A 62,637-nucleotide genomic window follows, 5' to 3' on the forward strand; every position below is an offset into this window, starting at 1 on the left:
GCGTCCATATTTAAATCCACAGATCTGCCTTTTGCTGATGCAGATTTCAGCGCCCAGAGCTCCCAAGGAAGGGCAGAGGTGGGATATAAAACCAGCTGAAATACCAGGAAGGCAAGAGAGGCAATAGTAAGCAAGAACAGAGGCTCCCACGAAAAAGAAACCTCTAAAGGAATCATTTAAGGACACAGCCACGGATATCTAACGAGGAACTGCCCTGAAATCACACCCGAGGTACTGAAACCATCGATGCTGCGTGCAGCTGAGAGGACATTCAGAGACTGGTGCTGGAGACATTTTTCATTGCTCTGTGTGTGTGCGACGGACGGGGTTGGCCGTATCCAGGGGATGCTCAGCACGGCAGCAGCACGCTTCTGGGATTCAGGGCTGGGAAGCAGATTCTCAGAGTTGCACTCGGTGGTCCGAATATTGTAAAATAATCTCTTTTACGAGTCTGAACTGACTCCAGAGCTAGCTCTGTTTAGTGTTAATCTATTTTATTATTAATAGTTTCCAAGGTTTGTGGCAGCCCTGTGCTATCAGTGCTGGTAGACAATTCTCTTTCCTGCCTTGCAATATTTTCCTTCCAATACAGACACCTCCTTCCTGTGCGTGAGCGAGCCTTTACAGCCGAGACACTGGTGGGCTTTCAAGTCATTGCTTCTCTTAGTAATTAGACATAGTGATTAGCATTTGTCTCACTTCCCACTGTATCCTCTTTTCCATGCCTAACTCAAGGGCTGGCTGGAGATTGAGCAAGCTCTGCTCTGGTGTGGCTGTCGGGATCGGGGCTCGGGAGGGCGATGCGGCCATGTGCTGCCCTGGACTGTGCCACCAGCAGCACGGGGCTGCCGTGCCATGTGCCACTGCCACGCGAGAGGCTCACCGCACGTTGCTGGGGGTCTGTCCCAGAGGCCCCATCTGCCTCATGTTTCCCAGCCTGACTGGACGTGGGACGTCACTGGGATGACTTTCACAGCCGAGCCAACAGCAGGCCATTGTAGGACCTACCGGTTAAATGCCATGTCATGGGGGTGGATGTTCACGAGGTCCCTGCAGACTGGAGCTGAATGCAGCTGATGGAGCCTGGCAATTTGGCCCTTCTTCCTTCAGCTGAGATTAGCACTATCCATCCTCTGCTTGGGTTGGAAGACACAATTTTGTTGGGTCTCTCCTGGGGCAGGTCCAGAGTTCCCAGAGACAGTTTTGTTCTTAGTGGACCACTCAGACAGTCTCATGAAATACCACAAGGCAAACTCAGACGTGATGTGTAAGGACCATCTGTTAGACATCATCATACCAGATATTCTCACTTAGGTTTTTTAAAATGGAGATATATATATACCTGCTGTTCCAACATAACACTGTGAGGCCAGGGAAAAAAACGGTAAGATCATGAGATGTCTTCTACCTAGCACAGGCCATTGGACATCCCTGCAGTAATTCCCATTTGAATTAGAAGTGGTGTTTTTAAGGCGAAAAAAAAATCCTATTTTTGTCTAGATTTGCCACTGGTAGAAAAATGATCACTGCAACCCTTGATGAGCTTAAATATGTAAAGACAGTCTTTGGTGGAGATTCCTGTTGGAGCAGCTTGAGATACTGTCACTCTCTATGGTCTGTTTTTTCCTTCTCAACAGCAGAGCTGGCAGAAGGGAAGATGTGCCCGCATTCCTCGGCACGGCAGACCACCATCTGGTACATTTACCTCCAACTCCTTTTCATCTGGGGTTTACACCAGGAGGGTGAAGAGAGGTGCTGAGCTGTGGGCACACGCTCCCTCCCGCCAGCTTTATGGTAACAGCAACAACTGCAGGCTGCAAGAGCAGCTCCCTTTGCCCTGTTCAGCATGCCAACAGCTTGCAGGTTCTAGTAGCTCCTTCTCTCTTCAAGTCACCCCAACAAACTCTTGCAGAAGTGTGGGAGGGCTTTAGGAGTAGAGCCTCTGCTTCCAGGTGGGATGTCTACTCTAATTCTTTTGGGTGCCCGTGAAAGCATCTGCTTTGGCGGCGGTCACCAACATGGTCAGGAGCATACCCAACTTTGTCATCAGGTTCATCCTGTTGCTGTCACAAGCAGCAGGTTGCCTCATCCCTGCCAAAGCATGCTGCTGCGGCCAGCCACGGAGGTGACGAGGGTCCCTGCTTCAGCCGTGGCACGCTTCCAAGTCATCTGTCCTCCAACGGGTAGCAATCTTTTTCTAATTTTCCCATATTTATTCATGGGCTTCTTCAGTACTTTGATTCTTGCACCAGCATTGTTTTCTGGCTTCCATGTTTCTCCTCCTTCACTGGTGTTTACTACCCTGCTGTATTTATGGAGATCACAACTCCATCATTTTCTGCCTTCATTTTGCTAGACTAAACAACCGTTCCCTGAACATCCCTGGAGTCATTCCCTGTGTTTCTTCAGGCCAAGTGCATTTCTCCTGAACCATTCTCACATAATCCCTGTGTTAACAGTGTTTTTCCGTGTTGTGCCATGGAAAAGCCTCTCCATCCCTCCAGAGGTACAAAGACAACTGTGTCAAATCCTGTATTAAGCCATACTGCTCCCAAATTCTGCATGAGCACTAAAGCTATCCACTTTGGTGGTACAGGGTACTTAGGATGTGCTCTGGGAATTTGAAGTGCCCATAGCGTGATGATGGGCTGCAGAAGGTGGTGTGGGCTGCAGGGAGGCCAACACTCTTCAAGTGAGCTGAGCCCTTGTGACCTCACCCTGCCAGTCCTCGGCCAACTTCCAAGGCAGATGGTATCTTCTTGTCTCTGGAACCTCGAGGAGACAGGTATGTTCTTCAGGAGCTCCGTAACTGCGTTTGGAAGTGCTGGTTTCTGCGTGCACTGCGTCCTCACCAACCTTTAGCGCTGGTTTGCATCAGAAAGCTGACTTCTTCTGACCTCCTCAGTCCTGCAGCACGCAGGCCCTGCCTGCCCCACTCCTGTTTACGTCAGCCGGAGCTGCAAGGTCAGATCCCTGGAGCTGCTCTGGAAATCTACCCCCAGCTGCATTTTCTCTAAAGATGTTAAGATTAATTTTCTCAAGAGAATTCAGGGAAAAGCTTCTGTGGTTTTTTGTGTATCGTTTACTTCTCTGGGACTCGTTGGACATTCTCCAGGGATTCCAGTCCTGCACTTAGGGTAAATATTTATTCCTTGTTATTTGAAGCAAAGGATAAAAGCCCCACCACACTCTCTGCACAGCATCTCCAACTGGTTTGAAGGTGCTGGAGATTTTTAGTGCCATAAATAGATATTAGCCGTGGAAGCTGTGAAAGCCACGTAGTGGCTGCTTGCTGCAAGGGGCTGCTCTTCTGCAGAAATGGATGAGCAGAGTCTGCAGTGGGGAGCAAAATCTGCACGTTAATGTGGGGGGGACATGAGCCCCACAAAGCCCATGAGCAGGGCAGGTGGGGACCATATCCTTATCACAGATTAGTGGTGTTTACAGCTGCTACAGATACCTGCTGGGCTTTGGGACATGTGAGATCCATGTCTCTGGCATCAGGTGACCTGGTACAGGATTTTCTACTGGATGGAAATTCCAAAATACAAACTTTTCAATGGTATGATATTTTTACATCCCTTTCGGGGTTGATAGGTTGCGTTGTACCATCTGTTTCAATGCTGAATTTCCAAAAATTGCACTGCATCAAAACTGAATCACCAGTATTTAAAAACATAACATTAAAATTTTCTGTTTTGAAAAGGTTTAACCAGGGCTGCCGTTTGGGTTTTAGGAAAGACAAAATGTTGAAGCAGACACATTTCTGGTACATGCACAGTATTTGTCAAACCTGTATTTTTCACAGGAAAAAAAACCAAACACACATCACTGGGAAGTTACCTGCTGCCTCCTGGCAGGAAAATATTAACCAGTCTTGATAAGCCATGATGGCTCATTCCTCCAGATGCTTCTCCTTAAGGCTGGTCATATCTCATGTGGGTCCCAGTTACATTAATCATCTTCCTTTTTGCTATGAACTCTGTCCTCCAAGACAGTAGTCACTCAGACTCCCTATAATTTGGATTCTTGGCACAGACTTTGCTCATGTTGTCTACCAGGATCTTCAGGGCATTCCTTGGTATAATGTCCACTGGTTACATGGGCACAGGAAAGGTTTCCAGGTGGCCTGGACTTACCACGACAGAGCTGCTCAGTACCTCCTGGAGGCTTGCATGTCAACCACCCATTTACCTTGTGTCATGAAGTCCTTCATCTACAGAGAACTTGTATTATGATTGTTCTCACACCGCAGAGAGAAAACCAGCCCCTCCTTCCCCTGCTGCAATGGGACAACCTGGTGACTGGGCTGGCCTGACACGCTGCAGTTGGGCACAGGCGTGCAACTGAGCGTGAGCATCAACTGTTCAACACCTTGTGTTGAGGCACTGGCCCACAACTCCCAACTGGATCATGGGTCATTCACTCAGGAGGCACCTCGTCCATAAGGATTATACTGGAGTGGTGAGAGGAAGCGAATCATTAAGGTGCTTAGGGCACCTGAATTCATGGTACTAGGCATGAAAGGAATAAACAAACTTTTAATTTTGCACTCTGACAAGAAAGTGCAGCTCTCTGTTTAATGCTTGATCTTACTGCTCTTTCAGCTTCCTGAAGGATGCTCTTTGCCTGGTTCTTGCCAAGCCTAGCTCTGCCCGATAATGCCGTACTTTTTATCGGCTAGGTTGAAAAAGGCAGACTCATTGGCCTGCTTACACTCCTGAAGGGACTCCAGCTGATGCCGTGATGTTTCCCTCGAGGATGGCCACACCTGTGAAGTCCCTTTGTGGGCCACATGCAGTGGCTTTGCTGCATGCAGGTTTCCCACAGGTTGCATTTTGGCCAATCCTTGCCCTAAAGCAGCATCTGGAGGCAGCTGCAGGCATCAGGCTCCACAAAACCAAAAAAAAAAACCAAATAGGCAAATCCAGCCAAGGGTTCAAACACACCCCAAATGGAGGCAATCCTGGGGGATCTGGTTGCAAAGAACCGCTGTGAAATAATACTTTAGGGAGAATTACATGAAAATAAAGTGGAGCTTTACAGCTTTTTATACATACTGTGGTCTAAACCTAATCTGTCTGTAGAGCATGAGGAAGCAGAAGCCAAGGGAGAAGAGAAGCGACGGTTATTTACGACTGCCATCCATGTCGTTGTGCAGCCTGTCATGTTGACTTGGGAACTTCAAAGCAGCAGCAGGAATAGACACGAGACCTTTTCGCTCCGAACATGCTGACAACTTAACCAGCTTGAGCCAAAGGAGCTTTTGCTTTTTTGGTGGTGGTGGTTGTTGTCGTTGTTGCTGTTTTGTTGCTCCAAGGAGCCCTGCTGTCAAACCACGCAGATGAACTGTTCTAGTTGCGCTGACCAAGTGCTAGAGAAATCCAGGTCTTGTTTTTTTTTTTTTTTTGGCTGTTTTTTGGCTGTCAAGGGATGCTCCTGACAAATTAGACACAGGGAGCAGACAGTTAAAGACAGGTCCTTCTATCTTCCTCTTGGCTCTTCTCACCACTACAAATAACTCGTGGCAGAATTCACTCTGTCTGCAAATGAGCTTGTTTGGGAAAGCCAACCCTGATAGCGGCCTGTCACTGGTGCAAAGGGGGAGGTCAAATTGCTTCGTGGTGACTTCAGCAGATAAGAGGTGACAGTGATGCCCTAGAACGTCATTAAAGACTAACGGCCAAGCAGCACTCATGCACTCATTCCCTAAATGCTCTTGCAGGCAATGGAATGAAAAAAACAAACAGGAGAAACCCATTGCTGAGATGTGGGACACAGAAATTGGTGCACTGGCTCACCCTGGCACCTCCTTGGGTGTTCTGCCAGAGGCTCCAGAGGAAAGGGCAAGAAAGCTTCAGATGAAACAACCACAGACCAGTGTGCTCAGAGAGGAGAAGTCATTGTGTCTTCGCTGTGAATTATTGATTGGCGATTGCTCTAAGGACTGAAAAGAAGGAGAATGCATTCCCTGGATGTAAGATTTGATGTGGCTGGACCTGTCCCTGTGATCCTTACACAGGTCAGCCTTACCACTCTTGGTTAAGGGCTGACTCTCCCCAAGTGACCTGCCCTCCCTGTCCTGCACAGGACACCCCTGAGGTCTGAAGCATCTCCTAAATTACAGGGAATATCACAAAAGGAAAGCATCTTGCTTTAATTCATCTGCTTCAAAAGGTGGTGTCTGATGCTAAGTGCGTAGTTGTAGGCACACCTGGAAATTTATCTCAAACTGTCTGAGAAAGGGGGGAACGTGAGCTCTCCTGGGACATGATCCGGCAAAGGAAAATAAGCATTGCAGGTAGGAAGGAGCTAGATGGGAAGGCAGGCAGGATGAAATGGTAGAGGGTAACTGGGGCACCAGTTAACCCCTCATTTCCTCCCCAGCATCCCTACACCCGGTGTTTCCCAAGAAATAGATATTTCCAGAGAGCAACACCGGTCCCAGGTTCCAGCTGAGCCAAGCAGATCTGCAAGTGCTGAAGCGATAAATTTAGGATAAATTTAATTTCTCCCTCCTCTACTTTTGGGGGGATTTTTGGTAGATCGGAGAGGCATGGCCTGGACAGCAAACTCCCGCTATGTGCCTCCAGGTGTCTCAACATTTTCCTAAATGCTGTCAGAATTAATTTCCCTCACTTGAAGGAATTTCGGTTCAAGCGCAGAACCAGCCCCTGCTGGTTCTTGGTGTTTTGTCTTTTTTACGTAGCTGTAACACTTGCTCTTCCGCATGCCTTTTATAGAGTATTGCATTATAGTGAAAGTCTTTTTGCCAGCAGCTTAACCACTTCATCCCTAAGCTCACTCGTGCCTCTGGGATGAATACTAAGCAATACCCAGTGATGAGATGCTGGGTCAGGGTCTGAGGAAAAGCCTGCTGGAACCAGGGAAGGCACGTGGTGGGGCGATCTGCCTGCCCTGCTTTGAGCAGCTAATGGCATGAAGTGCCTACTTAGCCACATAGCTGCTGTCTTGCTACTTAACCTGGTGGTGGAATCACATCCTGACTCACTGGTCTGATCTAGCACCTGTGGGTACGATATCCTGCCCTGTGTGTGACATTGCCTGGGAAGAACATGTCTTGCAAAGGTAACTGCTAAAAAGCCCCTACACTCTCTCCTTGCCCCTTCCTCCTAATTTCTACCTTACTTCTCTGCCTATCATTTGTTCCTTCTCTTGGCTTTTCTTGTCCTGTATTTACCTTTCTGGAAGAAACTTCTTTGCTTGAGTAAAACCTGGAGCACTGCTATGTAAGCAGATCCATTCTTCCTCCCTTCTGTTTGGTTCACAGGCCTTTCCAACAGGAGCCATCTCACCCTTCGTATTTATACACTGCCTTGCACATTAGAGTTACCACACGTATCATTCAAAGTAGCATTCACAGATCTCATGCTGGGAAGAGAGTCCCACATGCAGTCAACCTTCTTCAAACTACTGTCCATGAGGTGGGCCTCTGTAATTTTGCAGGTGTTTTGGGAAAGGAGCCACACTGACCTCAAGTTATTCTAGCTGTGCTCACCAGAGAGCCAGAAATAAATTCCTCTGCTATCCTTTCTAAGGTTATCCCTTCCCAGCTGCAGTTGCAGTTTGTGCCCTAACCCATGTCACCAACCGGACTCAGCAGTCCAGTTTTCCATTCAAATTTTCCCATCTGACTTTCCATTGTTTCCCCATCCACTCCAGGGCAGGTCTTTGTGATGCACAGATTCAGACTACCTGAGGGAACCATGTCACAATGAACACTTCTGGATAGTTATCTGGCATGATGCCGTTATGGCCACGGACAATGGAGTTGTGGACCCTTTCTGTGGCTGAGAGCATTAACAGGATAACAAACACGCCACGGGGAGCGGGGTCAGGAACTCACCTTCTGTCTCAGGCAAGCCGGTGCAGTCTTCGCTAGTTGAGAGGGTCCCCACTGTCTTTGTAATCCTCAGGCTGGTCCCCTTCCCTGGACTGTGATTTTGCTGTGTCCTGCTCAGTCTCAACAGTCTTGTCAGAGTTGGCTTTCCTTGGGGGCAAAGGCTCTCCCCTGTGTTCAGTGCCTTCAGCAGCTTCACCTCCTTTCAGTGCAAGTGTTTGCCTCTGAAGGGCAGTGTCTTGGGTCACTTCCTCCCCTCTTTGTCTCACCAGCTGTCCTTGACTTGCATCCAGTCTGTCTCCTGCTGCTGTGTCAAGCTTTCCTCCGTGGCCGTTTGCAGAGCCCTCAGTGGGCTCCTGTTCTGAAGCTGTGTTTTTCTCTAAGCCAGCTCCATCTAAATTCGCTTCCATTGGCAATGACGAGGTCTCCTCACTGCCATGCCTGGTGGCTTGCACAGTGCTTGGAAGGCTGCTCTGTGAAGTAGTGCTGTTAGTGCTCTCCTTCTCCTGAGAGATGTCAGCAGTGCCAGGCTTCCCATTGGCATCTTCTCCAACACCTTCCTTACTCGGCTTGGGCCCTGGCTCCGAGTCACCTGTGCTGGTCACAGACACCTCCGTGCTGAAGCCTTTCACTCCTCTCCGCTCCTCCTTCTGGCCATTGTGGACAGACTGGACCTTTCCACTTCGTAGCCTTTGTGATGAGGAGGCCCCATGATCTTGGAGGCTTGGCTGTTTCACCTTCTCCTCCAGCTCAGCTGTGCAATTCTCTTCCACCCCCTCCTCACCTCTGCTCTTCCGCTTGTCCACACCAAGGCTCCTCTGAGAAAAGAGGTAGATACTTAGTTCAGCTTATTAAAATATCAGTATATGGTATTGCTTGTCTATGATGGTTCCCAAAACTTAAGGAAAAATTCGTGGAGGCCATTAAAGGAAGTAAAAGGATGTAGGTGGAGAAGAGAAGTGTTCAGGAACCTGAATAGTGGGGTGGTTGTGCTGACAGAGGGTCGATGCAAGAAGTGAAGTTGCTCTCACATCACACCACCTGGAGAGTGCTAACAGGGGGTACGTTTACCCCACCACGGGGTTCTCCCAGCTCTGCCCTGGCTGGGAGCCTCCAGCTTTCCTGACAGTGCATGTTTTGAGAAAACTGAGCCGCCAGCCTTAACTGATGAACTCACCTGGCCGTCAAGATCATCCTTCAGAAAAGACATGTCCTCGCCTTCTTTTGCATCCCATCTGTCAAGAAAAAAATACCAGAATTTAGGCCTTCAAAGGCACTCTTCCCTGCCTGATGCCTGGGCAGGAATTTCTACCAGGGCCATTCGTTCTTTGTCTGAGCCTCTTGACCAGGCAACAAGAGATAAAGGTGGCAGACATAGCTGGTCCAGTTCCCTTTGGCACCTGCCAAGCACTCAGCCCATCCAGAGGCACTTATCTGAGACCACTAAATCTTAATGACCCGGTTGTTATAATTCTAAATGTAATGAAAACATAAAATCCAATTGCCAGAACAGACGGTTGTCATTAGACTAATAAGATACACGGTTTGCTTACGCTGATGTCTGCCACAGTCTGGTCCTTCTCGCCTGGCAGTGCCCAAGTGTCCCAGATCTCCGCAGCGGCAGACGTACAGGCAGACAGCGAAGGATAAAATTGTTTTGGAGGAGCTTGGGAGATCAGAGACACGGGCAAGCAGACTGCAAAGCTGGCCATAAGGATCCAACTGAAGGTCCCACTAGCCCAGGCTCTCTCCCCCTCTCAGCATCACTAGCAGATGCTTAGGGTAGGGTTTGAAAAGAGGGCAAATGTGTTTAACACCTCGCCAGTACCCAGCCCAGCTTCCAGAAATGTGCAGCTCTAGGATATCCTGAGCCTGAGATGGTATCTCTGCGTTGAGTCATCCTTAGCAGACAATCTCTTCCAAGGATTTGTGCAAGCCCGTTTTGACCCCACAATAAATTTGCAGCAGCTACAACATCCTGTGTCACAGAGGCCACAGCTTAGTTAAAGGCTGCACAACGAACTGCTTTCCTTTGCTTGTTTGAATTTCCTAGGGTGAAAGTACATCTGAAGGTGCCCATGCAGTGCTGCTGGGCAGGGAGGGGTCTCAGTAACCCCCACCTTCTACGTGTGCCTGGTGAGTTATATCACACACAAAAATATGTGTATATACACATACATATCACATACACGTATTGCTCCCTGCCTCGTGCTCCTAAAACACAACATGTGCAAAGGTGTGTGAGATCTAATTCTTCTCTAGACAGACTCTACTGGGCTTACTGGCCTCTTCACTTGGCAAATTTGGGCCAAGATACAAAAAAGCAAAACGCACACCGAGGTGACTGCAGAGTCAGGCATTTCCAGAGGCAAATGTGTTACAGTGACCCCATGTGCCCTTGTGGAAATTGTGTGGGAATTACCATCACAGACTCCACCACACAGTAACATTAAGCTGCTCACGCTGCCTTTTGAGCCAGGAAACCCCTCGGGCAGGAATGAATGGCATTTGCAAGCACCTCAAGGGCTCTCAGAGTGTAGAGATGGCTTCTGGGTCCTTAACAAGCCAGAGGACCAGGCAGTGTGGAGCACACCTATAGAGGCAGATCCAGCACCCAAAACACAGCCAGTGAGGTCTTCTCCTGACCATAAGGTAGGTCCCTGCCACTGGCTGCGCCAGCTCAAACCACACAAGAGCCCCTTTTCTTGGAAGCAGCCCCCACCACTGGGGTTGTATTTTCAGTAGTGCCCTGAAAACGCTCTGGAAGCCAGGCTGTATGGGTAAAGCCCATCGTATACAGTCAATCATGTTAAATTTCAGCACAGGCTGCCCTGGTGATCAATTCCCCTCTGCACTCAGCATTGATGCTGGTGGGATCGATGGCTGCTTTCCCTACACGGGATATCTAAACAGAGGAATGACTTGCCAACTGCAGGTTTCTGCCTCTCCCTGCTCTACCACTGCATGGCTCCTGCAGAGCCAGCCCAGAACAGACCACCCCCACAGGTCTAAAGATAGACAAAACTTACTAGGCAGCAATTTTGACATATTCAGCATCTCTGCCTGACTTGTTCCTCCTCCCCATCGTTACCGCTAACACACCGGAGTGTGTTATTAATCATGAACAGGTGATGGAAATACTCAGTGCATTCCCTAGCACGGCTAGTGCCATCCATGATAGATGCTCATAGGGGAACTTGGCTTCTAATTCTTTATGGGGTAAGGTGCTGCTGGAAGTCACCACCAGATGCTCCAAATGAGTCATACCACTGTCGTTGGGTTGCTTGGACTTAAACAGGAGAGGAGTCTCTAAGTGATAAAGGGCAGATAAAAGCGAAGGTAAGGAATATTCAGCATCCCAAAGGCTCCCTGAGCTGTTTGAACTGAGAGGAAGAGCTTCAGGAATGGCTCTTCCCAAAGAGAAGCAGTGGAGTGAAGGATGCTCTTCCAGCTTCGGAGACAAGATTACATGACCAGAGAGTCACAGGATCCCTTCTAGATCAATAGAGGACACAGACGATGCAATGAAGAGGAGATAAGAAAAACAAAAGTTCATGAGGTGAGATGGACAGGCAGAAGGAGAGCTATTCTAAAGTGATTCTGGCAGGATGGAGTGGTTGGATGGTGCTGAGGGAGGCGTCCATGCTGCAGTAGACAAGCATTTGGCTTCCTCATTTCTCCTGGTTTTCCTGGGTCCACAGGTGAAGGTGAGGACTTCACGGCATGACTCCATGTTGCAGCTACTCACATCAGTAGTGTTTAAGATACTTCTTTGTAGTTTTAAACAAACCATGAGTTTCCATCCTGATATAAGGGAAGCTGATAAATATGAAATACTGAAGAACAGCAAACAAGAATGGAAAAAAAAGTCAAAAAGAAAAATTGAGACACCTTCTAACCCATTTCTAACGGAGGATGTACAGGGAAGAGTATGATGTATTGGTTCACTGTGAGATGAAATGAGAAAAAAGAAAAAGACCAAGAATAAAGAATGTCTCTGTGGAGACAACAGTATTTAAGATTTTACAATTTCATCAGCCAGAGAATTTAGGCATCTGAACAGGATTCCAGCACCAACCATTTTGGGGCCTTAAAGCCTTTAAATGGATATGAATTAGAGCAGGTAGCAGTGCTGACACCCAAGGACTGCCCAACTCAGTCTGACGCTGTCCTGGCCGCTGCCTTCAGTGACCTATCCAAGCTCTGCAGCAGAAGAGGCAGAGACCACTGCAGGAAGAGACTCCCAGGGCCACTAATGAGGGGCAGCTCAGTGAGATGCCGTCAAACAGCGCTCCAAGCTGGTCAGGCAGAGGCTCTGAGACTGTAGAAAACATGAAATCCCAGCCCAACAATATTTCTTGGAATTTCTGCCATAGGACAGCTAGCCAAGGCATTCCTTCTGGGCATGGCTCAGAGCTCAGCACAGAAAGAAAAAGAAATGCCTCAAGACCCTGTTATGATTTCTGGAAACCAGTCAGCATCTGCCTGTCACAAGCACGCTTTGGGGCATAAGCATGCCCTCAGCCTTCGCTGAGGAGGAGAAGAGATGGAGATGGAGGAGTGGGCAGGCTTTCCTCCCTTGCCCTGGGTCTGACCAGGGCAGAGATGGAGCCCGAGGCAGGACCTGAGCACGTTTGACCTGTGGGCTGTGGCGTGAAGGGAGTAGATCAGAGTGTGATCCATCCACCCACGCTGCCTATAAAAGGGAAGCAACAAACTTGTCCTCCATTCCAAAAAGCTGCTCGAAATCAATACTGGTCTTTAGAGTCTACCACCCAGCACACAATTAACCAGTCATATGCCTCTAAATGGCACAGCTAAAATGTCCACAGAGCAGCAAAGAATGACTGCATTCGGATTAATCTTTAAATACTGGAAAGCACGAGGTTTATCATGTCATCAGCCCCCAACATAAGGAGGACATGGACCAGTTGGAGAGGGTCCAGAGGAGGCCACGAAGATGATAAGAGGGCTGGAGCACCTTTCCTATGAGGACAGGCTGAAAGAGTTGGGGCTGTTCAGCCTGGAGAAGAGGAGGCTCCGGGGTGACCTTATAGCGGTCTTCCAGTACCTCAAGGGGGCCTACAGGAAAGATGGGGAGAGGCTGTTCAGGAGGGTCTGTTGTGATAGGACAAGGGGTAATGGTTTTAAAATAGAGGGAGGTAGATTCAGGTTGGATATTAGGAAAAAATTTTTTACTATGAGAGTTGTAGAACACTGGAACAGGTTGCCCAGAGAGGTGGTGGATGCTCCATCCCTGGAGACGTTCAAGGCCAGGTTGGACGAGGCCCTGAGCAACCTGATCTAGTTGGAGATATCCCTGTTTGTTGCAGGGGGGTTGGACTAGATGACCTTTGAAGGTCCCTTCCAGCCCTAACCATTCTATGATTCTATGATCAGGTCCTTCTAACGTCATCATTATCTCCCAAAGTCTTTCCTTATGTTTTACTTTCTGGGAGGAAGGACAGGGGTGGGCCACATCCAGATGAGCTCAGTCGCCGATCCCACACCTGATACACCTGGTCCTCCCCGACGGGCCCCAAGACACATCCCAGCTCTCGTGGTGAGACACAGTGGGCATGGCCAACAGCTGAAGATGTGACCAGAATAAACCTAGACGTACCACCACATGAAGCTCCCAGGGAAACCTCCTCTGCACCTTCCCAGGCCCTGAAACGCAGGGAAAGCAGAGATTCCAGAAGGAAGGAGATAGGACGGAAGAAAATTATCGTTGCAGTGGGTATAACTCATGTTCCCTGGCAGAAGCCGTGCGCTGCTTGTTGTGTGCCATTTCTGCCAGCCCTTGGGAGCACTGAGCATCTCTCCTGCAGTGAGACACAATCTGCTCTGCAGCAGTAAGCTGTCCCATGAACCCTTCTCAAAGCAGAGGGGATGGCACTAGATGTGTAGTTTAAAGGAATGGATGGATCAGGAAAGGTGTCTTGGGAAACAGTGTTCTCTGATTAGCTTGGAGGAGACCTAGACAACCGATAGTAACTGATCCAGGTAACTTCAGAGGGAAATAGGGACAGCAATGCTGCATCAGCCTTCCTCCTGAATCCAGTTTAGCCCAAAACTGGTGTGTGATTTGAGGAAAGCTGTATTCCGTAAGAAGTGCTATCTTTTAGAAAGGATGATGACCTAAAGTCAGGTCATTTGTGGCTGTCAAAAATCTTTTCACCAGCGTGGGAGTAGTAGTGTCTGCCCAACAGCTACCTGTGCTTAACTTCTTACACAGAGGATCAGGTGGATATATTTTTTCCTGTCTCTCCTTCAGTGCAGCTGTTCAAGTAATTCCTATGCATAAATTTCCTTCTCTGTCCACCTCCCTGTCCCCTGTTTTTAGTTCTTCCCTCACTGCCTTGTAACCTGATCCTTTTCAAATCTTATCCTTATCTCTCTCTGTCCAGCTCCCTGCCCCTGGTTTTTAATTCTTCCCTCTCTGCCCTGTGGCCCATCACTTTTAAAACTTTATTTCTCCTCTCTCTCTGGTCAGCTCCCTGTCACAGATAACCAAATTTCAGTGGCAGACCTCAGAAGCAGAACCATGCTTACTCCTGAGGTGGTTACTGAGGTCTGGGAGTTTGGTTTGGGAGACAGGCTGGCATTTTGGAGGGGGGGTGGGTAGCACCATGTGTATTCACCACATCTGCCATAGCTCTGCACAGCAACGTTCACCCTGCAGCCTGAAGCCTTCTAAGGTATTCACAGAAATAACAACATAAAGCAAATCTATGGGCATGCCCATCCTGCACGTCTTCTGGGAACTGCTGTAATTCCCCAGTGCTGTGGTCAGCTGCTGGGGAAGGGCAAGCACAAGCTCAGCTCATCAGCTTTTCTCTCCCAAGTGTGTTTTATTGAGGATGGAGCTGAAGAATGGAATGGGGTGGAAGGTAACTTACAAACAAGGCTAACTCGATTACTTACATGTTGTTGAGCCTATTCTTCATCAATTTATCAGAATCAAATTTAATTTTAAAAAGTGTGATTAACTAACAGGGCTTAGGAAGACAGAAGATAACCCATCTTTACGTTGTAAGTAGATTCCCCGTCCACAGCATAACTAGCTGAGAGTTACGGCTGCCCAGGTGCATCTCCTCAAAGCACAGCCACCGGAAAAAAAAGCAACATTAAAAAAAGTCTTCAGGCTTAATCCAGTGGCAGGGTCTGCATATCAGACACGGCAGAATCCTGCACACACAGACCCTGCCTAACACGCTTATTTCAGCCAAGTTCTAGCAAGCAGCAGCTGATTTTCTGTGATTCTGTGACTTCTGACTAATCGATTCCGTGAGTACCCCTGCGAAGCATGTCTCTGGTCATGCATCTGTTTAACTGCACGGTGATAACTGAGCTGGGTGGATGAAGAACACTAACAGTAAAAGCTACTGGAAGGGGTTTGTGTTCTGGAGAAATGAAGAGGCTGGGGGTATGTAATCAACTCTTCATCCTTCTGTTGCCCGCTAAAGGGCACGGCAGTGCTGTGAAGACGATTACTGTTATTAAACCGTCAGTGTGGCTCCAGGAAACTGGAGACTGCACTGAAATTTAATTATGGAGAGCAGCAGGGGAGGGGGGCCCCCGGGAGGATGTCGGCGAACCTGTAAAATGCACTTAGTTTTGCTGATATTCCAAAATTACTTCTGTGCAAATGACTACGTTGCTGTGTGCTGCCCACAGCTGGCAGGAGCAGGCCACTTCTCTCCTTGCATCTTTAAGAACAGTTGTTTAAGAAAAGACACCTGTACCACAGCATCAATCCTAATTACTTCAGTTCAGTTGGGAACTATCTTTGGAGACTGCTCCTCCATATCAGCAGTGCCTGGAAGTCAGATAAGACCTGTGCAAAAGCTTCCCGGGCATGTGCCACTGCTACCCAAATCTGGTCACAGAGTAACTCTGACCCCCCGTGGCTGCTCTGCAGGGAGCCGATGCAGCGGGTCAGCACAGTGATGATGCACCCCCACAAGTGAAGTCCTGCCAGACACAGTTCCAGTCAACAAGAACTCATCTGAAAAGACGCCGTTGGGGAGCAACATCTCTTTTTGTCTGTCCCTCTTCACAACCAGGCTAGGAATGAGACCTGGACATGCGTATCTCAACCAGCAGTTTGTGGCACTGCTGCCAGGCTCCTTACCTTCTGGCTCTGCCGGTCAGTCTGTCCTTTCCTTTGGCTCGGCTGCTCACAGCAGGCACTGATTTCGAACCAGGATCGCTCACGTTCACTCCGTGCTGTCCTCCACCTAGAAGACAGGTTGGAAACACCATGCAAGAGCAGCCAGAACCAGTTAATGGACCTGAGGGGGCCAACATCCTTGTACCTCTGGAGGGGGAAGCCTCTAAAGCTGTATGCATACTGCATGTGTATTTTTTAAAGCAACAAATACATATCAAGAATTTACAGGTGTTTCCTTCTGCATTTTTTTATTCCAAATTCCAGTTATAACTTTAAACATCACTCCTTGGATATAGTCTGCTCTTGTTCTGCCAGCACAGACCGCACCGTGCAGCTACAAGAGCAGCCCCGTGGCATGTCCCCAAAAGGCACTGCGAACCTGCAGGAATGCCTGGAGAGAACTCTCTCCATGAGGGCATATCAAGGTGCTGACATTTAGTGGGGTGACGTAACGGAGTCGTGTGGCTTACTCACCTCTCCCATCGGGAGGAAAGGACCTGTGCTGGAATTTCCTTGCGTTTCTTCCCCCTGGAAGGACAAAGCAAAGCATGCGCAAAAGTGAGCGAGGTTCTGTAACGGACTCGCAGCAGAAAGCCTGACATTCAAATAGGGTGTCGCAAGGGAAAGCTTTGTTCTGCCAGTCCATCTCCTGAGAAACAGGAGTTATAATGGACTTATGCTAGTAAAGAAGCCAGCATGTGCCACGGGGATCAGAGATGATGTGCTCTGGAATAGGATTGCCTCTCAAACCAGTGTTTGGGAAAGGAGGCAGTGCTGAGCCTCCGTATTGTGTCGTACAAGGTTACAGAAGCCACTGCTCTCCCTGGGAAGGTAAAAAGCACTAGCACCCAGACGCTGAAATCCCATCCCCTGAGCGTTCTGCAAAGCAGAGAGGGCTGAGACCCCGACACTGCGCTCAGAGACGTTTGCCCAGGAAAGCACAGTTTCACAACTGACAGCCACGACAGCTGCTGTGGCACTGGGATGCGCACGATCAGCATTCACTAGCGTCAGGACAGAGTCTAGGTGTCCCTTGCCAACCTTTCTTATTGCTGGGATTATCCAAGGCTGGCTCCCCATCCTTAACAAAGTCCTCTTCAAACCTGCAGGTTAAAAACAGGCATTGTCAGACCTGACCATTCTCCTCCAGCGTTCAAAAGCATGGGCAGGAGACCTCCAGACGACGCAGGCTCCAGCCTTCGGCCCTTCTGCACCTGCCCACTGGCAGATATGTGCAGGTTTATCAGCAGGAGCTGAAACTGCATGCACTAACTAAGAGAAATAAGGCTGTGAGGCAATTCTACCCCAAAGGAGGACCTCTAAAACCTTTGCACCAGTACTCATATGTACATATTTAATTCTGTGAACATCTACAAAGCCTATAGACGCCTGTAGTGTAGCTGTTACTGTGCTCAAATGCAGCTTCCCAAGCTTCTAAACACAATTTGAAGCAGCTTCAGGACTGGTCATCTCAGATCAGACCTGAGGATCAGACTGTTTTGGTTGGTTTCTAATCCTGCTTGTTTTGTACTATGGCTTTTCTGTTAAAAACAGGAGATACACGGGAGAACAGTAGGGCTCAGAGCTGTCTTGGCAACACACAGCACCCACTTAAGTCAATTCACCTCTAACTATCAGGGTGCCAGTGACTGAAAATCTATGTATTTGGTCCCATTCCTCAGTGAAAAGGTTGTCCCATCCATCTGCCCTGTCCAAACTCTTTTATCAGCAAGTCTGTGTAATATCCTGTAACTCCACACCCCATCAAAACCTTACACTGCAGCAGGTCAATCTCCAAAGCTTTCTAGCTGGTGTGACCCAGCTGAACAAGCACAGTTAGAGGGACATTGTCTAAAGCAGGGAAGTATCAGACCCCGTTAAGAGCTCTCCCACCTTTCTGTCCCCAGCATTTCCCCCAGATCATACAGGAGGCCCTTTGAAGTGATCCCCTCACACTGCGGTGCCTGCATGGGCTCAGTTTATGAGGTGAGGAGGATTTAGGCATGTTGGCCTGGGCTGTGAGAAAACCTGTGGACTAGCAATGTGAGTTTGTCCATCCCTGTTTCCAGAAGAGCACCTGCACCCTCCTGCCATTGGATTTGTCCACGTGGAGATGGAGAGGACCCTCTAGGAGTAGACTGAGCAGTGATTCACGCTCCTCTCCCTCCCACAGTCCAAGTCCTGGTGAGACCAAAGGCAGACAATGTTTGTCAGCACACGGTATCTCCTATCAGGGTAGGAGACCTCACATTAGAAAGAGAATACGAGAATCATTCTGGTATCTGGTCTCACTGATAGACATGGTCAGGAGGAGAAAGAGACAGCAGTATGGATTTGGTTAGGGAGAGGCACATGACAGCATGGGATTTGACCAGCAAGAAATATCTGCACAAGATTTCATGACTGGCTTTAGATGGCCTGCTGCAGACAAACCAGCCTAGGGCTGTGGAGGACCTACATGTGCTCTGACTTCTCCACATCCCAAGCCCGTCGCCACTCGCCCTTCGCATTCTTGTGACGTGCCAGTCGTTCCAGGTCGATCTGATCACGCTCCCTCTTCCAGCGTATATATTCCGAGCGTTCCCGTCCAGTCATGGGGAAACTCAGGTCTCCAGGGCTCTTCTGCAGTGACTTCCCACCATCCTAGTGAAGGCAAAAGAGCTTCTTGTTAATAAAAACGTCTGAAACGGCTGCATTGAGTGCACTTTGTACCGTCACCCCCAGAAACGCTCGGTAACATCTGAAAACAACTTAGAGCAAGGTCAGCTTCTCTCTCTAAAGTGATGTACACACAGAAGGGCTCTGCTTTTCCCATAGCCTAAATATACTCATTGACTTTATAGAAAGGGAAACTGAGGCAGGAAGAAGTTACATGGCTTACTTGGAGCCACACTGTAAATCCATAGGCACGACAGAACAAGCAACCATTCCCTTCCAGGGATATTCCACAATGATAACGATAATTTATGGCAACATATTTCTGAAAAGTTTTTCCACTCCATCCAGAGTACATGAACAGTATCACATTTCAAAGGATTAAAACTACTTCCACCTAAACCCCTGGATTTTGCCATCTACATACATTCCTCTTGCCTTAACGAGATGGGGCTTCACTGCTGTTTCCCTAACCTGAGCTGCAACGTTTCTTCAGATCCTGCAGCAACATCTAACCTCCTGATGTGAGAAGCAGCCGTAAGATGTAGTTTTTCATTCCAGGTATTCAGTACCTGATTACAAACTTTCAAAGCACATCCCTGTAATTCCGGGTGCAAACAGCCACATTTGTGCAAATTCACCCCATTTGTGCTTGCAGTCACTTTAACTGCAGGCACAAATTAGGCAGTGGCTTTCACCTGCTGTATTCCTGCTCACCTGAAGGTTTTAAACCCAAATGTTCTCTATTTTTCCTGGAAAACGCTTAGCTAAGGTTTACTTATGGCATAGTTAGTTCCCGGAGTGCTTGCAACATCTCCCAGTAGGGTTTGAAAGGTTGAGCTCTCATAGAAGGCGCACCAGGCTAAGCCCCATCTGAAAACTTTGGGACACTTAAATCCAAGTTATGGCTACGAAATCCTTCACACTGGCAGGGCTGAGAAGGCAGACAGCCCCCTGCGACCACCAGGCACCCAGAGGAGCTCACATCACAGGGCTGTGCTTAGGGCACACGGTACTGCAAGTGCCAAGAGCAGCATCCTTGGAGCGAAGGGGCTCTCCTCTTCCATCCCTTCAGCCTCTTGCCTCATCACTGCTCCTGGTGATAGACCAGTTAAAGGCTGCCACTGCTGGAAAATCTAGAGCTTCATGAAAATACAGTTCAGAGCTGATGGAGCACATGAAGAGGGAGAGGTGGGTAACGCAGCTGTCAGGTTATGGGACTTGGTGCAACCAGGAGCCAGCTGGCCACAGTGTGTTGTCAAGCAACACTGCACAGGGAAGAGCTTAGTGCAGAGCTGAGTCCTGTGGTGCTAATTACCAGCAGATAACACATCCCTCCATACACGTGCCCTTCCACACCAGCCACCACCACCCCTTCCACAAATGGGAAATAACTGCTGTTAAAAGCAGAGCAGCAGGGAAGGAGTGACTGAAAGCCCTGTTACCAAGGAGACCCACCTGCGTGGGCTGGGGATGGGGTGGCAGGAATTGCTTCTCTGTTTGCTGGCTGGCAGGACCTGAGACTGCACCCCCAAGAAGGAAGAGATGAGGCCAGCAGCAAGGCAAGGCACACTAGGGCAAAGCAAGGGCAAGCACTGGTCCCTGGGTTGGGGCACAGGCCTGGAGATGCTCCCCACAGCAGTTCCATGGAAGGCACAGCAGGTCCTGCCACGATGGCTCCTGATGCAGCCATAGAGGAGAAGCATGCAAGAGCTGAGCAGCACCCAGCTAGTGAGATCAGGGTCCCACCTCCAGAGATGAAGGATAAGGGAAGCATCCTGTGCTGTTACCTTGACCCTTAGCAAAGGGGAAGCCAAAAGCAGAGGAAAGACTGAAGCTTGTGCCCATGCCCTCTCCTGGGTAGATGCAGAGGTGGCTGCGGGACCTGCAGAGCAAGAGGAGGGGATACCTGACCAGAGCCTCACCTTAGCTGCAGCATAGCTGTGGTTAGCTGGACCACAAGGCTCTCGTGCTGCCCTTTTCTGCTCTGGGGGGTGCTCAGCTGGAATTAACGTTGAAGAGCCCATCTGTGTCCTTCTAATGAATCACACTGAGGTGGGGCTATTCAATTTGTACTCCATTAATTAAGAGCATCTGCAGGCTCGGGGGAGCCAGCATGTCCTCCAGAGTTTGCATTAAGCAGTCAGTGGGAAGGCCTGTGCTTTAATTTACCTCCATCCTACTCAGCTTCTGCTGAAGTGAGGAGCTGTAACTAATATGGCCTGAGCCTTTCAATCCACAAGCAAATGTTTTTGGGAGAGGAACCAGCTAGGGCTGTGCTGCCACATGGGTGAGCACGTTACCCTGCGTAACATCCCTGCTGCCGTGGCAGGGACTTAAGCAGTGACAACAAGGTGTGAAGGGCAGGTCCCCTGTCACCTCTTCCCAGTGCTGCTTTGCTTGAGGTGTGGTAGCTGCTGAGCAAAGCTTTGGATGACGAGAAGGACGAACAGCAGGGACCACACCAGAGCACATTGCTGCTTCCTTTAGGACTGAGGCAGCTCTGACAGGGAGGGACACCCTACTGGTTTCCTCTTCCAAGGCAAGGGTCCCCCCAAAGGGACATGGAGCCCTACTCACCTTCCGGCTGTGCTCGCTTTCTGGGCCTCTGTCACTGTCTGATCTCCTCTTCTCTGCTGTTCTCCTCTCCTCTCCCTGCAAGGGCACAGACACAGGAATTATTTCAAGGATTAAGCAAGGACTTCTGGCAGTGGAGTCAGTGCCTGACCCTGTGCCCACTGGGACATGTAAGAACTGCCCAGAAAAGGTCAGCAAAAGAGGAGAGATTGATTTCTGGGGCTTTGAATCAAACCGATGTGGAAAACTAGAAGTCAGAAAGCAAGAGATGTATGAGAAAAGCAAGAAAAAGGGATGTACTTCCACAGTCCCTCCTCCTTCCAAGCTAGAGGCAGAGAGATGTCCTGTTTGGTCCCGTTTTTTTCCAAAGCAGACCGAGTTTCAGGAACCTTTTCAGATTTGGGCCAAAGACCCAGCTTACAATTCAGCTGTACGAGAGCTGAGAGCTCAGCTAAGATCCAGGGAAAAGCCAACATCGTAAGGTTGGGAGTGATTTTTGTCCCTGTCAAACACGGGGCCTTTCTACTGGGGTCCATCCCTGCTTCCACCGGGTTTAACTATGCTGCCACCAGACTGGCAAGCGCTGCTCTAGTGTTGATACCCTCCTGCCTGGCAGGGAGTGAAAATTAGCCCCTTTGTCTTAATGAGCTACAGCCACTAGACACGAGGCACGGCACAATTCTCTGCCTGGGGCCAATAATACAGACACAGCCATGTCAGAGGCCAGGGTGGGATCACAGTGGGTCCCAGCAAAACAGTCTGCAGAGCATAAACGTGTTGTAAGAAAGGCTTTCTGCCCTCATTCGATAGTATTGCCAGGGTGCTGCCGGGAGGGCATGTGTCGGGCAGCTGAGGGTAGAGTACCAGCCTGCCCCCACGCTGCTGAGCCCCTTGGGGCAGTGGGTCGGTGTTGCCCGGGGCTCTGCCCTGGGGTGGCCGCACGCCTCCGCAAGCGGCTCCCACTTCCACTCGGACGCTGTGGCAGCACGTGACTGGCAGCATGGAGGCTGCCAAGTGGCACAGCATTTATCACGTCTGCCTCCCCCCGTTTTGATACCGTACATGGCAGCCCAGGGCTGCCACGAGCGAGCGGAGAGGCCCCGGCGTGCTGCAGCCCGGCGGCCCCCCTTGTGCCCAGAGGAGCAGAGGCATCCCCAAATTCCTCTCCCTGCTGGATTGTTGCAGGGCCGGGGAGTGCGTGGGGCCGAGATTATCCTGCTGCCATTTTGCATTGCCAAGCACAACTGAAACACAAAGAGGAAAGTCACAGTACAAACTGCCAGGTCAGCCGTTCGAGAAAGCGTCCAGCCCAGGCTGGAAACACAACTTTTATTCCAGCCATTTGCCAGCCCCAGGTTTAGCCCAGCATTATGGGGCTGGATGCGGGAAACTCGGGATACCAGTCTCAATACCTGCCAGCTCTGCCCAGCCTCCGAAGGCAACTCATCCCCGCTGCAGCCTGTTCCCGTGTGCTCGGTGGGATTGTGCAGGGAGTGAGCTGCGGGCAGTCTTTTTGGGGATTGTCCACATGTGCTAAATCTGAGGCAGGTGGGAAGTGTGGCCATTTAGCCAGTGCTCATGGACATGGCACTCAGCGCACAACAGCTTCACTGGTCTGACTGGTGTGAAGCAGGTGTAGCTCCAGTATAGATGGAAGCTTGTGTAAACAGATCATTGGAAATAACGAGGAAGATGTTAGTTATCTTGTCCTAGGATTTTTCAGCAAAGATTTGGGAAAAAATGCAGAGATCTGTGCCCAGAAAACCACCCCTCACCATATCCTGGCCTGTTGCAAAACGGGCCAGGATATGGTGAAAGATGATACTACTGGGTATTTATTTCAAAAGGGTGCTGCGAAAACTTACGTAACTAAAAATGGTCCCTTTGGGCTCAAAGTCAACTGCTCGTGCAGCCCCATTTGAAGAACCTCGCAGTGAGGGACCTGATGAGTCTCTGCAGCCCAAACGGAGACCTTGCCTTTACAGAGGGATCAAAACAGCAGAAACCTGGAAACATTCCTTATTTGAGGAGGCTGGCTGGGCAGCAAGGTGGAGACGAATGTTCAGCCTTTACAGCAGCTGTAAAAGAAACTCACCATTTTGGAAAGAGTAGAAAGGAGCCAGCTGCTGCAGGAGAGCTGGAGCCCCTCCATCCCTGGGGGAAACCTTGTGTGGGAGGAGAGACAGGAGAGGAGCACTGATTGCCTCGGAAAAGCCCGTAACTGACGGGGAAACTGAGGCAGGGAGCTGCATGGGTGTGCTGACTGTTTCATCTGAGTCTGCATATTTCTCACGTAAGCTCATGCAAAAAATGATTCCGTTTGGAGCCTTTACAATGCCTGATTGTGTCCCTGAAGACGGGAACCGGAAAGCCAGAGCATCCGCACAGCTGGAGCGCTGAGCCAGGGCTGTGTCAGCTGTGGGGGGAGCAGTGTGCCTCTGCCTGTCTGCAGCCCAGCGCAGCTTGACTTCAGCCCTGCCTCTGCCAAGGGAAGAGCGAGCCTGCGCCCAGGAAACGTGCCGGGCCAGCCTGGCTGAGGGCCTGTGCTGCAGCGCGCCAGACACGGGAGAAGACGCAGCTCCTGCGTGGCTGGGCCAGTGCCACGGACCTGCGTCCCGGGGCTGGCCCGTTCGGGGCACCGGCTCTTGGGTGCACATCACAAATCGCTCCGACCCCGGGACACGGGGCAACTCTCCATCCTTTATACCCCTCACTCAAAGCCAGGCTGCCTTTTTCCTTAGTCTGCTTCTATTTCTGCTTCTCAAAGGGCACTGCGGAAAACAGAGAGGACAAAAAAAAACTGGTTGTCTTCTACCAAGAGAGCAGGTCTGAACTGTGCAGTTAAGAAAACGTGGTCAGCTTTGCTTTTGCACTGGTGCAGGAGCAGATTTTCGCATTTGCTCCGTGCTGCCCCAGAGCTGCTGTTGTTAGCCTGTTATGACACACCCAGGCCATGGGGAAGCAAAACATGTTTTTCTCCTCCTTCCTCCTCTCCGCCCCCAAAATTATGAAATATGACAATGACACTATCGTCTCCTAGTTTAACTGTTCCTGCACAGCAGGGGAAGAGACGTGAGGAGGGAACAAAAACCTGAAGTAGGCAGAGAAGATTGCGTTTGTTTATCCTGAGATTTATGCAAGGATTTCTCTATTTCTCAGCTTAGAATGGTCCGGGGCCGGAGGGGCTGAGCCTGCTCCTCACCAGGACACGGCCCTGGGATCCCAAATGCTTTCTGACTCCAGCTCTGACCTCCCAATGTACATACACCCAGCTAACATCAATGTGCAAGACTGACCATGCTGATGGAACTCTCCAGCCATGGAAGCATTGTTCTGTACTCACAGTTCTCCATACCAGAAGCTTCGACAAGCTTCCATGTCTCTGGGCTACTTCATTGTCTTCTCATTTTAAAAATAAGTGCCAACAGATGTCTTAAATTAACCTTTTGGTACCCACTTCTTGAGGCACGTGTCAGCACCAGAACTGGCGTTTCTTCTGTGGGAGGAGATTTTTGTAAGAGCTTAGAGGTGGTTTTGCAGCGCTCGGATCCCCCACTGGGCAGGATTTTTGAAGCTAGTACATGAGAGGATATTTTTTTTCTACTTCTTTTGAAAGATCTGCCTACTAATTGCGCTGCCTGAAGGGAGCTAAAGACTTTTCAGCCACCCTTTCTGCCTACCTTGCCCTCCCATCTGCAATGCAAAAGCAAGTGTTTCTGCTGCCACACGTTTGGTTCCTCTCCCATGCAAGCAGGGCAGTCAGACTCGTCAGCTTAAGTCCCTGAAAGCAGCTTTTGTGTCTCTTGATTACAAACAGTCATTTCTGATATACCATCCCGGGAAACTCTGTTAATAAAAGGACAATTTAAAAGCCCTGAAGTCCTATCAACTGTCCATTTAAAAGATGATTTGTAACCTGCTAATTAACCATTGTTCTCCACCGGTCCTGAGCTGCCAGCTCGCAGCTCTAATATATTAATGATCCTGAAACACTGCCAGATCATGGAGTGGCTTTTTAGGAAAACTGGTGCGTAGGCCTTGGGAGCAGGGAGAGCCCTGCTGCAGATTTAGGAGCAGCCAGGCAGCAGCACTGGAGGCTGTGAAGCTGCATCAGTGGAGTGATGTGCTCAGGCTAACGCGTTCTGCAAGGAGACAGGATAATTTGTGCCCCTAGCCCTCTGTGCTAACGGAGAGCGAAAGAGTGTTTCCTGGGTAGGGAAAAACACGCTTCAAGATGGCAGGGTAATACGCAGCACTGGGGCTGTTTCAGAAAAGAAAATCATGAGAACAGCTTTTTTTCCCTTGCATTTCCTCTTTGGCAGCCTCTGCCACAGCTGTGAGCTGCGGGCTGGGACTGACAATGTGGTGCTAGCTAGATGCACCAAGGGCAGCAAGAATGGGAGTCTGTTTTCTTCTTTCTTTTTTTTTTTTCTTTTTATTGAATTTTATCATCATTGAGAGTAGAGAAAAATGTGGGATAAGGAGGATGCCCATCAAACGTTTTAATAGGATAAATTTGGCAAATGCAGAGAAGAGGAGGCAAATTTGACGGTGGCCAGGCTATGGGGGAGTGACGGATGCGATCCTCTCTCCAGGCAGGGAGAGGTGGGAGGGAAGACATAAATCACCCAGAATGAGCAGAGAACCAGCTGGGGCATGTGGTGAAAAATCCCAAAGGATGGACCGTCCAAAGGATGGACTGTGCTGGGGTAATAAGGGAGGCTGAAAGCTAGTCTTTGAATTGGGGGTCTCAGCTCAGCTCGTAACACACAGCTATTCTGATGACAACACTGATAGTTCTTCTGGCTCTCCCAGTAGCTGATCAACCTGGGGACGAAAATGAAGTTTCTCTTTTGGATGAACATCTAATTAAAGGATAGAAAACAAAAAGTGGCAAGAAAATGCCAGTTTCCATGGTAGGAGATTAGCAGGGGTGTGCCACTGGAACACGCACTGTTCAACATGCTCATAAATGGTCTGGAAAAGGAGCTGAATAGAGAGATGACAGTTTGCTGATGATACTAAATCATCCAGGGCAAAGAACGTAATTTGCCAGGAAAGAGCTGCAAAAGATCTCTTGACATTGAATGCCTGCATCATCAAATTACAGATGAAATTCAATACCAGTAATGCAAAACAACTTGCATGAAGAAAAATGCCCCTTCTTGTATATACACACAGAGTAATGATGTCTGAACTGTGATTAACACTCAGGAATGAAATCTCGGTGTTATTGTGACGGGTTCTCTGAAAATGTTAGCTCAATTAGGAAAAAAAGCAGAGAAAATGCAAAGTTGTTAGGAGAAGAATAGAGAACAAGCCAGAAACATCATCATGTCACTGAGTACATCCACGAGAGCCCACAGCTTGAATAAAATGTACAGTTCTGGTCCTCTTGTATTAAAAGAATACAGTAAAAATAATAAGGAAAAAAAAAAACACAAAAAAGAGCAATGAGAGTGATCAAAAATATTGAACTACTTCCTCACCAGACGTGTCTAAATAGGGTCAGTCTCTTAAGAGATGGCTGAAGGGAGATGTGAAACGGGGCAATAAAATGGCTTGTGCTGTGGGAAAGTGAACGGGGGCTGATCCATGCGCTGCTTCCCGTGAGGCAGGAACACCAACTGGAGTTAGCTTTGAAGAAAAAGAAGGGATGTGTGTTTCAACACAGCACGTCACTTAACGTGGCAGCTGCTGCCTGGAGATGGTGGGGGGGACAAAGTCTAGATGGACTCAAAAAAAACAAAAAGAAAGGTTAGAATTCGGGCAAGGAAAAGCCTGTCAAGGAGAAAGATGCTGTTCTGGGCAGACAAGGCCTCTAACGTGGGGGCTGGTGAGTACTGGCGGGGTGACTGCAGCCTTCCCTGGTCTCCTGCTCCTTCCCTGCCGCTGTGCTGCTGCTGCTGCTGCTGCCAACAGCGTTAGTGCACACGCTGCTGCGGTAACGCTGTTGGCAGCGCATGGCCCTCACTGGTCCCAGCCCATCTGCGGCACTGGGGTGGCTTTGGGCTGCAGAGCCCCCCAGGGCTGCCTTCCAACAGGAACCAGCTGGTTCCCTGTTTCCCAGCTGGTTCCCTGTTTCCCAGCTCTCCTGAAGCGGTGCAGCGCTGAGCCGCTCAGCGTGGCTCCCGTGCTCGTTGCCACCATGGCGAGGATGGCAGAGGTGCCCTGTCTGCGTGGGGGGAGCTGGAGCCCAGGGCTGTCACCGTTTGTAGGTGCTGTGATCACAACACGGCCTCCGTTTCCAAAATGAATTGCTGTATTCGACATCCCTGTGACACACGCTGAGTTCTGCTGGCTAAAATTATTTCACAGAGGTTTTAAACGTTTTGGTATGACTAATTGGGACCTGCTCTCTGCACCGCAGTCTTCCAGTGCCTCCCGGAGAAACACATGGCACTGAGGCACAGCATGTGAGACGGACTTGCCTGGTTTCAATTTTCCAAGCACTATCACCCCCAGTAGAAAGAAGCACTTGTTTAAAACAGTAACCCTTAACAGAGCTTAGCAACAGCTGAAGCGACCCAACGGGGTGGGCCAGACCAAATCTCCCTTCCCTCAACCAGCCCAAGCTGGCACCATGTGTGAGATGCCAACGTGACCCGTCACTTCAGGCCCCATCTGCTTCTGTCACTGATCCTGGGAAAAGGTTGACCAAGTGCAGATGGAAGAAAGTAGCTTGCAGAGGCGACCGTGAAATCCAACCATTTAACTCTCTTACAGCCACATCCTTTGAGTCGTGTTGTGAGGTGCCTGCGTGCTGGGAGCTGGTTTTTGTCCTGGCTGTTCTAGCTGTTGCCTGAAGTCACACAATAGTAACCTGAAGAGATCTTCATTAACTAGGGATGGAACAGGGCCTGGGCAGCCTAGGGAAACCATCAGGAACAAGGAAATCTCCTGAGCTCAGCTGAAATATATCCAGCCAGTAACAGGGATCAGAAACTAGAGTTTCAAACACATGGTTTTGTATCCTTTTCTAAATGATAAGGGGAATCCAAAGAATGACAACAAATACTCCCAGAAAACCCTGTTTTTAAAATAAGCTCATTAACGTGCGCTGGCGGCCCCTCCATCGCCCTGCCGCGGGAGGTGTGCTCCGTGGCAGCCCCTGTGCTTGCTCCCTGCCTCCTGGCGAGCCACGGTCCCTGAAAGCACTCTGACTTTGAACCATTCTATGATTCTGTGACTTCCAGGGAGCAGTGAGTCCCCGTTCTGCTCTCCGTGAGCTGCCAAGAGCCTGGGAGAGGTGTGCATCAGAGCTCAGTCACAGAAAGCAGGGGAGTTTTTCTGTGCCAGCAAGAAGTGATGCTATCACTAAACAGGGCTTGCCAGCAACGTTAGTCCAAGACTGCCCTTGAGCCAGGCTATCTGTCCAGCCAGAAGACCAGGTGATCAAGTCAAACTGATCTTTCTTTTTGGTCTTAAGCAAGGCTGAGGGCATATACTGCTCCTCAGTAGCAGTGTTTGATAGATGGAGTTATACGAAGCCTCTGTGGCTTTCCTGTGCTCCTGACAGAGATCCTTCTCCTTTCCAGCCAAGGCGTGAAGGCATGGAATGGCTCTGCAGAATCCTTCTCCCTGCAGACGCCAGCACCTAGCAGACCTTCTTCACAGCCTGCTGCTGCTAGAAGGTGCCCGAGCTTCAATCCAACCCTCTGCCAACTGAGCGACTGGATTTGGATTACAGGAAAAAAACAGGGAAGGCTTTAAATGAACTTTGGTATCTGAAGAGGAGCAGCACAGAGCTGTTTGCATTCCTGGGGATTATCAGGATTACCTTCTAGCCCAAGCAGTGTGAAGAAGACCACTGTGGCTACGTACAATTGAGGGAAGGAGGGCTGGCAGAGTTATGTGAGCTCCTGGCACTGCTATACGGAGGTAACTGTGTTCATTGGGAATGAATTTAAACGAGTGAACTTAAATGAATGGCAGCACAGTAGAAGCTGAAAGACCCAAGACACCAACCTCTGCTGAATCACCAGAATCAAATCTGCCAGGCATTAGGGACTCCACACCCTCTTTGCCAGCCTACGATCCAAAGCATCAGATCCTCAGTGGTTCCTGTGAAAAGGTGTAGGCAGATATGGTGTTCAGCTAGCACAGCTGCAGGCCTGCTCTCACACACGCTCTGAATCGAGCTGCTTTGGGGCCAACGTGAGCAAGGCATCGCCAAAACCACATATATGGACCCTCAGCCTCAAATTTCATGATCCATAATAAAAGCATATGAGATATTACCCTTTCCAGGACTGTGCATGCACTTACAGCACAGGATCCAAAGCCAAAATCTAGGCACTCCTCCGGCTGCTGTCTCCTAGCACAGTCCCAGCCTTGGTGACCTCAGAGATAAGTATTTAAACAAGCCCAGCAAGAGCAGAAGCGGAGAGACTTGCCCTGCACATCCCAGAATGACATTTGACAGCCTCAAGGATAGCTACAGCACAGGCATGGTCAGGTCACTCCCATCCTACCATCATGTCTAGGTGTGTTTGTGATGCCAAGACTGAAGCGGGTGACAGCTGCCACAGGAACCTCTGGCGAGGGGATAGCTACTAGTGGCTCAATAATCAGGCAGCCTGTATGAGGTTTATGGCATTCAAAAAACTGCTTAGTAGCCATGGGAAAGGAGCACATGGGCTTCCAGAGCCTGAGGTAAACTCTGGGGAGGAGGAGAAGCTGAAGACTAACGTGGGCAGTTAGCAGATGGATGGCTGCTGGCCCAGAGAGGGTGCTGCACAGGTCTCCCAGCGTTCCGGGGTGTGTTTGGCAGCCACACTACGTGTTGTTTTCCTTCACAGTCTTTGCTGACCCTGTTTGCTGCAGGCATTCTTACTTATCTGTGCGTTCTCTCAAATAGGAAAATATCACATGCCTCCGTGTGTGTGAAGAGGAAGGTATTTGCGAAGAAGTATTTGAAATATGTTTCAAAGATTAACAAAGTTCAGCCAGCCAGGTTATGGCCTGGCATAGCAGGACTTGGGTTAAGAAGCAGGCACTGCCCAGCTCTGTTAACTTTTAAGCTGTGCAGTGAGTCAAGAGGAGAGTGCTCCTGACTCAGTCTGCTGCGTGGCACCGCAAAGAGGTTGGTAAGAGACAGGAGGTGAGATTCATGCCCCATGCCTGGCAGTGCTTTCATTGATCCTCCCAAAACAGCATCTGATATCTCTTACGGACCCAGTATGTTTAAGAGCCTGCTAGCTCTAGCTAGGATGACAGGGAAGGGAAAGGATCATAGCCTTTCCTCTTTCACAGTGACGGAAGCCAGAGATTTTTATGGGGATAGGTTCCACACTATTAATAACATATAGTCTTTCCCAGTGTCCTGTTGCTGGGCCAGCTCCTCGTCTGGCTCCATGGTCCTTCTCATGCCAGTAGAAGAAGTGGACGCCACCGATACATTGCAGAGCAGTCATTTCACGATGCACTTACTTTTTCCTTGTTATCCATGGTGATGGCAATCTGCATCCTCCTGCCCCGGCGGAACGCCACCAAATGGTCTGTCTCTTCTTCACCCAGGTCTGGCACTCTGCCTGGGCCAGGGAAGCACTCGGGGCGTTTCTCACTGACGATCCGCTTGCCCTGGAAAGGATGGGATGAGTTAACAACACCTCCACTAGCCCTGTGCTGTGCCCTTCCTAGGAGAGCGGCCATCCCCAAACTGCAAAGGATTTTGGTCTGGTGGAACAGAAACATGAGCCAGACAGTCAGTTGTCTTAGTTTATAAAGCTGCCACCCTACTTTGAGGGATATGTAGCATTATGTAGACACGTTTTAGCTAAGCACAACTTAGGTAGCACGGGATTTACCCTGTTCAGATGCTCTGCAGCATGAACATTGTTTGATGGTTTTATTTCAGACAGGCGAGCCATCTTGCATTTGTGTCTTTGAAACAAACGTGAAGTTGTCCTCTCACCAAACAACATGGCCCCATAAAATGGGAGGCTACGCTGGAGCAGAAGCCTAGAGGGTGAAAGAGAAACAGTGGTGTTCCGTCCCACCCTGCCCACAAAGCAGTTACTACCCTGAAGTGTATTAACACTTGATAATTCATCACCTTCACAGTCCTCGTGCGTTCATGTTTCTGGAATGATTTATTCAGCAGTGGAATGGTTTAGAAAACTGATACATAAACTCCTCAAACAAGGGCAGTTTACCTCTTTCAGATATTATTTCCAGCTGTCTGTATCAGTTCATGACTTTACTGCATGGATTTACATCTGCTTCTTATTTTGTTAATTATCTTTGTTACTGGCTGAGCTCCTGCCAGCGCCCTCAGCCATCACTTCCACAAAATGAGCACATCTTTTGTACAAAAATGCATACTTCTTCTCATTTAAAAGTATCATCTTTCAGTTCCATCATGTGCCTTTTTATTTTTGCCTTTCAAGGAGACAAGAGACTTAATAAGTCGTCTCCATTTCTATCTCTGATCTTTTTCTTTTCTCTTCACCTGTATGATTCCACTGCTCGACTTTACCAGGGATGAATGAACCTCAGGAGCTTCCCTCTCTAAAGGATGGTATATTTTCCTGTTTTTCTCCTTGAGCTTCCACACATACTGGAGCCTTGATTCCAAAGGAGCTCAAAATCTCCAAGTAAACTTCAGTGAAACTTGGGAGCTCCTTGTTGCTACGAGAGCAAGAGTTTCAAAAACAAACAGCACACACTGACCTCTGATTCGTATGGAAGTCTTGCAAGCACCAGTGAATTTGCCGTGACATATGATAGCAAGATGTCTTGCATTAGCCTCATCTTCACTTGGCTCTGCCAGAAGTGCAGATGTTAGCATGGAGGGAGCCTTGCTGCAGACAGCCTCCGTCAGCAAGACCTTTTTTATTGCTTGTCCAGTCATCGAGCTTCCTAACGCATGATAAATGTTTTAGGAGGTACTGGAGCATTTCTAGCATCAGACCTTCAGTCTCTTGTTTATTCTTCTTTCACATTTGTGTAATTTTGCTGTCTCAGCAGAGACAGTTCTTGAGTTAGCCTGGTGCGTTCGAGAGGAGGAGTGGGTCCCTGCACTGCCACCAGTTCTGTCTGCCAGGGCTGTGTGGACGTGGTAGGAACCTTTTTGTGCATTCCCTTGAGTATGTGCAGCTCTGGGTTTAGCTTTCAGCTGTAGCTCCTAACAAGTTTTGCTGCCCTTAGCAGGGCCCTTGCGATTTCTGCTTTTCTGGAAACAAGTGGAGCCACATGTTGCGTTCAAAGCACGGACCTCTTCAATGCCATTCTAGTACTTTCTCTGTTGTTCTCTATGTTTGTGCCAATGCAGCCTCCTGCTTCGACTGCTGCTGAGGACCAACATCTGTGAGCCAACCCTAGAGATATCAAGATCTTTTTCCTGAGAGAGTAAAATCTGATAGTCAAGAGAATAGGTAATCATTTAAATATGGAGTATAACTGTCTTGGCATCTACCATATCCAGACATTTAGGTGTACGTTTACCGGCAGCCCAGATACATGTCCTGGAAAAGTGCCCATACCCATAAACTCTGTGGGCTGTTTTAAAAGTTTTAGTTTATGTATCTGTCTTGAGAAGAATATGATTCTGTCAGACAGCAGGAAGAGCCGGTAAGTTCAAACTGGAATCTAAACTGCTCTGAAATCCTAGCTTTACTCCCCTTCCACGGATAGGGTGTACTACACTGCCCTGAATTACACGTCCCGTTGCAGTCACGGTGTTACGAGTGATTACGTTACTGCAGTTTAGTGACTGCCTGATTCCTAAAATCAAGTCAGAACTGGTTGAAGATATGAAGGTCAATGGCAGCTTTGGCAGCAGTGACCAGAAGACAGTGGATTTTAGGAGCCTGAGAGCAGTAAGGAAGGCAAGCAGCAGACTAGAGACCATGGGCTTCAGGAAAGCAGATGTTGGATCGTTTCAGGGAACTGGCAGACAGGAGCCTGCAGGAAGCTGTCTTGAAGGAGAAAGGAGCCCAGGAGACCTGGTTGACTTTCATGGACAACGAATGTTCCCCTTCCCTGCGAGATGAGAGAGGTACAGACAAACTGGAAAGAGTCTAGTGGAGGGCCATCAAGATGGTTACAGGGCTGGAGCATGGGATGCACATGGTGAGGCTGCATTTGTTAAGTCTGCAGAGAGAAGAGAAGGCAAAGAGGGAACCTAATTGCAGTATTCCTCTGTCTGAAAAGGTGTTCTGAAAAGAACTGAGCCCGGCTCCTCCTGGAAGCACACAGTGAAAGGGCAAGAGGCAACAGACACAATCTGCCAGAAGGCAAAGTCAACTGGAAGTAAGGGAAAAAAAGTCACAATGGTGGTAGTCAAACACTTGGAAATAGGTGCCCAAAAAGCATCCTATGGTGAAATCCCGTCACCGTAGATTTTCAGAACTTGATCGGACTCAGCCCTGAGCAACCTGCGATAACTTTGAAGATAACTTTTTAGCAGAAGATCAGAGGAGACGACCCACAGAGATCCCATCCCACCTCAGCTATTATATGACTCTATCATTGTGCCCGAGTCTACAGCCTGCTTCAGCTGTGAAGTGAAACTTATTTAGGTTTTACACCTGCGTATGTGTGTATATGGATATGCAGATGTGTGCAAGTAACGAATTTAACGTGCAAGCACGAATTTAGTAGCTTTGCCTGTTTTCTGAAGCTCTGGCTTTTATGCAACTAGAACCAGGTAGCACAGACCAGAATTCAGGATCAGTCAGCCACGCAGCAGACAAGCCCTTCGGTCTGGGCTTTTGAGTGGCACCTGCTTCCGAATGACGGAATCGCACCATGTCCAAAGGTGACATGTTTCCATTGCCAGAACTATTAGCCAACACAAACACAGGATGTTTTAAAACAGAAAGAATATTTCATGTTCTGTTTATGTTCTATGATTGATGTATTTTGCTCCTAAATTTCACTGAAACTGAAACTGGAGACTGGATTAGAACGGTCAGCACAGGATTGCTGCTTGCAGTCGAAGAAACCGATGTGTTTTTTCCTTTATGTCAGTGCAAATCAGTGTTAACGGACGCGGGTGGAAGAAAAATTAACCTTTTGAATAGACTGTCTTGGTCTCGTATTTCAGACCACAGAGCCGAGCTGGATAATTTGAAGCTGCAAATCTTTCCTGCCATCCCCTCTGGGTTCCTGGGCAGCGTCTGTGCCCACAAGAGTAGCCTCTGGTCTCATCCAGATTGGCAGTTACACTGAGATGATCTAGGAGCTCAGAAACACAGTATTAACATGGTCGTTTTAGGAAGTTACTGTGTATCAGCACTAACAGGCCATGTCCCTGCTCTTTCTGTGGGATAAACACAAGAAAATGCAGTTTTATTGAACTCTTCCACTAAAGACTATGTAAATGCACACCTCTTTAGGGCAGCTTGCAAAGTTATGCTAACTGAATCATGTGTCTTCCAGATAAGTGAACAAACACTTCCCGTTGGGATTAAAAGGCAGTGAAAACTGAAACGTTGTCAGCTGCTCTGAGAGCCTGAGCCTTCTTATTTAAACCTTCTCCCACAGCTAGAAAGGATGAAGTGATAAGCATCCTTGTGTGTGCTTCACAGTTCCCCTTTATAAGGAAAACAAAACCTTTTCTTATGCACGGAAGACATGGAAGAAAAGTGCTTAGCAGATTTTTGGGGCCCCCTACACATCATGGGTCTGTGACTCAACCCCAGAAACTTCCGTGGAGTCACAAGAGGGACAAATACAGGCCCCCTGTTTTGGAACTGAGGTATAAGAGGCTGCACCTCTCTTCTTTCTCTCCCCACACCAGTCTCTCCTAAAAACCTGCTCCTCGCTCGCACCGTTGGGGAGGAGGGCTCTGTAAAGCAATCTGGGCAATCGCTCCAAGCAATCTGTAAAGCAATTTTCTACGAAGGAATTTCTTTTCCCTAGCATCTGCCTCCCTGGCAGAGACCCTCCAGCCGAGGAGGCTGCCTGCTGCCACCGAGGAGCTCTGCAGCCCCAGCAAGGCCCTGCTGTTTCCAAAACACGCAGACAGTCCCCACAAAGAACTGTGTTCTCCAAAAAACAAAAAGTGTAAAAGCAAAGCTCTTGGGAGTCACGGGAATGACTCAAGTTGGACCCTCCGGTACAGGGCCCAGTCTGTAATGTGTCTGGGGAAGAGCTGAGATCTGCTGACATCCTCTGAAGGCAGCTGGACACATCTCGCCTTGCAGAGCAGGCTCTTAACTGCTTGCTGTCCCGTCTCCTCGCTCTATTTATAGCACAATTCCGAGGCTGAAAATGCAGTTTGGCTTTGCTTTGGAACCACTGAATCACTCCAGCTTGCTAGATACTTCGGTGCTGAAGCTGCACATCGCTTTATTCTTCAATGGTTATTATTCCCAGGAAATATCTTTGCTCCAGGGATAATCCTGAGTTTCCTGGGACATTGAAGGAACTAAATCTTCCCTCCTTTATGCCCTGAGCAGGCTTGTATGGTAATCCTAGGTGGTACTGCTAGATTAGTTAATTAACTAACTGGAGATTAGTTAATTAACTGGAGAGCTGGGCTTGCTCTGCCCTAAACAGAGCACCGATATTAGGTGTTTAGCATTGTAGTTAATAATTTTTTTTAATTAAGAAAGTAAGCGCAGTGATGGCTTAGCAAGGTAATAGCAAGCTATTCATTCCTAACTTGCACATCAAACATTAATTCTAGCTTAAGTCAACAGCTGTTCCCTCGAGCTCTTCAGTGTTTATGATGTGACAGGCGATGGCCTGTCCTTCAGACAGAGAACACGGGCACAAGTAACTCCTGCCTGGGAGGCCCAGCACTGGGTGGGTATGTTTGGAAGGTGGCTTCATCGCTTGTTATCTGAGGAGGTCCTTCCCGAGGAGGGACACAGGCCCTGAGTGCAAACCACAGCAAAGCTGCCACCTGAAAACCTGAAAACCATTGCAGAGGTTTCCAAAAATGGAAAACCATTGCTCAAACACCATGAGCAGGACGGATGCCTCAAAGCACACAACTGGATTTACCGGGAGGCAGCACCTTCCTTGGGCCATCGGATGTTAAAAGGCACAGCGGGAAGGCTGGCACGCTGGCAAAGCAATTAAAGCCTGCCGTTTACGGAGCAGATGGCAAGGAAGGCTCGGAGGCTGGTACAGGAAATATCTATTTAGCAGAGCTGTGATAGCGAGACACACACAGGCTGGGAAACCACCAGTTTTCCTGTGTAAAATCTCTCTCCCTCCCTCCCTCGCTCCCCATATTGCTTCTGGCTAAGACACGCCGCCCGAGGGCACGTTCTGCTTAATGTGCCCAGTGTGCCTTCTTCCTCTTGTTTATTATCACCTAGATCGCTTGTCTCACATTGGGAAATCCTGGCCCTCGGAGGGCTAGATCCCAAAGCCAGGGATGGCAGAGGAGGAAAGTGCCCATGCAGGGCCAACGGGAACAGAGAGCGGGGCAGAGCCTGGCAGAACCACCTCTGCCCCTCCACAGGCCTGTCCTGGTTCACTCACTGCCTGCAGGAGATCCGAGACTGGCACTAGCTACTTAGCCACAGTCAGACAAACCCACACTGCTTCCCTTTTGCAGCATTTCACTGAGAAACTGTAAATGGAGAAGTGTCCACCCGACGTCTGAGGCATGCCCCAGATTGCAAAGGTAGTGTGAAAAATACCCATCTGAGGAGCGTCGGGAAAAAGAACGTGGGGAACAGATGAAACCCCTGGACTTCTGTCCAGTTTATGCAATTTCCCAGCTGCTTTTCCTTTGGGGCTTCTCCCTTTGCAGTGATTTGTGATATTTAGGTTTAGATGTAAATGGTTTTCTGCACAGCCCAGCCACTCTGTTGCTTGAACCTTGCAACGGTCTTAGGAAGGATGGTGATGGCCCATTTAGTCATCCCGGTATCCCTGAGCAAGTCTCTCCAGGGACACCTGGTGAAGCCTTGCTCACCGGGGAGCCGAAGCAAATCCTCTACCCTCTCTTTTAAGCTGCCCAGAGGATGCCTTAACAGGGCAGTAGCAACAAATAAGCTTGTACTTCATATGATATCAAATACAATTTTGTCCAAAATCCTACTAATTTTTCCCTTTCACCCATTATGGTCTAATGCTCTTCCTACTCATCCGTTTTGAGAACTGTATTTAGCTAAAGGAAGGTTCTGGATTGATTCCACTGGAACATTCACCGATAAATCAGTTTTCCTCTGTCATCAAGTCAGGCTGCTGGGTCGTGCTTTACACCAACACTCAGGAGGCTTTTGGGGGCTTCTAAGGCCGGTGAAAGGTGCTTCATGGAAGCAAATTCCTACACACTACACAGCAGGGAACTTACGGGGAGTTTCCACAGAGGTCTGCGTTTCCAACAGAAAAATCTCAGAGGTCTATTAACTGGCCATGCTGAAAAACCCTGGCATGGAATTTAAGGCAGCAATGTGATTTAGCTGCCAGCGCTTTGTGCTAATACAAATCCCCATCTAGGACTTGAATCCTGAGCTGCATATTATGGGAAGGGCTCCGGGGGACATGGCCTGCCTGCGAGAGCTGCTCGCTCTGCGAAGGTAATTGCTTCCAATATAAGCTCCCCGTGCAGAGCTACACAGCCATGAGAAACCTTGGAGAAGACTCTCAAGTATCTCACTGGTAAAGTTTAGCCAGTAATGAGAATGGTTAGACTCCTGTGTACCCTCTGTTTTTTTCCAAAAACCAGAAATTTCCCCCGTCCATCAGGACGTGGTTCAGTTGTGCTGGAATGAGATTTCATTTCGAGGGGATGTTCGCGCTACCAGAAATCTATCTGGAACAAAGGAAATGAGATGCCTCTGTCCCTTTCTCCTGAAAAATCATTCTGAAAGGTGCATTATTTCCTAAATGATTCAGTTCCTTCAAGGTAACATACAAAGACTTTCTAATGGCACAGTCGTTGTGACCTATTTCTTCATGGAAAGAAAGGGCAACCGGGTCACGGAGAAACAGAAATGAAACGGCATTTGAGGTACAAAATCACAAAAATATTTCCAAGCTGCCTCAGAGGGAGAAATGGCTCTCTGCCTTTTGTTTACAGCCAAGGTTTTCAGCACTCCTACCCCGAAGCACCAGGGTAGCAGGAAGGGTGGGGATTCGCTTCACTACCCTGGGAAATGTCTTTGGCTCAGACCTCGGTTCAAAAAAAGCCCACTCTCATTTTGTGGGCCAAGCATGTCGCTGTGCCCAAAAGAGGGCCCACGGGAGCACCAGCTGCAGCCACCGTTTCCTTTTCACAGCGCTGCCGTGCCGGAGACGGGCGCTGGCCTCGTCCGCCCCGACGTCTCAGCGAGGCACGGCGCCGGCCGAGGTTTGTCTTCTCCTTCGTGTTGGGACGCTCAGCACAAAGGGGCTGTGCTCACCTGGGCGTTGTGCCTCCAGTTTCTCACTGGTGTCTTCTTAATCTTCATCAACAAATAGGTAAGAATGCCTCTTTGCTATTTTGGAAAATATTAAAAGGCAAGAAATATCACCTGCAGCAATAATCTCCCTCCAGGGACCCAGTGACGGGAGAGTTTCCCCGAGTTCCCGTACAGGTGCATCTGTGTACGCAGATATTCCATTTTTCCAAAGAAAGTAGCACTTCTGATCCTCGTTCCTGATTATCTTGTGGTCAAACCCACTAACTCCAGTGAGAACAAGATCAGCCCTCTCAGATATACTCCAAGTGAAGCAAACAGGAGCGTGAAGCTCATACAGGCACGTACTTCCTCGGACGTGCTGCCAATACCAACTGCCAAAGTTTTATCAAACCCTTCCTGGCAAATAACTCCCGACACGCCGCAGCTGCCCTTAGGATCCTTTGATCATTATATCCAGATGCACAGACTCCGTGAGGGACAGGGTAGTGCCCAGGAGGGGATGCTTTGGGATTTAAAAAATGAAGTAGCGTTCCCAATTACTTTTGCTGTTTCGCACCATTTTTAATTAAATCTGCAAATACTGTGTCACATTTTCTGCACATCACATTGGCAACTGCGACAGATATCCACGTCACTCCGGCTTTTATTCTGTGTTTAGGATTTTCTAGAATACGGCAGCAGGGAGAAACGATGCTGGTTTTACCACCAAACATCACTGCCTTCCTGGGAATAGCTGGGGAGCAACACAGCTCAATCTGCCCAAGCTCCCATCTATTTCCATCCCCTTTCCAGGCACAGCGACACAGTTTAACAATCCCACCGGTGGCCCAGGAGGGCAACTGGGTGACTGATCTCTCAGAAAGGGAACTGGCTCTGTGTGCCTGGATGGAGCCGCCGGGAGGTTCGGCAAGGCCTGGGGGCTGATTCTGGTGAATCAGACACGGGGAGGAAAGCGTGTGGCCACTCGAGATGAGGAGTGAGGCTGTGCTGAAGGATTGAAAATGTGAGAACAGGAGCCGGAAGGGAACTACTCCCTTGGGAGATGAGACACTGGGGAACACGCTGAGCAGAAAGCTAAAGCAAGAGGCCGACAGAAGCCCCTTTGTAAGTCAAGAGGCTGCAGTGTAAGAGGAATCCTCTTCCCTGCTCACCTTGGCTTTGTTGTCCATGGTAACAGCCAGCTGCATCCTCTTCCCCATCCTGAATGTGAACATATGATCTGCTTCCTCCTCCTCCTCCTCTTCCTCACTGCCAATGCCGAACCCAGGGCTCGTAGGACAGGGGCTCCCCCATTTCTCGCTCACAATCCTTTTGTCCTGGAAAACGAATCACTTCTGTTAGCAAAAGCAGGTCCCTTGGCTCACCAGTGCGACTCCCTTCCCCAAACACACCTGCACGCAAGCAGGGGGCAGCCACAGGAAAGGCAGGCCTGGCCCCAAGGAAGCTGTCTGTGCCCGGCGCGGTGCCGTGACATTCCTAGGGAACAAGGGGCTCCTTGTCTGCTCAGCAGCGAAACCCACAGTTACAGCGGGTCTAGAAAATCCTTTGCACTTACAAATCTGACATTTCAGACTAAAATGCCAGAGTTATAGGAAACAAATGTCATCCTCAGCTCTTTCTGCAGCACTCTGAGTTAGATCAGGAAAGCCTAAGTCCTGATGGAGATGGCCTTGGAAGCCAAGTGGATGGCTCCTGAGGGTGGTGCTCACCATCGAGAGGGCTGGGCTATCTTGTCCATAGTGTTCAGTCTGGGTAATTGCATCTTTCAGGTCCTGTATGAGAGAAAAACGTGTGCAACAGCGCACCTCCGGAGAAAAGCAAGGGCCGGGGCGTGATTGAGAAGTGAGCAACGCACGAGCCTGGATCTGTCAACCCAGGAGTGCCAGCTGTCGGCGAGCTCTGTGAGCTCTGTGCTGGCAGGGGACTTCCCCCAGGGGTTAAAGCAGGACTGGCTGGGTGGTTTGCCAAGGCCCCCACTGCCAGGAGGGGTGGGCAGGGCTTGGCGGACACAGCAACCAAGGGCTACTTGCTCTTCTCGCTCACAAAGCCGAAGGAGCCCATGACTTTGCCCAGCCTACAGGCATCCTCAGAGGCATTCCTGACGTCTCCAATGACACACATACACCTGATGGGTTCTGCCTACGTATCTGCAGCAATATTCACACCTGGGACCCATCCAGAGCCAAGCGTGCCTGTTCACACATTCCTTTATTTGTTTGCTAATTCTGCGTGCTGGGGTACGGGTGCCTGGGCATGGCTGGAAATTTGTGTGGATCACTTAAAATCACTTGGAGCACACATCTCTGCAGAGTTTCTACATCCTTTTGCAAGGGCTTAGGAGCTATGTCCCATGCCTGAAAAAGCTTTGCTGGTAGGACTGGAGTGAGAGCTGGCCAGGGGTGAAGGCACAGCAGCACTTACGTTGTGAGCCTTGGTGATGGTAATAGTGAGTCCATCCTGCTTGGGTCTCCTCGAGGTAACAGCCATTCCCTCCTGCTCAGCTCGCTTTTTGTCCTCTTCTATTTCCTGAAACAGATATATCCCTATCATCGGCCTGCACCTGGATGTCTACAGATGTTGTCCATTTTCGTGTTTAGGATTTTTCCTAAACGGATCCACCTCCATCTCTAAGAGGGAGTGGACCAACTTGTGTTCCACCCGTGTGCCCTTGGAAGGGGTCACAGGTGGCTGTGACCTGCATTACCTGTCCCTGTGCCACAGGCACCTTAGCAAATCTCTTGTTGGCTCAGGGTGCCCACTGTGGTCTCAGCACATGCCATGGGAAGCAAGCACAGGGTACAGGGGTCCCTTCGTGACAGGCAGGGAAGATGATCAGTTTGAGGTGTGGGAAAGATTGGGTATTGGACCTGTGGAGGGGCTGGAAGACACATCAGGCCTGCAGAACGGGAGGGTTGTGCACAGGAGCCAAGGTCCCTGTGCCAGTCTGGGGCCAGGGCACCATCTGTGGCGAAGGGAAGGTGGCTGAGATCCGGCTATCTACTAGGCAGCTTCTTCTAGCAGCCAAGTGATGGTGGCAGGTGGGTAGCGTTTCATAGGGGAGTAAGAGTTCCTCTCCCTCAGCTGCTTGTGACATTCAACCTTCCCCAGAGCTTTCCACTAGGTACCATTTTTTGCTGCCACCAGAAACTGTCCAAAATGGCTCCTATGGTATAAAAGGAAACGCCTTCTAAGCAAGACCCAGCCCAGAGCACCACTCAGTCTCTCAGCTCTGGGTCCAAGACATGAAATGTGCTCTGGGTTTTCAGGTTTTCAGCATAGTTCTTTGTCAAACTTGAGACTGTCCACTCAGCTGGCAAACATTAAAGAGCCCCTAAAGCCAAGTGGCCATGGGCACAGGCAGGAGAATATCCCAGACAGGCTAAGGAGGACCTTTCTGCCAGTAGTACCCTCAGACTGTCCTACTCTGTACTGCTGTACGCAGACACTCCTGGAGAAGGGTCAACAAACTCACAGAGAAAGCTCCAGGCTACCACAGTGTCACCCAAACCAGCTCATATGATCCAGGCTGGGTATCTCCTGCAGGCCACCGGGTAGACTCTCTTGGCCAAGGCAGGATCAAAAAAAATAGGGGATGGAGCTGGAGCACTTCCTCCCGGTGCGGAGGGTAAGGCTGCAGTAACCAGCAGGCTACTAAAGCCTTGATTTGCCTTCATCTTCCCTTTTTTCATGGAAACTCTTTTGGACACCTCTGTGCTCCACAGAAACACTGAGACTCTCCAGGGAAGAGCTTCAAGCCATGCCACTGCCCTGGTAGGGAAGATAAACCTATGAAATGTCTTGAGGCTGTAACTTCCTGTGCATCTGAGAGGATAAGCAGGAGGCACTGGGAACAACACATGGAAAAAGTTGAGGGAACACGAGGTGAAGGTGTGGGAAAGGTGCGACACAGCTGGAGGAAGATGGCAGGGCGAGAGGGGATGCTGCAGCAGCAAGGCAAGCGTCAGCAAGCCTGCTTTCCAACGCAATTCCGGAGCTGTAGCTAACAGCAGAGCTCTGTCCCCCTGCTCCAAAGGCTGTCTGATAGAAAGGTGGTATCTAACAAAGTCACTGCAACGCTGCTGGCCATTTTCTTTACCCTGTGAGGTGAGGACTCCAAAAGGGAGCTGGGGAAGGTCAGAACCTCCAGACTTACCTGGTATCTTCGGATGAGCGCTTCATTCTTTTTCCGCAAAGCCAAGATTTTCTTATCGAGTTCAACATCTTTCTGCTCTTTCTTTCTTAACATCGCATCATCCACTGCGGCCTCCTGAAAACAGAAGGAGCAAAGCTCTTCTCAGTCATCACACCAACACCACAAAGCCTGCCCCTTCTGTTTGCTCAGGGTGGGAAGTGGCAGTGTCTTTCCCCAGCACTTCTCCCCTTGGTCCTCCATTGAAAAGAATACTGTATCTTGTAAAACGACTTTTTCTTGACAGAATTGACCTTTTCTTTTATTAGATTTTTTTTTCACCAATGAGGTAGGTGGAGCAAAAAGCTGATGTCCCACTTTGATGGCTGTCAGTAGGCTCCAGAGTTAACATGCTGATTAGCTGCATGCAGAACCCCTTCCTGCTGTTGGTTCTGCTGTTCTCAGGCACATCAGTTCCCCTCTATTTACATTCAGAGAGCACCTTGGTTACCACAGAGGATAACAAATTGGATTTTTTAAATTCTAGTGACAGCAATGTCTAGCGAAAATTAATGCTGATGCGTATCAACTCGCTGCAGCAAGCTGATCCATATCGTCTAGACTCTGCCTGGTGTTTGCATGAAGAGGAAGGTGGCAAGGCTGAGATCTCCAAGGCACTACAGGTTTATTTTTAAACAGCATTTTCTTGCTCTCCTTATCAGCATGGCATCTGCGTGCTGCAGAGACCTCGCATCCCCCCTCTCCTTCACCCACACAGAGAGCTGGGTAAGACGAGGTGAGATTGAGGAGGAGAGGACAGGAACGCCAAACCTCTGAGCAGACATTGCACACCTCGAGACCCATTTCGCTGACATCACAACTCTACCCACCCCCAGGCTGCCCCCAGCCTGCCGCCTCCGCCGTTTGGCCCCGTGCAGTAAATCTGCTGCAGGAGCACTGCGGCACATCCAGCTGCCGTGCGCGATGCGCACTGCCCGCAGCGCTGGGAAAGTTTGGAGGAATCCAGAAGCAAACGTCAGGAGAACATCACCACTGTGGGAGTCTCCCTGGGGCTGGGAGAGGGGCTTGCCTCAGGGACAGCTGTTAACCTGACAGCGGCTGCAAGCCTGGTCCTAAAACCACCCCCGTTGCATGGGCGTACTGGGCTAACTGGTGAGGTGTCAGCAGGGCTGGCATCACGGTTAGCCCAGCTGGCTCTGAACGCCATGCAGCCGCTCGCTCACTCTCCTCCGCTTCCGGGGAATGGGGAAGAGAATTAAGAGGGAAAAGGGAAGGAGACTCATGGGTTGAGATAAGAACAATTTAATAAATGGAATTTAAAGTAATAATGATTAGAATACTAATAGTAACATTATATGATAATATAAAAAATGATAACAACTTACACAAACAAGTGATGCACAGTGTAATCGCTCACCACCTGGTGACCAATGTCCATCCCATCCCAGCAAGCAATCCCAGAACAGATAAGCCCTGACACCGCAATCCCGGAAGAGCGAGAGGCCCGAGCGGACAGCGAGAGAGAGAGAGAGCACTGCGAGAGACCGAGAGCTCAAGAAGAGAGCAAACTTCCCAGCCAACCCTCTTCTATACTGGGCATGACGCTGCAGGATATGGAATACTCCGTTGGCCAGTTTGCCCTCAATCCTAAGCCTAAAATCAAATCCAAAGAGGAGTTGTGGGCCCTTTGTCCCGGCCATGCCCCCCCAGCCTGTTGTGCTCCTGCTCACTGGGAACACACGGGAAGCCGAAAAGTCCTCAATGTCTCAGCACCCACTGCAAACACCAGTGCGCTGTCAGCGTTCTTCTCCTGGCAAATCCCAGGCTAAATCCCAAACAGAACCATTCCAGCTACTGAAAAGCAAAACTAACTCTGTCCCGGCTGAAACCAGGACAGCTGGGAAGAGCTTCTGCACAGACAGAAGGTTTTTCCTTCATTAATCATGACATGGCAGGTGTGACCTCCTGCAGGGAAGGCTGCGTCAGGAGCTGGCCACAGTAGCTGGGCACACAGGATCTGGGCGGACGCCTGCCGTGCCCGGGGTGCCCTCGTGCCGGCGGTGATCCAGGCAGCCAGCCTCCCTCCCCAGGGTCCGGCTTCCAGTGGGAGCCAACAGGCTTGCAAAGCCCTTCTCCCAGGAGCGGAGGGTTTCTCCTGGAGACCTCGGTTGCCTTTTGCTTGCTCATAATTCGGACACCAGAGGAACCATTGGAGCAGTGGAGATCTGGAGGAGGGGATGGTGGGGTGCTGCTCAACACAGCCCTTCCTGAACCGAGCAAACGTGCAGTGAGAAGCCCCAGGCTTGAAGGCAAAGAGTAAAACCACAGAAGCTACAGCCCAGGGAAGGCAAAGCCTTTGACTCTGCTCCATGTCCCCAGCTACGTTTGCGATGTTTATCCAGTGACGTACAGGGGCTCCAGCCTCCTGAGGATGCACGTGTTCACAGCATGACACGGTACTGAACGAGGCAGAATTAAGGTGCTGTGAACCTCACCCTTGACTACTTGTGTGTCATGTAGCATTTCGCCAGGATGGGAATATCCTGCTCGTTTGAAAGCACAGGATTTTGGATGAGCCACAGGAATTTCCACCTTACCATAGGAAGGTTTTTAGCTACCTGGGAGATGGACACCAAGTAAGAATGTGGGCACATTTCATCAGCTGGCCCTTTGGAAAGTAATTCTAGGTAGTGCACCGGAATTCAGCCAGGGGTTAACATCACTGCTCCTCCAAAAGGGTCACAGGCCTCCCGGGAACCAGGGCTGCAAACCACCCCTGTGTGCGTGGCCAGCGCGTGCCTCCAAAGGAAGGGGATCCAGCTGCTGAACCACCACGCAGCCCTGCAAGGCTGGCGCTTCCTTTCGAGGGCTTTACATGAAAAAAACCCAAAGCTGACTCCATTTCGGCTCTGATCAAGCCGATCCACGCTCGATCTGCACATAACAGATCCATGGATGGGGGGAGAAGTCTGCGTACGTAACGTGCTTTGGAGAAAACGGACAAAAGGTTGAAAACGTGGTGCCATCACAGAGGAGGCGGGCTGGATGTCAGAAACCAGAGAAGGAAAAGGCAGGAGAACCGGTCTGCTAAAGCCAACCTCGGATCCTGCACAAGTGCATCTTCACTCGGATCCCCCCAGAGGGGTATTTTATCAGTGCCCTTGCCCAGGGCTGCTCCGCCGGGACACAGGCGCGCATTTGTGCTCAGGTGGAACAAGAGGGGCATTGAAACCGCCTCCACACATTCTCCTGCTGGACAATGGGATTTTGTCAAGGTCTGCGGGAGAACGAAACACGCTTTTCCCTTGCCATCAATCACCCGGGGACGCGACAGGTGAGTATATTGTGGATGTGGGTGGATCCACTTTCGTGGCCATTTTGCAAGGCTGATTAAGGCCGAATTTGGTGTTTACCCGCACAGAAGCTGTTCTGTGAGCGCTAAATTGGCAGGTTGGCTGTTTGCTGAGTGAGTGCTGGGGTGTTGGCTGCTTGAGGGTGGGATCAAAGTGGTGCATGGCCTCAAACACACCCCTTTCATCTTCAAATTCCTTTGAGGGAGGACTGACAGAGCTGCGGGCTCAGGGAGAATTTAAAAATTCCTGCAGAGATTGTATTTGTGCTCTTCTCTTTCCAAAGGGAAAAGATGGAAAAGACCTGTCAGGCCGTTCTCCCTCTCCGACCGCACATTTGTCAGCATTTTGCCTACGTTGCAAGACAGCTAGGGCCGGGGGGAGGGGGGTCCTTCCATTTCCAGCTGGAAACAAGTCACTGGAAGGAAAGTTTTGCTGGTATTCAGCACTTCTCCTCCTCTTTATTAATAAAGCCATTAACGTATCCATCTCTGCGCGACCTGTTTCGGCAAGTGCTGGGGAGCTGCGGATGAGAGGGGGTCCCTCGCCCACACGCCCCGGGGCCACCCAGCAGCTCCCAGTGCTCGGAGCCCACGCACCAGCTCGCAGGGGCTCACCCATTGTACGGTTAAGCCAAGTCAGCGTTTGCCCGTCAGGCACCGCGCCGAGCCAGCGAGAGCGATAACGGGGGGCCGTGCCCTTTCCTCCGCCTCTGGAACGAATCCGCCGCCCCGGCCCGTGCCGAAGCTGATGCTCAGGGTGAAAAGTGGCTCCACTGTGCCCTCCCCAGTGTAAAGCTCTTCCGGGGAGCCAAGGTGCCCGTATGTCACCGCGACGGGAGAGTTATAAATGGCTTTGGCAGAACAAACGCGCGATGGCTTTGAAATGAGAAAGCAGCCGAGCCCGATGCCCCCTAGACAGCGAGGCTGCGCGATGACGCCGCGGAACGAGAGGCCTCTTTCTCTCGCGAATAAAAATGTCACAAAAGGAGAAATGGGAAGCTGGCGGCTTCGTGCTCCGGTTAAATGACGACATCTCGTTCTGTCGTCCCCCCGCTCCTCAGCGGCACGCGCACTTGCTGCGCAGCTCCGCGGGGGCTGGAGGGACGCCCGGCTCCAGGCTGTCTCTGCGCGCAGCGTTTTCCCACATCCCGCCACCATCGCCGGCTTCTGCAGCGAGAGACCTCGGAGGCAGCAGGGTTGGGAAAGCAAGAAAGACAGAAGGTGGGGGGGAGGGAAGAGGAGAGAGGAGCGGGGCCCTTAGCTAGCGCTCTTCTGCGTAAGCAAATGCATCCGCTCTTTTTAAGGAATATCCTCTGCTTGACAGCTGCGGCTGAAGCCCTTGTCGGGACAGGCAACGTCCAGCACACCCTGTCCCTCTGTTTGCTATCCACCCCGGTCTCCCACCCTGCCAGGAGGCACATTGTCCTCAGCCAGCCACCGCAACCTGCCCTGGCGATGGACGTGCAAACCCCGGCACCCAAAATCCAGCCCCCCGGCACCCCCCCCCTCCCCGATGCGGCGCAGCTTGTTTGCTCCCCGTGCCTGCTGGCAGCCAGGCGAGATAAAAAAAAAATCACAAAGCGACAGCCACCAAAAGGCCACCCTGAAGGAAGCGAGTCCGAGCCGTTTCACAGGCTTTTTGGGTGAGGGACCCCGCCGCCCCGCGCCCCTCCCAGGCCCCACAAAGACAGCACTCACAGCTCGGTGCATGTTGGCCGTCGGCGGCGAAGCCCGGCGGATTCCAGAGCAGAGCTAAAAGAGGAGAGCCATCAGACGGCCTTTCTCAGCACTGGTTGCACAGCATACAAGATCATGTTTTGATTACAAAAGCCTCGCCTGGGCTCCCAGCCAAGAGCACTGGCTGCCTAATATACCAAGCACAGACAGGGTTTGGAGTGCCTGTGTCCTCCTCTCCAATCTCACTCTCTTTTTAAAAGAAACACTCCCCCTTTTCCTCCCCTCCTGACTCCTTTTAACTTCCTGATGCCACAAGCCCTGGTTCAAAGCGGGAAAAGCCGGGCGAACAATGAAAAATGGATCAGGCAACCAGCTTGACTTCGCTCGGTGGCCATTCAACGGGGTCGTGTTATTTGTTATGCATGGCTAGCTGCACGCCCGGCGGGGCACCGGGGAGGTATCCGCGCTCCTGAATGCCTTGTGAACGCCAGTATGTGCGTGAGCCTTCGCGGGAAAACAAGCGCCGGACTCGCCTTTTTCTGCTGAATTTCAGCATTCTCTGGGAATGCTTTTAAAACGTGCCTCTCTTTCGGGGAGGGAGCAGAAGCGATGCTGCAGGATGGGCATTGCCAGCCGGTGCGACGATAGCAGAAAGCACAGAGCCAAAGGCGAGGGCCCCCCAGTCAGTCCCCGCCTGAAAGCTGCCAAAATGACCCCAAAAGAGTTACAAATTGTGGGGCTTTCAGAAAAGGGGCAGCATTCGGGTTGCCACGTTCAAACCCTTATCTCAGCACCGTGTCCCGGCTGTGCGCCATGTCCTCCCTCAATGTGGAGCCACTGCCCTTTCCCTCAGCCTCCAAGGGACCCAGATCGGGCAAGAGGTGAACAGGAGATGGAAGCCCACGGCAATGTTTTGTTGCCCACGGACTGATGCACGCCCCAACCTTCGTGAGGGCCCTCCTGTGTTCGTATATTAAAAATGAGCAGGCCTTGCTGCTGATTCCTATCCCAAGAGCTCTGAGCAGGTCAACCACTCACAAAATCCAAAAAGTTCAACCCAAAATCCGGCACGGTCCAAGAGAAGCCTTCAAAGGACTTTGAAGAACTCTGAACCTGGCCCCTCCTCCGTGCATAACTCTAGCTATGGGAGATCAGGGCTAAGGCACCAAAGGAGCTGGAAGCGTGGCTTAGTAAAAGTGCTTAGAGGGAAAGACTGACCCACATTAATTAGGAGCTAGTCGAATGATGGAAGGAAATTGAAACCCTTTCCCAGGCAGTGCCTCTGGATTCAGGCTTGAGAAAGGAAATGAAGACTGCCGTGGATGGAAAATTGGGAAAAAGACACGAGAGCTTTGCTAGAGCCCAAGTGCTTGTCAAGAGGTTTGTGATGGACAAGCCTGTGCAGGAGATGTGGAGCCACTCGGGGCATTTCCTTGCCCTGGGAACATAGAGGAGCTGTGAGGATGGTGCTGCCTTGGGTTTCCAAGCTGGCACAGTCCCTTGTGAGGGTGGAGTGACAGCCCATTTTCGATTGGGCCGGTGGCCAGAGGGACAGGGTCAGCCCTAGCGGATGCTGCTGGGCTGAGTCAGGGAGTCAGTGTTAGTGGAAGCACTTTTTCCAGCGCCAGTGCGTTATCCTGTTTGTACAGTGGCCACGCTCCTGGGCTTGAGGAGTCTTGCCACTCTGCTAACACCCAGCTCCGGGTTAACACAGAGACCCAAACCATTATCCCAGGTTCTTTGCACAGCACAGGGTAAACACCACGTGCAGCGGGGTCCATCGTGCTACCCATGGATCACAGTAGCTAAGGGATTGTGTCATGCCCAAGTTGTCAAGTCTTAAGCTAAGTGCTCGCAAGGAGTTTCTACAGACCTAATAGCTGTGGTATCCCAGGTCTCTGCTGTTATTGATGGTGTGGCCAAGCTCTTCCAGCCATGAGCAATGCCATTAGCAGGCACGAAGAGCCCCAAAATGCCTTTGCCTTTGCTAATGTTTCTGGAGAGCTGCAGTTCCCTCCAGGGCAGTCTCATCTACTCCAAAGTCCTCAACACAAAACAGGTGACATTACTCAGCTGTCCTTTACCATGTCTGAGTGGCATAAATGACAAGCATCTACTTCTGCATTATCATCCAAGACCGATGAGAAGATGAGTACTTGGTTAATGCTGCAGACATGGAAACTGAGGGATAAAAGGGCCCAGACAAGGGAGCAGCATCTGCAGCTTCAGCAGTGGGGCAGAACAGGCTGGTTTGGGGACCTGTTCGTGCTCTTGGGGCTCTGACAGGATGTAGGAAGCAGAACCTTATAAATATGCTGAGATTTGTGCGGTTACACACATGCACAAATATTTGCTTATACCTGGTGTCACGACCAGAAAGGGCTGCAGTAACACCAAGGCTGTCCTCAACTTGAGGGCTTGCTCTGAACTGTCAAAAACTCTGATTTGCTTTGTAATGCAGTGTCATTCCTCAGATTAGCAGTGCCTTCCCATGGGGTCCATGTCTGCCCCAGTGTAAGGGCCCTGCAGGACCATCACCCTGGCACCAGGGAGCACCAATACCCAGAGGTCTGCCACTTGGGAAGAAGAGGAGCCAAGATGGTCCCCAATCTCCTGCTACAGTGAGAAGGGTTTGTTGGCTGCATGACATTTTGGGGATCCTGCAGGACCTCAAGACACACTCAATCCTTTTCACAGGAGCACCCCCACTTAGGTGGCTGAAGCACATCGATACCGCTCTCTCAGGCAGCTAGTGGCAGCTATTTCCCAGCACAATTCAGATAGTGAGTGTATATCACATCCATATGCGACAGGGAGGACATTTGGAGAAACCAGCTTAATTACTCATCCAGGAATTTGTCCACCACCCCCAGAGTTAATCTCTTTATTTTTCTCAAATTGCCAGAAGACCTTTAATAAGCAGGATGGCTGATTCTGGGCTCTTTATTGAGCTCTGGCTGCTGTGGACTGGCTTGTGCCATCTCTGAAACTTGCTCAGCGCAGAAGCCATGGGGTGAATCCAGCATGGATACCCCAGGTTGGCTCCGTGGGTTCCGCTTCATGGAAAGGGGATCCATCAGCTCTTGCTCACTGCTGGCAGCCCCACAGGAGCGGTCCCTGGAGCGGACAGCAGCTTGCTTTCAGGAAAGCTGGAAAGCTGGAGCAACCAAGAGGACATAAAGGGATTTTTGCAGTGTTGCCTTGCTGGGGCTGGGCTCAGCTGACCTCCCTTAAGTGCAGCCTCCAGGTGCCCGCTGGAAGTCCCTGTTCTCCACTCAGAGCAAAGTTTGCTGGAGAGTTTTAAGGAGCAAAGGAAGGAAATCAGGGCAGTGACCTGTCCATTTTGTGCTCGTGACGATGTAATAGTCCCTTTCTCTAGCTGTGCATGGCAAAGCCTCTCTCTGACCAGTTTCAGCACAAAGAACCATCTCTGAACAGGTGTCTGCAATCTCCCCACTCCAGGACAGCATCCAGCAACTCGCAGAAAGTATTGCTCCACATTTTGACAGCAAGTCTGTACGTTTCTTCTCTCTCTCTCTGCCTTACACAAAGGCTGAAGGAAAGAATCTGATCCCTCGATAAACCCGAACCCGACTGCCCCGAGAAGCATTCCTGGCATCCCCCTCATCAGCCTTTCCACCAGTGGGAGCCGCCTTGGCTTGAAACCCTCCTTCCTTTTCCTTCTGCACTCTGTGAAACTCCTCCAAAGCCACTCAGTCCCATGCTGCCACTTTTCCCAAGTGCACTTCACCCATCTTGGTCTTGGCTTCTCTCCACTTTTTGCATGACCTCTATTTAGTCAACAGATGGCACTCGGGAACTGCTGGGAGAAGCTGGGAGCCGGCTGCCAAAAAGCCCACTCGGGAAGGAGCTGAGGTCTGGCTGCTTTGGAAGGATGCTCTTACATGGTGTACCGGGACCGCAGATGAGCCCCATGGCTGAGTTTCAGAGGCTCCAGGCCTGTCAGATAGAGGAAGGGATGGGAACGCGCAATGTATCAAAGAGAAGCTCCCCGGCAGCCTTGAGGCAACGTTCACATCAACCACAGAGCAAACTTGCCCACAACAAGCGAACTCCTGCTTTGCCTCCCGTGCTTACCCCCGCTCCGGTCCTTCGGCCGGCTGCAACTGCAGGATGGAAAGTGTTGGAGGCGTTTCCTCCAGGCAGGAGAAAGGTCAGCATATTCCCTAGACTGGGAGGAGGGACCAGCCAGAAACCTTAAATGAGCTTTAGCTGGAGAGACTCACAGGGATCAAAGGAGTGCTGAGACACCCATTTTTAGATGTATCAATACACAATTAAAATGAAAACTACCACAGCTAGTTAAAGGATATAATAGCAGCTTGGTCCTGCTCAAAGTCAGGGAAGGTGACAGGTGCCCGTTGGTACTAAGGGTGCCTTCCCATAGTGATACCAGTCAGCACCAGCACAGAAACCTCTCAGGACGGGCAGAGCAGCCCTGTTCCCGCTGGAGGACACGTTTGTCCCCTCTTTTCCCCCTCCCTGTACACCATCCCAGCCTGCAGGTTCTTGCTCCAAGTCCTGTGGGTGAGATCTGCGCATTAAATGCCACTTTGAACAACTCGTGATCTCATCACCTCACCTGACATTTTCTGCTCCTGAGAAACTTGTAATTCTAGTGTAGGGCCTCTGAAGTAGTTACAGGCCGACCGAACGATAAGAGGATCCGTCCCCTCAGTTCTTCCCACTTCCCAACATGCACAGCAGGGCCAGATTCAGGTTTGCTGACCCCATTTGCTTCTCCAGCCTTCAGATGTAGGACACATGACCCAGCCTTGGGAAGGGTGCCAAGCTGTGGAAAGTGTCCGGGACAGCTAGTCAGGCAGGTTCTTTTCATCTTTTATGGAAATGTCGTCCTTGGGGAAAGCATGGAGAGCTGCAGACTGCAACTGGTTTGCACTGGATGAAAGCTGGCATCTGCAGAGGCCAAGGGAGGCTCCCCGTTCCAGCCCATGGCTTCAGCCCAGATCCAGGAGGATGTGGGCAGCCCAATGTTTATGTGCCCCTTGTGAACTACAAAAAGTGAAAATTCTTTGACACAGGGCTGCTTTGAGGCTACACCAGTGGCAACATGACCCACTTTCAGTCTGATGCGAGAAGAAAGAAGTGGCAAACTCAGTGGCTCTTCTCCAGGCCCATGAATGCCTCTCATCCCAACCAAACTCAACTAGAACCTAACAAACCATTTCACCTCCCTTTGCCAGCAGAACTACAAAGCAAACTCCAGAGACCAACCTTGGCTCCAGGGTCTAAGCTGGACCGAAGACTCTTCACAGGCTCCAGCAGCGTGGCCTGGCGCTGGTGCTGCATGGCTTCAGTTCGGGCTCGGCTCGCAGGGGGACAGGCTTTTCTTGCGCAGGGTGGAGGTGCAGAGCTGGTTTGGAGAACAGGGACAGCGCGAGGGCCAGCCTGCACAGCGACGCCTGAGAAGGGAGGAGATGAAAAGGGGAGTCAAGGTGGCAATTAAATATTAAAGGACCAGTTCAACAATAATTAATGCTTGGGTGGAAAGAAAGGGTGGAGGTGCACGAAGCGCTTGCAGACACTTGCTGCACTATGCCTGGCTGGCTGAGTACTTCACTCAAGTGGCAGAAAACTCTCGAAATTGCAAATAATCCTCGCTCCAGCAGGACAGAAATCATGATTCAAGAGGGTGAATTAAAACCCAGCTGGAGACGCTGGTCCTTCTCTCGGCTATGGTCAGAATTTAAGCCACTTCGGCCTTATTTCAACCCTTGCACAAGCTGAGGAGGCTCAGCTTGTGATGAATTTATAGCACATTTACTGAGGTCCAAGAGGAGACCACACAACTACACCCTGGAGGTTTCCTAACTGGACACATCACATCACACTCGGAAAATCCCCTGCGAAACCCTTGGGGAGCCATCGTATGCACTTGCCTTGTTCTTGCTTTTCTCTGGGCATCCATTCCAGGTCTCTCTGTGAGCTCCTGAGCGAGGTTGCCCTCCATCAGGAGTGTGGACACTTTGTTGGTCCTTCTGACTCGGTCCCTGCAGCGTGGCCGAGCATGTTGCTCAGGGCTGAGGCCACTGTGCAGCCCGAACACATGGGATTAGGGTGGGCTAAAACACAGCGGTTAGAATTGGGTTTGTAAAAAGGAAAAATTGCTTTTCCTTTCTCCCTAGAACACTGCGTTTCCTTCAGTACCTTCGGAAGGGATTGGTTAAATGACACCCTTCTTTTGACCTATCGTTATTTAAACTTTTCATTGAAAAAGGTTTGGAAAAAACATTTAAAGACGCCTTTTTCCGGAAGCATCAGCCGAGATATTTTAAGCATTTCTGAAGCTCAGTTTCTAACCAAAAAAAGCAGAAACATTTCAGCAATTTGAGAGATGGAACCTTTCCCCTCCACTCTCCTACTCGCTCTTGAGCCAAAACTACTGTTTTTCCATCTCCCCATGGCTCTGATCCTCCTGAAATGGGCCATTTTGTCTGATTTCCTCTCCAAAATGTCAACTGGGTCATCCCTAGATGCCACTGACTCACTGGCACTGAAGCCATTGGGACGGAAGAGCAAGTCCTGTGGGGCTAAGCTGAGACTGGCATGGCCAGGGATCAGCAGTTTACGGCCAGCTCTGCTCGTTCCAGTTTTCCTCCCATTGCACGGGGACTGGGCAGGAGCCAAACCAGCTGTAATCTTGCGCGATCTAGCTGCAAAGCTAGTATTTGTGGTAGGAGTAGGGTTAGGGTAGTTACTATGAACTAAAAAAGGCAAATTCGCAGCTGAATACAGGTCGAGGGATTGATTCCCAGTTAATTCTCCGGTTGTGATGGTGCTGGGCACACAGTGGCTTGGGTCTGAGCTGGTATCAGCTGCCACCCACGTTACATCAATGGAGGACCAAGGAGAGTCCTTGTGCCAGCAGCACTAAGTAGCTTATGGGGGGAAAGTGAACGGTAGCTCAGCTCTGATCACCAGTTATACAACGACCAGGAACGGGGCTGGCAGCTCAGCCACACAAGGATGGGATGTCTCCATCTTTCGCTGAGATCTGCCAGCCCTGCACAGGCAGGAGGAGTTTCTCCTGGCAGAGAGGAGTAAAAAGCTCTCCTCATGTTGAAACTTCCTAGCTGACACCACTGGTCATTCATCTGATTTTCTTTTCCTTGGCATGGATGGACTGATACAGGCCGAGACTTTCTCTCACCCTTAAATCTGTTAGCACTGCCTTAGCACGCCCCAGTGAGGAAGAGGAGAGCAAGAACCCCATAAATAAGCCTTGCCACAACAAAAAGAGCGACACAGTCCTCTCTTCACAGGGCTGGAGCTGGAGGCCTGACAGTTAAACACTCCCTGGAGCTCTCAGGGAAACTTCTCTACTGAGAAACGTGATTAGCAAGGCTGAAAGTCTCCTGGTGAGTGCTCCCTTGGCTGTGTCTGCCGAGCGGAGATAACACAGGTCATGTCAGCCTGCAAAGCCACCAGCCAAACCATGGGAGCCGGCAGCGCTTGGACCCTCCCGCGAGCAACACCAGTAACGAAGCGAGGGAGCTCAGGGGAGGAGGGATCTCCAGGTGGAGGGAGATGCCAGAGCTGCGCGTGCCAGGGAGCATGGCACGGGCTGCCTTTGGAGGAGGCTCCGCGGAGCATTTTGCATTTCTGTCTGCTGACACAGAAGGGCTGTACGCAAAGCAGAGGACATCAATCTCCAAGGGTGCATCTACCTCCATCTAACAATACTTCAGGTACTTGGAGGGGGTTTTATAATTTTTTTTTTCCCATTGGGGAAACATCAGTTCAGGAAAAGAGACTTTTTTCACATCAAAAGCCTTATGTCAGTAAATGTCCTTTTTCAAAAAAATGAGTATTGTGAAATCTCGGAGCTGTGGCACTTTTTGTGTCTCCAAAACAAAGTGCCCGGACCCACAGAGAGCAGAAATGTGCTCGTCTCTCGCCTACGTGTTCCTCAGCATCGATCAAAACCCCCTTTTTGTGCAAAGCCCTGCCACTGTAGAGCTTAGAGGCCCAAGGTACTGCCAGCAAACGGTGCCTGCTGGTCTGCTCCTTGTCACAATTATCAACAACCTGTCCTTCTGGAAGGAAAACTTGATGCCTGAGCCTCACCGACCTGCAACACTCCCTTGTCAGCAACAACCACCTGCATCGAGCCAGGAGCAGAGACAGTCTGAGAGAAGCAGGGTGCACGGAGATGCAATAGATACAGCAGAAAACTTGTGGCTTGTTCCCTTCTCTGTTGGGATGGCATGATGAGTCTCAGCCATGTCCTGCTTCCTCCCACATCTTCCCACCAAGAGAGCTGTGAACTTTGATGCACTTTGAGAATTCAGGTCTCTCAGATCTGCTGGGGTTTACTTCAGAAACTCCATGGGCTCTTCGCGTTCTCCTTCAGGGTCTCTCCAGAGGCTGTCTCGCTTGCTGCTCTTGCCCCAGCTGCGTGAGCAGAAGGCTGTGTTGGCAATTTGAGTCACGCATGGCACGCAGCATCCTCTCACCTGGCGCAGACCTCGTGTGCTCCGTTGTGCTCCTGGGATAGGCACAGGATGTATAGAGTGGGACTAACACTGTGCCAGGGCTTTTCTGAAGACTCAACCCCTTCCAGATAAGTGGTCTCACACTTTCATTTATTGTTAAGGTTTAAAAAGAGGCTGTTTGTTCCATCCAGTGCATTAGCACGGCCAGTTCTCCTTACACTTGGGCATAGCGTATTTTGCAGAATCAGTTGTGAAACGTGGCTCTCGTGAGCTGCAGGAGCCTGGGAAAGGAGTTGGCTGGTTCTGCAGGGTTTGATCTTACACAAGTGTTCAGCCAAGCCCTGGCAGGACCACGCTGTGCAGGCTGGTGGCAAGATCCCCAGTTCCACTAAAAGTCAGCTGTGATTTTCGAACCTTTTTGAAGCTAAAGAAGGTGTTGTGACAGACACAGCTAGTCAAGGTATGTTGATACATCCCAACATCTTCTCTGGCCTTCCCCAGGCTGAGAACTGGTGTCCCACATGCTCATAAGAAGCACATTTACACACAAAAGATTAATTAGTCTGGGATATCTCAGGATGCTGGGAGGGAACTGGCTCACTGTCAGTCACGCTGGGGAATGGTGTGAACATATGGGCTGCTTCAGAGCAAACGTGGCTGCGCTCCCAGCACGAGGCACCGCAGAAAACGGCACAATATATCCACAGTGAGATCTTCCCTGCCAAGGCAACGCTGAATTGGGTCTCCATGGGCCTCCTGCCCCTTCAAACACACAGCAAACTCATCCCATGTCTTATTTGCTTCAGTTTGCAATATGCTGGTGCCCAGAAATGTAATTGCCATATGCCTGGTACCTTCTCAGCCCATGGTATTGTGTCAACAGCCACTCAAAGGTTTCCAGCACAGCAGGAACCCAACAGTCACCCTGAGAAGCAGAGGAGGGCCCTGCAGGGACCTCTCCTTCCTGCGCTGTGTGCCAGCCACGCTCCAGCACACACCCTGGCACGCGTGATGGAAAGAAATAAAACCTCCCCATTAAAATCGCCCCATGAGCCTGATTCCTCAGTCCCTTTGACATCGTGGAGGACACTTCCTATCGGCACAGACAGCTTTGTGCAAATTTTGGAAGGTGCCAGTTCCTCCAAGCCTGTCCCAGGGCAGAGTGGTCACAAATGGCTTTGAATAAACAGGCACCGAATCTCATTTTTTCAGTAGTTACATTGTCAAGAATTCACGGCATCAGTGCACCTACAGCCAGAAAAAGACCAGTTCCTCTGACTGGCGGAAATGGACTTGCAAGGAGGAAGAAGATGGGCTCTGCTGAGTGCAAATGCCTACAGAGACATACGTCCTTCTGTGCACAGTGGCATCACTCGTGCCATGCTGCCGGCGCAGCAGATGAGCAGCAAATCAGACCAGCTCTACAAGGGAGACCAAACCCACACCCAGGCCTTCCTCTTCAGGCACACAGCGCCGGCATTTTCGGCACGAGTGCCAGCCTAGGTGTAAGTGGCACAGGTCTGACTCAGGGCCTGGCATTCAGGCTGTGACTAAAGCACCTTTCTGTCTCTAAATTAAACGCTCCTGAAGCTGCAGAAGGTGGGTAGCTACAGCCCCCTGTAAAATCAGCTCTGTACAGTGACGGTGAGTTGGGCTCGATTTGCCAGCACAGCTCCAGCCCCGTCACGGCCCCGTACTCCAGCTAAGGAAGCAATTTCACGGGCTGGGACAACGGCAGGTTTATGAAGCACAAGAGGCCAGGACTGCTGCTGCTGTACCCGTGGAGATCTTCCAGCACGGGAGGTGCCTGGCACGCTGTGGCTGGCTTTGAGGAGCAAAAATACTGTTGCTATTTTATTGCTCCAGCGAGCAGTGACAGGCCAGGGTTCAAATGTAGCTGGCTGCAGATCTGTGAGACATTGCACATTGCCTGGAAACCGGCAGCCCGCTGCAAACCAGAGCAGCTGCACAGTGATCTCCAGCCTTGTCTTGGCTACAGTGACTCCAAGGGCTTGGCTGTCCCTGAAACTCACAACATGAGGGAATTTGCACCGTCCAAATCATTGTGGTGGTGCCACCATTGCAAACAGTCACCCGTGAGCCTGGTATTCCCGAGAGCCAGGGTAGCATTGCCTGCAGCAAGAGAGGCAGGGATGCATCTGCATCCAAAGAGACTGATCCAGACCGCTCTGCCTCCATCCTGCTGACTCACCCATCGTGGCTTGCCAGGCACCGTGGAAAAAAACATCTCTCTGGCTGAAGGATGGTCTCAGTTGAAGGAGTTGTCTTGTGGGCATCCTTTACGTTCCTGAAACAGTTTGGGAGTCTCATTTATGATCTGATCTAGGTGGTCCTGCTCAGGCAGGGGGATTGGACTAAATGATCCTTTGAGGTCCCTTCCAATCTCTGACATTCTGTGATTCTGTGATTTGCTCATCCTTTCTGTGCACTCTTGGATTTTTTTCCGTAAGGGTTTGAAATCTTGGGATCAGCACATGCCTCCCATGGAACAGCACTGAGATCTGCTCTACCAGTCTCAAACTGGCCAAGCACAGAGAGGCCCCAGAGTGGCGATGTTCTAAGTGGCACCAGGCCCTGGGGACAGCATCAGCTGCTGGCCCACAGTGTGTGCTGACGGGCACTGGCGTCAGCACAGCGGCAGCAGCCCAGCAGGTTTTGAAGAAAGGGACTCCCAGTTTCCAGGAGTTCGGCCACCACAGCCGCTCCCTCCCACCACTGACTGCAGGTGGGTGCCAGCCCAAGCAGCGGGTCCAGGCAAAGGTCTAGGTGCTCCGTGGCAGCCCCCTGCTTGGATATGGATGGCGCAGCACGAACACAGCCACATTTGCAGCAGTCTGTTGGTATCAGCTGCCAGCAGGCCTGCAGGACTTGCCGTTTCTTTCTCTGTGCTGGCACTGGCTGCTCCCACAGCCAGACACGCACAGCAGAGCCGGGAAGCAGCAGAAAGCGGGTGTCTGGCCAGAAAGGCAGGGCCCTGGTTTGGAGCGTGGCTGCGCAACCTGGCTGCACCGGCTGGCGGAAAAGCCTCAGCTGGGGGAAAGCATGTGCTGTGTACCCCCTCCTGCTGCTTGTTGTGCATTGCTTCCATCGGGGAAGCAAAACCCTGAGGACTTTTTGCCCTAACTGGAAGAAGTATAAAGTGTGCAGGTAATATTTCCATCTCATTTTCTTGCCCCAGCTGCTTGGGGTATCCACCACACCACTGCAGTGGCTGTTTTGAAGCCCCAAGGCCCTAAGGGGGTTGGGTACAGGGAGAACAGCGCTTGCTGAGCAGCAGAGCAGCTCGTGCCACTGGTGGGTGAAGGAGCTGCTCCGCTCAGAGCTGGGCAGCACCCGTGTGTGTGTCTGAGATGCTCTCAGGTTTTGCCCAGGACTTGGCACCTTTGGCAGGCTGCTGCTGATGCTGAATTTTGGTTTCTGTCCTACTCCGAGGGAGCCAAATGACAGAAAGGGACTGAAAATGACTGGCAGTCATGGGGGAAGAGCACATGCAGCTCCACGGCAGGCATCAGCTCTGCTCACTGTGCCATCCAGGGATGCCAGCCTGTGTAGTCTCTTTAATCAGTAGCTATATAGTTTAGAACCACAAAACAGCCCGGCCTGTGTTTCCAAAGGGGCCAAACCCCAAAACATCTCCTGGAGCAGCAAGAGGAAGAAACAGATGCCAAAAGCAATGCCCAAGACTCCAGTAGATGCCCCATCCCTGGAGGTGTTTAAGGCCAGGTTGGATGAGGCTTTGGGCAACCTGGTGTAGTGGAGGGTGTCCCTGCCCACGGCAGGGGGTTGGAACTAGATGATCTCTGAGGTCCCTTCCAACCCAAACCATTCCATGATTCTATGATTCTATGACTCAACAGCAGGTTGTAGGTTCACGGTGCTAAAAAGAGGTCATGGCCTTACATATTAATTTGTCACTGCCTGTTCCCAGCAATCCGAAGAGGAACAGGAGCAAAAGCAGAAAGGGCAGAGCCCAGGCAGGATCATATTGAGACAGCATCAGCGAAGATGGACCAAGGTGATCCGAGCGAAAACAGCCGATGGCAAACGTCAACAACCCGCCAAGAGGCTGCAAAACAGGACGGGGCCGGGTCCGCCACGCTCCAGCGAAATGCTGAGCTCTGCTAACGGGAGCTGGGACATGGTGAACCGAGCTAAGTCCTGCTGGGGGAAATGTTGATTGATGGTGAAGGAAAGCGAACCATGCTGAAAGGAACCTTGCTAAGACAGGGCGCCGCGAAACGAGCCACGCGGAACCGTGACTGTGGCGCAAAGCAAATCCTTTGGGAAACGCTCTCGGTCACGTCTGCCAGCCCAGCAAGTTCAAGCTTTATTCTGCTGCCTCAGATTTCTCCAAGGATACACCTGGCCTGTGCTTCTAAAGCTTGGTTTGTACTCCTAAGGACACAGGGAGCCTTGTTCTTGACTTTGGTGGGAGAGGGAGGAAACCCCAGACTCGGGGGAGACTTTGCGCACCCAGCAAGTGAAATGCAGAGTTCACTTCTGGCTCACGCTTCTCTCGAGACAGAGGAGAGCTGCGGAGACAACGTTTTGCTTTTTGTTCGTGAAAGAAATGCCAGGGGATGGTGAGCAGGAGGGCTAGGAGAAGCAGTAAGCTATAGAAAATGAAGAAAAGAGGTGCTTCAAGTAAAAAATGCATCAAAGCTCAAATGCAAAGGTTTTTTCTCTTCTCTCTTTCACAGGTCAAGTGGGAGAAGTAAGAAATCTGTTTTCAGTTGTCACAAACACCAATTAGCGTCAAAAATACCCAACTCTTCCCCTGCGTCTCTGTTTCGCAGTCCCCCTGGCAGCCTTCCTGCCTCACCCTGACTCCTGCGGAGACAACGGGTATGAGGTGCAGGGGAGATGTGTGTCCCGGCTCTCCTGGGAGCTGTGCAGAGGACATGGATGCCCCGGCTCTCCCGGCAGCTGTGCAGAGGACATGGATGTCCCAGCTCTCCCGGGAGCTGTGCTTTCTGACCTTTTTCCATGTGTGAATACCTGAGCCTTTTACTAGCAGAGGTTTTGAGCCCCGCTTGGGGAGTTCAAGCCCTGAGCTGGCAGCCTTTCTGCTCTTGGATACTTTTCTTGAAACAAGGAGTAGCTTGAGGATCCCCCAATATCTCAGGGTCAGCCCAGAAAAATTGCTGTCTCAGATGACAGAGGGTTTTTTGCAGCACAGCAGCTTCATAAACCTGCCTCACCCCTCAGCCACCTCTTACATCACCCTGCTCATATATTTCCCTCTCCTTTCCCCCTCTCCCCCTTTCTCTGTTCACCAGCTTTTTCCACACGTATCCATTGCTGCTGTCGGCTTTTGTAATGTTCCTGACCCTACACCTCCCTTTTTTGCTGTTTTTCTCTTTGCCTCTACTTTTTCTTGTCCCCTCTCTCTGTCCCTCTCACCCACCCTCCTCCACCTTCCTTCACGTCATCGTGAAGGACATCGGGGACCCATCTGATGCTGGCAGGTCTTGGATGCAGGTTGCCATGGCAAAGAACCAGTTCCCGCACTGCCAAAGAGGGGAAAAAAGCCAATGTGACGTACTGGCCAACTGCTCCAGCCCCGGCTGTGTAACAGCAGCCCCAACAGGGACGTGGGCAGCCCTGAGAGAGACATGGGCAGCCCTGAGAGGGCTGTGGGCAGCCCCGAGAGAGACATGGGCAGCCCCGAGAGGGCTGTGGGCAGCCCCATGACCACTTCACGTGTAGCCGGGACCACGAGCTCTGCTGTACTCCCTGCGTGAGGGCAACTAAAAAAAAATAATCCACGCGTCGAATACTTTTCAGGCCACAGAGGAAATATGCCAAGGTGTGGGAGTGAGGAAGCGGATCGCCCCCACTTCACAGACGAGCAGCTCACACATCGGGCTGAGCCAAACGAAAAGCTGGAAGAGGCGGCTGTCTGTCAGAATGTGGGATGTTTGCAATTCCGCCTATTCCCACCATCCTTTCCACTCCCAGAGCTTTATTATTATCATTACTGTTGCAAGTATTATTATCTAGCATCAGGAAGAAAGAAAAGGAAATAGCACCCATGTCCTTGTCATCACATTAATGCCAGCCCATCTTCTCAGCAGATACCAGGTTTCAGTCTTTCCTGCTGGGCCACATAATACAAGGCACTTTGTAGCCGCTCCTCGCAGCACATCTGATCCTACCAGACGAGCAACATCCCTGTGGCTGAGGCTCAGAAAAGCGGGCTGGTCCCCCCCGGCCCGGCCCAGCAGGGATGATCGTGCCGGGACACGGGTGCTGCCTGCAGCCTGTCCTCAGAAACCCCCTCCAGATGGGTTCGGAGAGGTGTCAGACTACGGTCAGAGAGAGTCACCCACCCTGGCACTGGAAAAGCTGTTTGGTCTTTAAACTGTCTCAGGCG

The 62,637-nt window shown here is 50.6% G+C and overlaps 1 protein-coding gene across 1 annotated transcript; it reads right to left on the reverse strand.

Annotated features, from left to right (window-relative positions):
* Nucleotides 1-7,899: 7,899 nt before the first annotated feature.
* On the reverse strand, nucleotides 7,900-47,796 carry CCDC9B (coiled-coil domain containing 9B). The gene is made up of 13 exons (XM_086613985.1): nucleotides 47,785-47,796; nucleotides 42,738-42,851; nucleotides 41,006-41,110; nucleotides 40,294-40,356; nucleotides 39,736-39,900; nucleotides 30,702-30,851; nucleotides 21,273-21,347; nucleotides 18,496-18,680; nucleotides 17,079-17,140; nucleotides 16,512-16,565; nucleotides 15,999-16,104; nucleotides 9,039-9,096; nucleotides 7,900-8,679 (listed from the first exon to the last, which is right to left on the reverse strand). Exons 1-13 carry the CDS (start codon nucleotides 47,794-47,796, stop codon nucleotides 7,900-7,902), a joined length of 1,929 nt encoding a protein of 642 aa, XP_086470111.1.
* Between the last annotated feature and the right edge of the window lie 14,841 nt (nucleotides 47,797-62,637).

The sequence above is a fragment of the Tauraco erythrolophus genome, chromosome 6 (genome assembly GCF_009769465.1).
Source record: "Tauraco erythrolophus isolate bTauEry1 chromosome 6, bTauEry1.pri, whole genome shotgun sequence".
NCBI classification, from domain to species: Eukaryota; Metazoa; Chordata; class Aves; order Musophagiformes; family Musophagidae; genus Tauraco; species Tauraco erythrolophus.

Excerpts from the sequence above, each read along its gene's own strand:
- CCDC9B (XM_086613985.1), bottom strand. Across the intron at positions 40,357-41,005 it reads CCATCACCAAGGCTCACAAC|GACCTGAAAGATGCAATTAC; the intron begins GTAAGTGCTGCT and ends TCTCTCATACAG. Across the intron at positions 16,105-16,511 it reads CTTTCCTCCCGATGGGAGAG|GTGGAGGACAGCACGGAGTG; the intron begins GTGAGTAAGCCA and ends CCTGTCTTCTAG.